The following is a 61,983-nucleotide window of genomic DNA, read 5'->3' as shown; positions in this document are numbered from 1 at the left end:
CACTCAACATTACGTGTTCTTGGACTTAATCGCTGAGGAACAATCATGAAAATGCATCTGTACAAATTTTGATTAGAGGGGAAAGTCGACCAATAAATGGACGGAACTGCTGCCCAAATCAAACATCTTTCAAGAGTTCATCCAGTCCTGAAGAACAAAGCTTAAAGTGAATAACTTCAGAGAAACATGGTGCAATTAGTCTGCCTGCAGCCACCACTAGGGGGAGCTCACTACATACAGATATTTACAGCTCCCATAGAATTATATGATAAGATTCTGCAGCCGGCACCCACCACTAGGGGGAGCTCACTACATACAGATATTTACAGCTCCCATAGAGTTACATGATAACATTCTGCAGCATGCAGCCACCACTAGGAGGAGCTCACTACATACAGATATATACAGCTCCCATAGAGTTACATGATAAGATTCTACTGCCTGCAGCCACCACTTCACTACATACAGATATATAAAGCTCCCATAGAGTTACATGATAAGATTCTGCAGCCTGCAGCCACCACTAGGGGGAGCTCACTACATACAGATATATAAAGCTCCCATAGAGTTACATGATAACATTCTGCAGCATGCAGCCACCACTAGGAGGAGCTCACTACATACAGATATATACAGCTCCCATAGAGTTACATGATAAGATTCTACTGCCTGCAGCCACCACTTCACTACATACAGATATATAAAGCTCCCATAGAGTTACATGATAAGATTCTGCAGCCTGCAGCCACCACTAGGGGGAGCTCACTACATACAGATATATAAAGCTCCCATAGAGTTACATGATAAGACTCTGCAGCCACCACTAAGGGGGGGGGGGGGGCTCACTACATACAGATATTTACAGATCCCACAGAGTTACATGATCACATTCTGCTGCCACCACTAGGGGGAGCTCACTACTTACAGATATATAAAGCTCCCATAGAGTTACATGATGAGATTCTGCTGCCTGCAGCCACCACTAGGGGGAGCTCACTACATACAGATATTTACAGATCCCATAGAGTTACATGATAACATTGTGCCACCTGTAGCCACCACTAGGGGAGCTCGCTACATACAGATATATACAGCTCCCATAGAGTTACATGATAACATTCTGCAGCATGCAGCCACCACTAGGGGAAGCTCACTACATACAGGTATATAAAGTGCCCATAGAGTTACATGATAACATTCTACTGCCTGCAGCCACCACTAGGGGGAGCTCACTACGTACAGATATATACAGTGTGGCATCTCCTTCACTGCTCCATTATCTTCTTAGATCTGGATGTTTCCATCACTTAGAATCTCTGAATATCTGATATTAATGATACTCCTATGGGCTTGAATTGGACCGTAATGCACTTGGAGGAAAGTTGTACAGTTCAGTAGGATCCTCCACCAATCAAACCTTCACATTATTCTGTGACGTGTGGACCTCCCCTCACCCATATTTGCTGCTCACAATAATAATAATCCCATTATAATATCCTCTCTGTAATATTGTAGGGGCTTGTTCTGTGTCAGGGACATGAAGACAAGACACGGGGAAGATGATGAGGGTTGTGATCTTCCCTGTAACAGATCTGGTGATGTCTCTGATTATTATCAGTTTATTACACTGTTTGTAAATTCTTTTCATTCCCAGCTGGTAAATAAAGTCATATTAGTTTACAGTCGGCTTGGCACGCTGTTATCACGTTGGCACCGGGTGTCGCTGCGCGGCTGCCAGGGAACGCACAATATACACAGAAATATCTGTAATGTGAACGTCGTCCTGTGATCTTATGTGGGGAGAACCCCTACCGGCTCCAGAGGAACATTGTAAGAAAAAAAGTATGGGGGGTAGGGGTGGCCTAAAGGTCACCCTAATTGTAGGCTCAGTTTGTTATGATGCCCCCCAGGGGCAGACACTGACAGCCCCACGCCCCTGTGCAAGATATGTGTGTTTGGCCACGTCTGGTGAATGTCAGCTGGACCCATGCCCCCATAACTAGGACAGTCGCCGCTCACACACCGCAGACGTGATGGACACTGACGGGTAGATCACACAGCGATCTCATCTACCGGGTCTCTTTATTTCCCTGAGACCTGGGGCATATTCACACCGTGCATCACATTGTGGTTTATTGCTGTAATTACTGCAAAATCTGTTATCGCAGCAAAGAAACCACGATTTGACTGTGCAATGTGAATTTACCCTAAGGCTCTGTTCACACAGCAAACAAAAAACGCCCGTAAAATACGGAGCTGCTCATTGAGAACGGCCTCTGATTTTCAACCGTTTTTAAAGCATCCAGCGTTTTTTGTTGCGTTTTTTATGGCCGTTTTTGGAGCTGTTTTTCTATTGAGACAATGCAAAATGCTCAAAAAACGGCTCAAGAAGTGACATGGTCTTTTTTTTTTTCGGGCGTTTTTTTACGCGCCATTTTTACAAATGGCTGCGTAAAAAACGCCCCGTGGGAACGAAACACCATTTTTCCTATTGAAATCAATGGGCGGATGTTTGGAGGTGTTCAGCCCCCGCATTCTAGATGTTTTTTGGGGCGTTTGAACGTAAGACGTCACTCAGCCTGTAATTAAGTCCCCATTCAGACATCGTTAAATTACCGTCAGCTTTCTAAATAATCCTGCGAAAAATCCGGGGCCTTAGTCAGCGTCTGCTGTGTAGCTGTACTGTGGCAGAGAGGGCCCTCCCAACCCTTGTGGCCCCTGTTCATCCCTTGTGGCCCCTGTCCACCCCTTGTGGCCCCTGTCCTCCCCTTGTGGCCCCTGTTCAAACCTTGTAGCCCCAGTCCACTCTTTGTTGCCCCTGTTCACCCCTTGTGGCCCCTGTCTAACCCTTGTAAGCACTGTCCACCCCTTGTGGCCCCTGTTCATCCCTTGTGGCCCCTGTCCATTCCTTGTGGCCCTGGTTTTTCCCATGTGGCCCCTGTCCACCCCTTGTGGACCCTGTTCATCCCTTGTGGCCCCTGTCCACCCCTTGTGGCCCCTGTCCTCCCCTTGTGGCCCCTGTTCATCCCTTGTGGCCCCTGTCCACCCCTTGTGGCTCCTGTTCATCCCTTGTGGCCCATTTATCCCCTGTGGCCCCTGTCCACCTCTGGGTTCCCTCTTTTGTGTTCACCACTGACCTAAATGAAACATTTTGAACTTTTTCTATATTATGGCATCTCCGATAATTCATAGATTGTCCAGTCTGTAAATCATTGATTAATATAAAACCTGCTGCAACTTTCTAATTCAATTTGTTACAAATTTCAAGATCTCTACTTTATGTCGCTAAATGGAGACTTGTTACAATGTATCAGTGCAGGTCAGAGCTCTCAGCCTGGAGTCCAGGATAGGAGATATGTTTGTGCTGCTGCTGTAACAAGTCCATCAGCTGTGAGAAGTATCAGGGCAGAATGGATTGTTGTCTACTGGTGTAAACACTTTCAGCAAGCAGAGTTCTTGAAAATAGTGATTTCTGCCGCAACGATACAGCCAGTCGATCGGCAGTCGTTTGCACTCATTCACATGGAGCGATCATTGGTCATTAAGGGCATGTTCACACAGCCTATTTTCAGACGTAATTCAGGTGTTTTACACCTCGAATTCCGCCTGAAAAGACGGCTCCAATACGTCGGCAAACATCTGCCCGCTGCTTGCAATGGGATTTACCATGTTCTGTGCAGACAAGCTGTCATTTTACACGTCACTGTCAAAAGACGGCGCGTAAAAATACGCCCGTGTCAAAGAAGTGCCTGTCACTTCTTGGGACGTTTTTGGAGGTGTTTTTCATTGACTCCATTGAAAAACAGCTCCAATAACGGCCGTAAAAGACGCCACGAAAAACGCGAGTACTTGCAAAAACGTCTGAAATTCAGGAGCTATTTTCGCCTGAAAAGACGTATTTTGCGTTTGCGTGTGAACATGCCCTCAGTGCGATGGTTCGGACACATATAGATTCATTATTATCGGCAGCACATTCTCCGCCGACGCCGACGATGATTTTACTGCCACAGAACAGATCTGATCACCTCGTCTGACCGCTGATCACGGGGCAGGTTACACGGGCTGATCAGGGAATGAGGGTGCGCTCGCCCGCGTCCGACCATCGGCCGTGTAAGAAAGTCTTCAGTCTATTAGAAAGCTGCACAACTTGTATCATAAACAGGGGAGATTTGTGTCTTGGGTGGAGTCACGTTTCTGGTGTCACAATCATTTATTACACATTATCATGACAATGCACCCCCCCCCCCCCCCGTACTGGAGATAAGAGCTGATGTTATCAATGACCTTTGTCTGCTGATCGTTATCAGGACGCGGCGGGTCCGTTCTCTTATTTGTTAGATATTTATTATCTTTTCCTGAATTGTCTGACTCCGCCCCCGTGTAAAGGTCCCGCCCCCTCCCTAGCCATATTTCTACATTGTAGCAGCAAGTGGTTGTAATCTCCATGACACCGATTTACCCACACCAGTAAATAGGTGTCAGACTCCGCCTTCTCATGTTATTCTCTTCTGTACATAGGCTGCAGTTTCTTGTGGCACACAGTCATGCGACAATTAAGCTCCGCCTGGGCAGTGGTTTACAAAGTAACAGAAATGATGCATTGTGGGATTTATAAGTTTCTATTCTAAAATTTTAATAAACAATCATTTTTAAAAGAAAATCATTTTGTGGTTTATCATTTTCCTGTCCTCCAGACCTGGTTACCTACAGTATCATTAATCTGAGTGGTTTCCTAGGCCCAGCACATAGATGACTATTCTCCTGTGCTGATGGTTTGTTACAATGTATCCGCGGAGGTAAAATGTATTAGTCTTGAGTCCTGCTCACAGAGGATTGTCTAGACTGGAGAGGTCAGAGCAGGTTTTACATTCTGGAGATGAAGGGGAACGATCCATTAACCTAAAGCAGACAAAGATCGTAAAGTCGTAAAATCCGCCAGATTTATTAACCCTTCCACTGCCTAGGCCAGGGGTCTCAAGCACGCGGCCCGCGGGCCGCATGCGGCCCCTGGGGCTGTCATCTGCGGCCCGCGGGACACAGAGCCGCTAGTATCGGCTCTGCTCCGAGACTCTGGAATTCCCTGACATCGCTGTCCACATATGAACAGCGATGTCTGGGGCTTCTCCAGAGCCGGAGTCCCGGGCAGAGCGCTAATACAGGCTCTGCTCCGGGACTCTGTGGAATTCCCTGACATCGCTGCCCATATATAGACAGTGTGTCAGGGTCTTCCCCAGAGCGGAGCAGAGTGCTGGTGTCGGCTCTGCTCCGGGACTCTGCGGAATTCCCTGACATCGCTGTCCACATATGAACAGCGATGTCTGGGGCTTCCCCAGAGCCGGAGTCCCGAGCAGAGCGCTGGTGTCGGCTCTGCTCCGGGACTCTGTGGAATTCCCTGACATCGCTGCCCATATGTGGACAGTGTGTCAGGGTCTTCCCCAGAGCGGAGTCCCGGGCAGAGCTCTATTATCGGCTCTGCTCCGGGACTCTGGGGAAGCCTCTGACATCGCTGTCCATACATCGACAATGATGTCAGGGGCTTCCCCAGAGCAGGAGTCCCAGTGATGTCATTAGCCCAGCTGGAGTCCCAGGAAGAGCCTACTAGCGCTCTGCCGGGACTCCAGCTCTGGGGTTGCCCCTGACATCTCTGTCTATATATGGACAGTGATGTCAGGAGCAGAGCTGGAATCCCAGGCAGAGTGCCAGAAGCGGCTCTGCTCCGGGACGCCAGCTCTAGGCAAGCCCCTGACGGCACTCAACGGAGGGCACACTGCGGCAGCATCAACGGAGGGCACACTGCGGCAGCATCTACGGAGGGCACACTGCGGCAGCATCTACGGAGGACACACTGCGGCAGCATCTACGGAGGGCACACTGCGGCAGCATCTACGGAGGGCACACTGCGGCAGCATCTACGGAGGGCACACTGCGGCAGCATCAACGGAGGGCACACTGCGGCAGCATCTACGGAGGGCACACTGCTGCAGCATCTACGGAGGGCACACTGCGGCAGCATCTACGGAGGGCACACTGCGGCAGCATCTACGGAGGGCACACTGCGGCAGCATCTACGGAGGGCACACTGCGGCAGCATCTACGGAGGGCACACTGCGGCAGCATCTACGGAGGGCACACTGAGGCAGCATCTACGGAGGGCACACTGCGGCAGCATCTACGGAGGGCACACTGCGGCAGCATCTACGGAGGGCACACTGCGGCAGCATCTACGGAGGGCACACTGCGGCAGCATCAACGGAGGGCACACTGCGGCAGCATCTACGGAGGGCACACTGCTGCAGCATCTACGGAGGGCACACTGCGGCAGCATCTACGGAGGGCACACTGCGGCAGCATCTACGGAGGGCACACTGCGGCAGCATCTGCGGAGGACTCTGCGGCAGCATCTGCGGAGGGCTCTGCGGCAGCATCTGCGGAGGGCTCTGTGGCAGCATCTGCGGAGGGCTCTGCGGCAGCATCTGCGGAGGACTCTGCGGCAGCATCTGCGAAGGACTCTGCGGCAGCATCTGCGGAGGACTCTGCGGCAGCATCTACGGAGGACTCTGCGGCAGCATCTGCATTTAGCGACACTTAAACTGGAAAGCTGGATTGTTGAAATAAGCACGTGGAGAAATATCTCAAATTTTAAACCTAGCGGTATTATTCTAGTAATGTAGTGTTATAGTCGTTCAAATAACTAATTGATTAACAATAATTTTGTATTGTATCAAATTTGAAAGTAATGCGGCCCGTCAACTTCCCATTTTTTCTATATGCGGCCCACTTACCTGGCCGAGTTTGAGACCCCTGGCCTAGGCCATATGAAATATTTCATGACTACAATATAAGGTCTACAACTTAGTATCATATAGAAGACAAGAAGCTTAGCTTTCAAATGACACCAGGTGGAGAACTTTAGATGCTATATTCGGGGTGCAGCATAGATTTGAAGTCTGGGAGCAGGATAAAAAGTTTTACTTCCTGGTGCTGTGTCTGTGTAAGGGAGGGAGGGGGGAGCAGCAAGTGAGAGCAGGAAGAAGGATCCCAGCCCGTTAGTGTCATCTCCCCCCCCTGCACAGACTCAGTGACCCCAGGGCGGGATACAGAGAACTTTCTTCATGTTAACACACTATTGCTTTGGGTATTTTCGGTTGGATCTGTGACAGACGCCCTAATGACCTCCAATGCAGATGTGAACAAGGCCTTAGATTGTGAGGTGCTGTGACCGCCATGGGTGAACTGAGGGACTAGTGATAATAATACTGCAGGTCTACGAGGTGATCAGCGGCACTTCTAGGACCTGATGTGGGTCCGGACAATCTCTGCACCTCCCGCCTGATTAATAGCGCCTCCTCCTGTCAGCGCCACTTGCTTACTGTTTGTGTCAGGTTTTCATATCTCTCATTATTTAACTTGTTTTCCTTGTTATATATAACGTTGTTATATAACGTTTATTTTTGTCGATACTTTGTGTCCTTGCAGGTATCAGCGGCTTCAAGTGACCTTGTCCTTGACTTTCATGTGTCTAAACCATATGTTACACACAATGTATGGATGTGGGCGTGTGTCACTGGGCCAATCCTGACAACCGTAATTGTTTTGCAGTAAAGTTCATTTAATCTGCGATCTGATGATTCAGACATGCTGCTAATCTGGCATAGTCCCATTCTGGTTCAGCAGGAATTATACATGATGCTTTGGCAGGAAATCCACGGCACCTGCGTCCAGACCTGCAGCGGCGTCCGTCCTGGCAACCGGAAAGATCATTTGTTACTAGCAAGAATATATGGTGGCCATTGCAGGGTCCAGGTTGCTGCAGTGGGGGCAGTAGTTCATTCTGGGTAATTTTTTTTACAATGGTCCATAGAATATGGAAGAAGCATCTGATGCAAATACCCAGCATACAGGGAAATATGATTGGCAAGCCATTGTTAGCTACAGCTATGGTCTCTAAAAGGAATGTTCAAACCACAAAATTTAAAAAAATTTAGGCTGCAGTGCTCCTATCACCTCTAAACAATACAGTAATCCAGAGCTGAACTCACTATTCTGCTGGTGGAGTCACTTTGTACATATACATTACATTACTTATCCTGTACTGATCCTGAGTTACATCCTGTATTATACTCCAGAGCTGCACTCACTATTCTGCTGGTGGAGTCACTGTCTACATACATTACATTACTCATCCTGTACTGATCCTGAGTTATATCCTGTATTATACTCCAGAGCTGCACTCACTATTCTGCTGGTGGAGTCACTGTCTACATACATTACATTACTCATCCTGTACTGATCCTGAGTTATATCCTGTATTATACTCCAGAGCTGCACTCACTATTCTGCTGGTGGAGTCACTGTGTACATACATTACTTCTCCTATACTGATCCTGAGTTACATCCTGTATTATACTCCAGAGCTGTACTCACTATTCTGCTGGTGGAGTCACTGTGTACATACATTACATTACTTATCCCGTACTGATCCTGAGTTACATCCTGTATTATACTCCAGAGCTGCACTCACTATTCTGCTGGTAGAGTCACTGTGTACATACATTACATTACTTATCCTGTACTGATCCTGAGTTACATCCTGTATTATATTCCAGAGCTGCACTCACTATTCTGCTGGTGGAGTCACTGTGTACATACATTACATTACTTATCCTGTACTGATCCTGAGTTACATCCTGTATTATACTCCAGAGCTGCACTCACTATTCTGCTGGTGGAGTCACTGTGTACCTACAGTACATTACTTATCCTGTAAAGATCCTGAGTTACTGTTAGCGCAGATTTTAGTATTATATGAAGCTTCATCTGGGCTGGCGCATCAGGAAAATTGCGCAGGTGCAGTGCATTACAAATAGAAGACGCTGTTGGACGGGTTTTTGTCACATCTCTTTCATGAGCAGACGTTTTTGGGATGAAAGCTGAGGCGCTACATGGGAAGGAGACCTGGATAATTAGGGGCAGCACTTCAGGATGAAACAATTTGGGGCAGTTCTTGTAAACACAGTATATTAGTTATTGCCATTCCCCCCTTATCCACTATTATATATGATGGGTTTGGATCCAGTCCTAGAAGACATCAGAGACTCAGACACATTTTTTTTCGGCAATCAGGGCACTTGCAATTCACAAAGAATTTCTTCAGAATAAATATTCTCAGACGGCCGGTTGGTTTAAGTCTGGCCCGAAACAAATTCGCTCGTGTACAAGGCAGCGGGACGCACGTCGTGTGCGTGATCGCCAGAAGATTTGCAGATGGTTTTATCTGAAGGACGGAGGAGACTCCAGATCAGGATATTATCATACAGAAAATCCACAGAACCTCAGTGTTTATGGGTCAATAAACGGTTTGTCATGTGAGAGTCAGTGCTCGGCCCCACCTATTTCTGGAGAACCGATGTGGATGGGACCAGGATCCTCCACCTGCTCACCTCTGATATGTCCCGATCTGATAGGGATCTCTCCTCCCACCTGCTCATGTATTTCAGAGAGCTGACACCTGTCTGCAGCACATTCACAGAGCAGCAGCTGTGGTGACAAGGTGAGTGATGGACGACCGAGGGGAATCCATGTAACAGGAGAGACCTGAAAAATATTCACCAGAACTGAGGAAATATTATTACTATTATTATTATGTTGATTATTATTATTATTATTATTATTATTATTATTATGTTATTATGTTATTATTATTATTATGTTATTATTATTATTATTATTATTATTATTATGTTATTATGTTATTATTATTATTATGTTATTATTATTATTATTATTATTATTATTATTATGTTATTATTATTATTATGTTATTATTATTATTATTATTATTATTATTATTATTATTATTATGTTATTATTATTATTATGTTATTATTATTATTATTATTATTATGTTATTATTATTATTATGTTATTATGTTATTATTATTATTATGTTATTATTATTATTATTATTATGTTATTATTATTATTATTATGTTATTATTATTATTATTATTATGTTATTATTATTATTATTATGTTATTATTATTATTATTATTATGTTATTATTATTATTATTATTATTATTATTATTATTATTATTATGTTATTATTATTATTATTATGTTATTATTATTATTATTATTATTATTATTATTATGTTATTATGTTATTATTATTATTATGTTATTATTATTATTATGTTATTATTATTATTATTATTATGTTATTATTATTATTATTATGTTATTATTATTATTATTATGTTATTATTATTATTATTATTATTATTATTATTATTATTATTATTATTATTATTATGTTATTATTATTATTATTATTATTATTATGTTTATTATTATTATTATTATTATGTTATTATTATTATTATTATTATTATTATTATGTTATTATGTTATTATTATTATTATGTTATTATTATTATTATGTTATTATTATTATTATTATTATTATTATTATGTTATTATTATTATTATTATTATTATTATTATTATGTTTATTATTATTAATATTATTATGTTATTATTATTATTATTATTATTATTATTATGTTTATTATTATTATTATTATTATGTTATTATTATTATTATTATTATTATTATGTTATTATGTTATTATTATTATTATGTTATTATGTTATTATTATTATTATGTTATTATGTTATTATTATTATTATTATGTTTATTATTATTATTATGTTATTATGTTATTATTATTATTATGTTATTATTATTATTATTATTATTATTATTATGTTATTATTATTATTATTATGTTATTATGTTATTATTATTATTATGTTATTATTATTATTATTATTATTATGTTTATTATTATGATTTTTGGGTTTTCCTTGGGTTTATACATTTAGATGCTTATATAAGACATTATCCAGTATTGGTTGCCTCTGTCACTCCTATAATCTGGAGAGTAGAATAATATAATAATTAGACTTTATGGGACACAGAGCTGCAGATATAGAGATGATACATGGATGTCACGTGGGTGCAAGAAAATTGGTGGAAGTCTTTGGTACCTGTTGGGTGTCATCCTTCCTGTGTATCTGTTTGGTGTCATCCTTCCTGTGGTATTTGGTGGGTGTTATCCTTCCTGTGTATCTGTTGGGTGTCATCCTCCTGTGGTATTTGGTGGGTGTTATCCTTCCTGTGTATCTGTTGGGTGTTAAACCTTCCCGTGTATCTGTTGGGTGTCATCCTTCCTGTGTATCTGGTGGGTGTTATCCTTCCCGTGTATCTGTTGGGTGTCATCCTTCCTGTGTATCTGGTGGGTGTTATCCTTCCTGTGTATCTGTTGGGTTTTATCCTTCCTGTGTATCTGTTGGGTGTTTTTCTTCCAGTGTATCTGTTGAGTGTTATGCTTCCTGTGTAACTGTTGGGTGTCATCCTTCCTGTGTATCTGTTGGGTGTCATCCTTCCTGTGTATCTGTTGGGTGTTATTCTTCCTTGGTACCTGTTAGGTATAATCCTTCCTAGTTACCTGTTGAGTTTAACCGTTCCTCAGCACCCGTTGGTTCTGGGCAGGGGGATGTACATAGTGCAGGTCTCTGGTTTATCTAACAATAGTGCTGAGAGCTGTGATTTGAATAGTTGACAGATGAGACTGGTGGGCGCTCCATGCTGTACACTGCAGCACCTCTCACTGAAGGTCGCCATGCCAACGCAACCAGCTTCTTTTCCAACAAAAGGCCACATGTGCCAGGAAAGCTTTGTCACTGCCCGAGATTTATAAAACAATGGGCACTGGCAGCGTCGGACTGGCCCACTGGATAATCCTCCAGTGGGCCCGGGCCGCGAGCTGCTTTTATCCGGCAGTGGAGCAGAGAGACATTGTCTCCCTGCCCCGCTGCTCACTCTTGTAGGCAGGTACGGCGGTAGGACTCCCTGCCGACCATAGCAGCTGTAGCGGCTGCTACAGGGCTCTCGGCATGAGAAGACCCACGCCGCTGGGCACATAAATGTTATGTACTGGTCGGCACAGGCCCCCTCTTGCCCGGTGGCGTCTCTAGCACCGGAGGTGGCCATGGTGCTAGTGACTACTACATTCACTTGTATCTGCGTCCGCAGATACCATTGAATAGTATAGACTACAGGCCACGTTATGCCTGCAGCCTATAAGCCGCTGGGACGGAGTTCCTGCGCAAGCCAGCGTGATGATGTCATTGCATCATGCTGGCTATGCCATCTGAAACGTTAGAGCGCTCCGTCCGTCATGGGAACGGGGCAAGGTAAGTACAATAATATTTTTTTGGAGGGTGTGATGCTATCTATTGAGGGGGCTGTGTGGCGCTATCTACTAGTGGTGGGCTGTGTGGTGCTATCTACTAGGGGGAGGCTGTGTGGCACTATACAGGGGGATGGCTGTGTGGCACTATACAGGGGGAGGGCTGTGTGACACTATCTACTAGGGGGGGCTGTGTGGCACTATCTACTAGGGGGGTTGTGTGGCACTATACAGGGGGAGGGCTGTGTGGCACTATCTACTAAGCACTATCTACTATCTACACAGCCCCCCCTAGTAGATAGCGCCACACAGAGCTCCCCCTGTATAGTGCCACACGCACTATACAGGGGGAGCTCTGTGTGGTGCTATCTTCTAGGTGGGGGGGGGGTGCTGTGTGGCGCCATCTACTACGGGGGATGTGTGGCACTTTACAGACGGAGGGCTGTGTGGCAATATACAGGGGGGAGTGTGGCACTATCTAATAGGGTGGCTGTGTGGCACTATACGAGGGGGCTGAGCTGCAGTATACAAGGGGGTTGTGTGGCACTATCTACAAGACGGGGCTGTATGTCTGGCACTATCTACAAGAGGGGGGCAGTGTGTGTGTGTGGCACTACCTACAAGAGAGGGGCTGTGTGTGTGGCACTATCTATAGGAGGGGGACTATTTTTGACACTATCTATAAGAGGGGGGCTGTGTCTGGCACTATCTACAAGAGGGGGAGCTGTGTGTGGCATTATCTACAAAATGGGTAGCTGTGTGTGGCACTATCTACAAGAGGGGGATGTGTGTGTGGCACTATCTACAAGAGGGGGAGCTTTGTGTGGCACTATCTACAAGAGGGGGCTATGTGTGGCACTATCTACAAGAATGGGCACTCTGTGTGGCACTATCTACAAGAGGGGGCTGTATGTGGCACCATCTACAAGAGTGGGAGCTCTGTGTAGCACTATCTAAAAGGGGGGGGCCTGTGTATGGCACTATCTACAAGAGGGGGGCTGTGTGTAGCACTATCTACAAGAGGGGGCTGTGTGTGTGTGTGGCACTATCTACAAGAAGGAGGACTGTGTGTGTGGCACTACCTACAAGAGAGGGTCTGTGTGTGGCACTATCTACAAGAGTGGTAGCTCTGTGTGGCACTATCTACAAGAGGGGGCTGTGTGTGGCACTATCTAAAAGAGGGGGGCTGTGTGTGGCACTATCTACAAGAGGGGTGCTGTGTGCGGCACTATCTACAAGAGGGGGGTCTGTGTGTGTGGCACTACCTACAAGAGAGGGGCTATGTGTGTGTGGCACTATCTATAAGAGGGGGGCTGTGTCTGGCACTATCTACAAGAGGGGGAGCTGTGTGTGGCACTATCTACAAAAGGGGGAGCTGTGTGTGGCACTATATACAAGAGTGGGAGCTTTGTGTGGCACTGTCTACAAGAGGGGGCTGTGTGTGGCACTATCTACTATAGTGGGAACTCTGTGTGCCACTATCTACAAGAGTGGGAACTCTGTGTGGCACTATCTAAAAGAAGGGGGCTTTGTGTGGCACTATCTTCAAGAGGGGGCTGTGTGTGGTACTATCTACAAGAGGGGGGGCTGTGTGTGGCACTATCTACAAGGGGCTGTGTGTGGCACTATTATTATTGTGGGGCCTAAAGGGGGTACTATTATAGTGTGTGGCACTGAGGGGGCATTATTTCCGTCTGGGGTACTATAAATAGTGAGGTTTTTGTAGAAGGTGGGGAGGTGCTACAAAAGAGAGAAGCCAAAGATGTTTTTGTTTCAAATTCTGCAGAGGCGATTTGTAGTCGGGAGAAGACGTCAGGGCAATCTGGGCCGGATGAAAAAGAAAAGGAAAAGTGAGTGACTGCAATCTGAGAAGACGACACCTGTGAGTCACTGGATTTCACTGTATTGTATTAAAGGAATTTTACCATCTTGGACATTTATGGCATATCCACAGGAAATACCAAAAATGTCTGATAGATGCAGGTCCCAGCTCTGGTACCCGCAGCTATAACTAGAACTGACCGCAGAATCATGGCGGAGACCAGTGAAGTGAGGGTCGTGCGTGCGCGCAGCTCTCTCCATTCTGTTGTATGGTTGTTATGGAAATAGCCGAGCAGCTCTTTCTCAGCTGTTTCAGTAACTCCCATTGAACAGAATGGAGAGAGCTGCGCGTAAGCACGATCCTCACTCCACTGGTCTCCCCCTGGATTCTGCGATCAGTTCTAGATATAGCTGCGGGTACCAGAGCTGGGACCTGCATCTTTCAGACATTTTTGGTATTTCCTGTGGATTTCCCGTAAATGTCTAAGATGGGAAAACTCCTTTACGTTCTATGGTCTGCAGAGCTTGTGTAGGACTGGTGTCTACCACTATATGGTCACTATGTGGTGTAATATTATATGGTCTGTAGAGCTTGTGTAGGACTGGTATCTACCACTATATGGTCACTATGTGGTGTAATATTATATGGTCTGTAGAGCTTGTGTAGGACTGGTGTCTACCACTATATGGTCACTGTATGGTGTAATATTATATGGTCTGTAGAGCTTGTGTAGGACTGGTGTTTACCACTATATGGTCACTGTATGGTGTAATATTATATGGTCTGTAGAGCTTGAGTAGGACTGGGGTCTATCACTATATGGTCACTGTATGGTGTAATATTATATGGTCTGTAGAGCTTGTGTAGGACTGGTATCTACCACTATATGGTCACTATGTGGTGTAATATTATATGGTCTGTAGAGCTTGTGTAGGACTGGGGTCTGTCATTATATGGTCACTTTGTGGTGTAATATTGGTCTTTGGTTTACTACACAATTAAGAGTGGTTGCATTATTTCTATATAGCTGACAGGTGGGCCACAAAAATGATTTCCTCTGGTGGGCCCAAGGTACTCCAGTCCGACATGGGACACCAGACACAGTCGCCAGCACTATGGAGAGCGCTATGAAGATGAAACATCACCATTTATTAATTTCCTGTTGATTATATAGCACCAACATCTTCCACAGAGCTGCACAGAGCTTGCTTTCACTCACATCAGTCCCTGTCCCTAATAGGAACTCACAAACTAATTTCCGTATCTCAGACACTGGGTTCATTTCACAGACAGCTAAACACTGAGCCCCCGTGCTGCTAACCACTGAGTCACCGTGCAGCTAACCACTGAGTCACCATGCAGCTAAACACTGAGTCACCGAGCAGCTAACCACTGAGTCACCGAGCAGCTAACCACTGAGTCACCGTGCAGCTAATCACTCAGTCACCGTGCAGCTAACCACTGAGTCACCGTGCTGCTAACCACTGAGCCTCCGTGCGGCTAACCACAGAGTCACCGTGCAGATAACCACTGAGTCACCGTGCAGCTAACCACTGAGTCACCGTGCAGCTAAACACTGAGTCACCGTGCAGCTAACCACTGAGTCACCATGCAGCTAACCACTGAGTCACCGTGCAGCTAAACACTGAGTCACCGTGCTGCTAAACACTGAGCCCCCGTGCGGCTAACCACTGAGTCACCGTGCAGCTAACCACTGAGTCACCGTGCAGCTAACCACTGAGTCACCGTGCAGCTAACCACTGAGTCACCGTGCAGCTAACCACTGAGTCACCGTGCAGCTAACCACTGAGTCACCGTGCAGCTAAACACTGAGTCACCGTGCTGCTAAACACTGAGCCCCCGTGCGGCTAACCACAGAGTCACCATGCAACTAACCACTTAGTCACCGTGCAGCTAACTACTGAGTCACCGTGCTGCTAACCACTGAGCCCCTGTGCTGCCAACCACTGAGCCATCGTGCTGCTAACCACTGAGCCACCGTGCTGCTAACCACTGAGCCACCGTGCTGCTAACTACTGAGCCCCCGTGCTGCCAACCACTGAGCCCCCGTGCTGCTAACCACTGAGCCCCCGTGCTGCTAACCACTGAGCCCCCGGGCTGCTAACCACTGAGCCCCCGTGCTGCCAACCACTGAGCCCCCGTGCTGCTAACCACTGAGCCCCCGTGCTGCTAACCACTGAGCCCCTGTGCTGCTAACCACTGAGCCCCCGTGCTGCTAACCACTGAGCACCTCTGATACTAACCACTGAACCCCTGTGCTGCCAACCACTGAGCCATCGTGCTGCTAACCACTGAGCCACCGTGCTGCTAACCACTGAGCCACCGTGCTGCTAACTACTGAGCCCCCGTGCTGCCAACCACTGAGCCCCCGTGCTGCTAACCACTGAGCCCCCGTGCTGCTAACCACTGAGCCCCCGGGCTGCTAACCACTGAGCCCCCGTGCTGCTAACCACTGAGCCCCCGTGCTGCTAACCACTGAGCCCCCGTGCTGCTAACCACTGAGCCCCTGTTCTACTAACCACTGAGCCACCGTGCTGCTAACCACTGAGCCCCTGTGCTGCTAACCACTGAGTCACCGTGCTGCTAAGCACTGAGCCCTTGTGCTGCTAACCACTGAGCCCCTGTGCTGCTAACCACTGAGCCCCCGTGCTGCTAACCACTGAGCCCCCGGGCTGCTAACCACTGAGCACCTCTGATACTAACCACTGAGCCCCAATGCTGCTAACCACTGAGCCCCTGTGCTGCTAACCACTGAGCCCCCGTGGTGCTAACCACTGAGCCTCCGTGCTGCTAACCACTGAGCACCTCTGATACTAACCACTGAGCCCCCGTGCTGCTAACCACTGAGCCCCCATTCTGCTAACCACTGAGCCCCCGTGCTGCTAACCATAGAGCCACCATGGTGCAAACTATTGAGCACCTGTGCCGCACGCCACTTAAAAAGGTGGGAGGGGCTTAGCGTTAGTGGGTGGTGCCGCACAGGCCTGATGAATTTACTACAATTTAACCCAGAAACTGGTGTCAATTATCGCGCAAATCTACTCCATCTCGTAGCTGAAGCAGATGTGACTTTCTGGCGCACAGGAGCCTCTTAATAAATGGGGCACATTTTACTCCAGCGCTGCTCGCATTAAGACTGGCGGATAAAACATCAGGCTTAATAAATTCATGCCCCCACCTTGTATCAATTCTTCAACATTTCCAAGATCTCTGCATGCTGTCAGTAATAGAAAGTGTTCTAGTTTTTATCTAGAGGCTGAAATCATGTTCTGACCTAGTTCTGCTCACAGCTGAGGTTTTGTTATAGTGTGTCCAGTCTGAACAATGCTTTGCAAGCTAAACACAGCAGCAGCAGCAGCACACATCTCTCTCCTGTCCTGATTTTTTTTTGTTACCATGTGTTAGCACAGGTAAAATGTTTCAGTCTGTAGTCCAGGCTGTTTATCTCACAGAGGATACGATTGTAACAAACCCTCAGCTGTGAGGAGTATTAGGTCTTTACGCATTTTCATTCTCTTTAAAACGGAAACCTGCCGGAATGGTGACGAACGGAAACCATTAGCAATGTTTCCGTCACCATTAATATCACTGGTGACGGAAACAGAAGCCGTGGTTTCATTCACTTTCCGCTGCGGGGTTCACCCGACGGAAACCTCCGACGGAACCCCGGAACGGAAAGCGAACGCTGATGTGAACAAGCCCCTAGGCCTCGTTTACATCCGTCCTTCTGTTCTGTTCATCCATTCCGTCAGAGGAACAGATGAACGAAAAGCCAAACGGAAACCACAGCTTCCGTGCATTGGCATTGATTTAATGGTAACGCTTCCGTTGCAAATGGTTTCCGTTTTGTAAGGTTGCCATTTTTTAGTGGAAACAATAGCGCAGTCAACGGCACTTTTGTTTCCGCTGAAAAATCAGAAACCTTATAAAACGGAAACAAACGGAAACCATTTGCAACGGAAGCGTTACCATTAAATCAATGCCAATGCACGGAAGCTGTGGTTTCAGTTTATCTGTTCCTCTGACGGAATGGATGAACGGAAACCCCAAACGGAACCCGACGCCGATGTGAACGAGGCCTAAACAATAATGGCCCCGTTCACTGACAGCAAGCATAATCTTGAAATTGTGAGGAAGTCAAAGTCTATAAGAAAGTTGGAGAAGTTTTTATTATACGTGATTACGATTTATTGACATAAAGACGAAACTCCTTTCATCTTCACCAATACTTTGCGCCCGGTCATGAAATGTCGCACATGAATGATTAGATATAATATATTGTACAATAAAACACCACTCACGAAAACCGGCTCAGCAGCGCCCCCCACTGACACCTCTGTAAAATGTATATATCTTAATTCACAGATGATTGCCGTTTTACTGCCGATCGTCTTTCTGGTGGGAGCTGTGAAAGGTAAGAAACCACTGATGTATCTATGTATTTTATATGATGTTCTGCAGATCCCAAGAGAGGTCAGTGGTGTGATAATCTGCAGAAAAAAAAATCACTGTGTATCAGGAGGTAGAGGAGCAATGTTCTGCACATCGCTAGACAGGTAAGGGGTGTAATAATCTGCAGGATATATCACTATGTATCAGGAGGTAGAGGAGCAATGTTCTGCAGATCACTAGAGAGGTCAGTGGTGTAATAATCTGAAGGATATATCACTATGTATCTGTCAGGAGTTGGAGGAGCGATGTTCTGCAGATCTGTAGAGAGGTGAGTGGTGTAATAATCTGCAGGATATATCACTATGTATCTGTCAGGAGGTAGAGGAGCAATGTTCTGCAGATCTGTAGAGAGGTCAGTGGTGTAATAGTCTGCAGGATATATCACTATGTATCTGTCAGGAGGTAGAAGAGCAATGTTCTGCAGATCTGTAGAGAGGACAGTGGTGTAATAATCTGCAGGATATATCACTATGTATCTGTCAGGAGGTGGAGGAGCAATGTTCTGCAGATCTGTAGAGAGGTCAGTGGTGTAATAATCTGCAGGATATATCACTATGTATCTGTCAGGAGGTGGAGGAGCAATGTTCTGCAGATCTGTAGAGAGGTCAGTGGTGTAATAATCTGCAGGATATATCACTATGTATCTGTCAGGAGGTGGAGGAGCAATGTTCTGCAGATCTGTAGAGAGGACAGTGGTGTAATAATCTGCAGGATATATCACTATGTATCTGTCAGGAGGTGGAGGAGCAATGTTCTGCAGATCTGTAGAGAGGTCAGTGGTGTAATAATCTGCAGGATATATCACTATGTATCTGTCAGGAGGTAGAGGAGCAATGTTCTGCAGATCTGTAGAGAGGTCAGTGGTGTAATAATCTGCAGGATATATCACTATGTATCTGTCAGGAGGTAGAGGAGCGATGTTCTGCAGATCTGTAGAGAGGTCAGTGGTGTAATAATCTGCAGGATATATCACTATGTATCTGTCAGGAGGTAGAGGAGCAATGTTCTGCAGATCTGTAGAGAGGTCAGTGGTGTAATAATCTGCAGGATATATCACTATGTATCAGGAGGTAGAGGAGCAATGTTCTGCAGATCTGTAGAGAGGACAGTGGTGTAATAATCTGCAGGATATATCACTATGTATCTGTCAGGAGGTAGAGGAGCAATGTTCTGCAGATCTGTAGAGAGGTCAGTGGTGTAATAGTCTGCAGGATATATCACTATGTATCTGTCAGGAGGTAGAGGAGCAATGTTCTGCAGATCTGTAGAGAGGTCAGTGGTGTAATAATCTGCAGGATATATCACTGTATCTGTCAGGAGGTAGAGGAGCAATGTTCTGCAGATCTGTAGAGAGGTCAGTGGTGTAATAATCTGCAGGATATATCACTGTATCTGTCAGGAGGTAGAGGAGCAATGTTCTGCAGATCTGTAGAGAGGTCAGTGGTGTAATAATCTGCAGGATATATCACTATGTATCTGTCAGGAGGTAGAGGAGCAATGTTCTGCAGATCTGTAGAGAGGTCAGTGGTGTAATAGTCTGCAGGATATATCACTATGTATCTGTCAGGAGGAAGAGGAGCAATGTTCTGCAGATCTGTAGAGAGGTCAGTGGTATAATAGTCTGCAGGATATATCACTATGTATCTGTCAGGAGGTAGAGGAGCGATGTTCTGCAGATCTGTAGAGAGGTCAGTGGTGTAATAATCTGCAGGATATAGCACTATGTATCTGTCAGGAGGTAGAGGAGCAATGTTCTGCAGATCTGTAGAGAGGTCAGTGGTGTAATAATCTGCAGGATATATCACTATGTATCTGTCAGGAGGTAGAGGAGCAATGCTCTGCAGATCTCTAGAGGGGTCAGTGGTGTAATAATCTGCAGGATATATCACTATGTATCTGTCAGGAGGTGGAGGAGCAATGTTCTGCAGATCTGTAGAGAGGTCAGTGGTGTAATAGTCTGCAGGATATATCACTGTATCTGTCAGGAGGTAGAGGAGCAATGTTCTGCAGATCTGTAGAGAGGTCAGTAGTGTAATAATCTGCAGGATATAGCACTATGTATCTGTCAGGAGGTGGAGGAGCAATGTTCTGCAGATCTGTAGAGAGGTCAGTGGTGTAATAATCTGCAGCATATATCACTATGTATCTGTCAGGAGGTAGAGGAGCAATGTTCTGCAGATCTGTAGAGAGGTCAGTGGTGTAATAATCTGCAGGATATATCACTATGTATCTGTCAGGAGGTAGAGGAGCAATGTTCTGCAGATCTGTAGAGAGGTCAGTGGTGTAATAATCTGCAGGATATATCACTGTGTATCTGTCAGGAGGTAGAGGAGCGATGTTCTGCAGATCTGTAGAGAGGTCAGTGGTGTAATAATCTGCAGAATATATCACTATGTATCTGTCAGGAGGTAGAGGAGCAATGTTCTGCAGATCTGTAGAGAGGTCAGTGGTGTAATAATCTGCAGGATATATCACTATGTATCTGTCAGGAGGTAGAGGAGCAATGTTCTGCAGATCTGTAGAGTGGTCAGTGGTGTAATAATCTGCAGGATAAATCACTATGTATCTGTCAGGAGGTAGAGGAGCGATGTTCTGCAGATCTGTAGAGAGGTCAGTGGTGTAATAGTCTGCAGGATATATCACTGTATCTGTCAGGAGGTAGAGGAGCAATGTTCTGCAGATCTGTAGAGAGGTCAGTGGTGTAATAATCTGCAGGATATATCACTATGTATCTGTCAGGAGGTAGAGGAGCAATGTTCTGCAGATCTGTAGAGTGGTCAGTGGTGTAATAATCTGCAGGATAAATCACTATGTATCTGTCAGGAGGTAGAGGAGCGATGTTCTGCAGATCTGTAGAGAGGTCAGTAGTGTAATAATCTGCAGGATATAGCACTATGTATCTGTCAGGAGGTGGAGGAGCAATGTTCTGCAGATCTGTAGAGAGGTCAGTGGTGTAATAATCTGCAGGATATATCACTATGTATATGTCAGGAGGTAGAGGAGCGATGTTCTGCAGATCTGTAGAGAGGTCAGTGGTGTAATAATCTGCAGGATATATCACTGTGTATCTGTCAGGAGGTAGAGGAGCGATGTTCTGCAGATCTGTAGAGAGGTCAGTGGTGTAATAATCTGCAGGATATATCACTATGTATATGTCAGGAGGTAGAGGAGCAATGTTCTGCAGATCTGTAGAGGGGTCAGTGGTGTAATAATCTGCAGGATATATCACTATGTATCTGTCAGGAGGTAGAGGAGCGATGTTCTGCAGATCTCTAGAGAGGTCAGTGGTGTAATAATCTGCAGGATATATCACTATGTATCTGTCAGGAGGTAGAGGAGCAATGTTCTGCAGATCTGTAGAGAGGTCAGTGGTGTAATAATCTGCAGGATATATCACTATGTATCTGTCAGGAGGTAGAGGAGCAATGTTCTGCAGATCTGTAGAGAGGTCAGTGGTGTAATAATCTGCAGGATATATCACTATGTATCTGTCAGGAGGTAGAGGAGCAATGTTCTGCAGATCTGTAGAGAGGTCAGTGGTGTAATAGTCTGCAGGATATATCACTATGTATCTGTCAGGAGGTAGAGGAGCAATGTTCTGCAGATCTCTAGAGAGGTCAGTGGTGTAATAATCTGCAGCATATATCACTATGTATCTGTCAGGAGGTAGAGGAGCAATGTTCTGCAGATCTGTAGAGAGGTCAGTGGTGTAATAATCTGAAGGATATATCACTATGTATCTGTCAGGAGTTGGAGGAGCGATGTTCTGCAGATCTGTAGAGAGGTCAGTGGTGTAATACTCTGCAGGATATATCACTATGTATCTGTCAGGAGGTAGAGGAGCAATGTTCTGCAGATCTGTAGAGGAGGTCAGTGGTGTAATAATCTGCAGGATATATCACTATGTATCTGTCAGGAGGTAGAGGAGCAATGTTCTGCAGATCTGTAGAGAGGTCAGTGGTGTAATAATCTGCAGGATATATCACTATGTATCTGTCATGAGGTGGAGGAGCAATGTTCTGCAGATCTGTAGAGGAGGTCAGTGGTGTAATAATCTGCAGGATATATCACTATGTATCTGTCAGGAGGTAGAGGAGCAATGTTCTGCAGATCTGTAGAGAGGTCAGTGGTGTAATAATCTGCAGGATATATCACTATGCATCTGTCAGGAGGTGGAGGAGCGATGTTCTGCAGATCTGTAGAGAGGTCAGTGGTGTAATAATCTGCAGGATATATCACTATGTATATGTCAGGAGGTAGAGGAGAGATGTTCTGCAGATCTGTAGAGATGACAGTGGTGTAATAATCTGCAGGATATATCACTATGTATCTGTCAGGAGGTGGAGGAGCAATGTTCTGCAGATCTGTAGAGAGGTCAGTGGTGTAATAATCTGCAGGATATATCACTATGCATCTGTCAGGAGGTGGAGGAGCGATGTTCTGCAGATCTGTAGAGAGGTCAGTGGTGTAATAATCTGCAGGATATATCACTATGTATCTGTCAGGAGGTAGAGGAGCAATGTTCTGCAGATCTGTAGAGAGGTCAGTGGTGTAATAATCTGCAGGATATATCACTATGTATCTGTCAGGAGGTGGAGGAGCAATGTTCTGCAGATCTGTAGAGTGGACAGTGGTGTAATAATCTGCAGGATATATCACTATGTATCTGTCAGGAGGTAGAGGAGCAATGTTCTGCAGATCTGTAGAGAGGACAGTGGTGTAATAATCTGCAGGATATATCACTATGTATCTGTCAGGAGGTAGAGGAGCGATGTTCTGCAGATCTGTAGAGAGGTCAGTGGTGTAATAATCTGCAGGATATATCACTATGTATCTGTCAGGAGGTGGAGGAGCAATGTTCTGCAGATCTGTAGAGTGGACAGTGGTGTAATAATCTGCAGGATATATCACTATGTATCTGTCAGGAGGTAGAGGAGCAATGTTCTGCAGATCTGTAGAGAGGTCAGTGGTGTAATCTGCAGAATATATCACTATGTATCTGTCAGGAGGTAGAGGAGCAATGTTCTGCAGATCTGTAGAGGGGTCAGTGGTGTAATAATCTGCAGGATATATCACTATTTATCTGTCAGGAGGTGGAGGAGCAATGTTCTGCAGATCTGTAGAGGGGTCAGTGGTGTAATAATCTGCAGGATATATCACTATGTATCTGTCAGGAGGTAGAGGAGCGATGTTCTGCAGATTTGTAGAGTGGACAGTGGTGTAATAATCTGAAGGATATATCACTATGTATCTGTCAGGAAGTAGAGGAGCAATGTTCTGCAGATCTCTAGAGGTCAGTGGTGTAATAATCTGCAGGATATATCACTATGTATCTGTTAGGAGGTAGAGGAGCAATGTTCTGCAGATCTGTAGAGTGGTGTAATAATCTGCAGGATATATCACTATGTATCTGTCAGGAGGTAGAGGAGCAATGTTCTGCAGATCTAGAGAGGACAGTGGTGTAATAATCTGCAGGATATATCACTATGTATCTGTCAGGAGGTAGAGGAGCAATGTTCTGCAGATCTGTAGAGAGGTCAGTTGTGTAATAATCTGCAGGATATATCACTATGTATCTGTCAGGAGGTAGAGGAGCAATGTTCTGCAGATCTGTAGAGAGGTCAGTGGTGTAATAATCTGCAGGATATATCACTATGTATCTGTCAGGAGGTAGAGGAGCGATGTTCTGCAGATCTGTAGAGAGGTCAGTGGTGTAATAATCTGCAGGATATATCACTATGTATCTGTCAGGAGGTGGAGGAGCAATGTTCTGCAGATCTGTAGAGTGGACAGTGGTGTAATAATCTGCAGGATATATCACTATGTATCTGTCAGGAGGTAGAGGAGCAATGTTCTGCAGATCTGTAGAGAGGTCAGTGGTGTAATAATCTGCAGGATATATCACTATGTATCTGTCAGGAGGTGGAGGAGCAATGTTCTGCAGATCTGTAGAGGTCAGTGGTGTAATAATCTGCAGGATATATCACTATGTATCTGTCAGGAGGTAGAGGAGCAATGTTCTGCAGATCTGTAGAGAGGTCAGTGGTGTAATCTGCAGAATATATCACTATGTATCTGTCAGGAGGTAGAGGAGCAATGTTCTGCAGATCTGTAGAGAGGTCAGTGGTGTAATAGTCTGCAGGATATATCACTATGTATCTGTCAGGAGGTAGAGGAGCAATGTTCTGCAGATCTGTAGAGAGGTCAGTGGTGTAATAATCTGCAGGATATATCACTATGTATCTGTCAGGAGGTAGAGGAGCAATGTTCTGCAGATCTGTAGAGAGGTCAGTGGTGTAATAGTCTGCAGGATATATCACTATGTATCTGTCAGGAGGTAGAGGAGCAATGTTCTGCAGATCTGTAGAGAGGTCAGTGGTGTAATAGTCTGCAGGATATATCACTATGTATCTGTCAGGAGGTAGAGGAGCAATGTTCTGCAGATCTGTAGAGAGGTCAGTGGTGTAATAATCTGCAGGATATATCACTATGTATCTGTCAGGCAGTGGAGGAGCGATGTTCTGCAGAACTGTAGAGAGGTCAGTGGTGTAATAATCTGCAGGATATATCACTATGTATCTGTCAGGAGGTAGAGGAGCAATGTTCTGCAGATCTGTAGAGGGGTCAGTGGTGTAATAATCTGCAGGATATATCACTATGTATCTGTCAGGAGGTGGAGGAGCAATGTTCTGCAGATCTGTAGAGGGGTCAGTGGTGTAATAATCTGCAGGATATATCACTATGTATCTGTCAGGAGGTAGAGGAGCGATGTTCTGCAGATCTCTAGAGAGGTCAGTGGTGTAATAATCTGCAGGATATATCACTATGTATCTGTCAGGAGGTAGAGGAGCAATGTTCTGCAGATCTGTAGAGAGGTCAGTGGTGTAATAGTCTGCAGGATATATCACTATGTATCTGTCAGGAGGTGGAGGAGCAATGTTCTGCAGATCTCTAGAGAGGTCAGTGGTGTAATAATCTGCAGGATATATCACTATGTATCTGTCAGGAGGTAGAGGAGCAATGTTCTGCAGATCTGTAGAGTGGACAGTGGTGTAATAATCTGCAGGATATATCACTATGTATCTGTCAGGAGGTAGAGGAGCAATGTTCTGCAGATCTAGAGAGGACAGTGGTGTAATAATCTGCAGGATATATCACTATGTATCTGTCAGGAAGTAGAGGAGCAATGTTCTGCAGATCTGTAGAGAGGTCAGTGGTGTAATAATCTGCAGGATATATCACTATGTATCTGTCAGGAGGTAGAGGAGCGATGTTCTGCAGATCTGTAGAGGTCAGTGGTGTAATAATCTGCAGGATATATCACTATGTATCTGTCAGGAGGTGGAGGAGCAATGTTCTGCAGATCTGTAGAGAGGTCAGTGGTGTAATAATCTGCAGGATATATCACTATGTATCTGTCAGGAGGTAGAGGAGCGATGTTCTGCAGATCTGTAGAGGAGGTCAGTGGTGTAATAATCTGCAGGATATATCACTATGTATCTGTCAGGAGGTGGAGGAGCAATGTTCTGCAGATCTGTAGAGAGGTCAGTGGTGTAATAATTTGCAGGATATATCACTATGTATCTGTCAGGAGGTGGAGGAGCAATGTTCTGCAGATCTGTAGAGAGGTCAGTGGTGTAATAATCTGCAGGATATATCACTATGTATCTGTCAGGAGGTAGAGGGCACAGTGATGTTCTGCAGAGGTGAGTGGTGTAATAGTCTGCCTCTTGTGTCCCCCTGCAGGCGGGGAGGTCTGTTACTCCAGGATCGGGTGTTTCACAGACAATGTTCCTTGGTCCGGGACCCTCGAGCGGCCGATCTATAAGCTGCCGTGGTCTCCAGAGAAGATCAATGTTCGGTTCTTGCTCTACACAAAATCAAACCCCAACAACTTCCAGGAAAGTAAAGTGGAGGAATCTACATGAAGTGTAAACTGTGACGGCAGCGGAACCTCCCGCTGCACATCCCGAGCTAGAAAGAAACGGGATATTAGTTGGTTACGAGGGTTTATTCACGGCGCCGCTCCTATCACATTATACAAGTGGCGACTACTGACACCCCCGTCATCATACCCGTCATCATACCCGTCCTCGCCCCCGTCATCATACCCGTCCTCACACCTGTCCTCACCCCCGTCTTCACACTTGTCCTCACACCCATCATCACATTATATAAGTGGCGACTACTGATATCCCCGTCCTCGCTCCCGTCCTCACACCCGTCCTCACACTTGTCCTCACACCCGTCATCACATTATAAAAGTGGCGACTACTGACATCCCCGTCCTCACACTTGTCTTCGCACCCGTCCTCACACCCGTTCTCGATCCTGTCCTCACACCCATCCTCACAACCATCCTCACACTTGTCCTCGCCCCCGCACTATCCTCACACTTGTCCTCGTCAGCACCCTTGTCCTCGCCCCCGTCCTCACCCTTGTCCTCGCCCCCGTCCCGTCCTCACCCCCGTCCTCACACTTGTCCCCACCCTTGTCCTCGCCCCCATCCTCACCCTTGTCCTCGCCCCCGTCCCGTCCTCACCCCCGTCCTCACACTTGTCCTCACCCCCGTCCTCATCGATGTTGCCTCTGGCTGCTCATTGGTCGCTGTCACCTGAATTATCCGTTATCATTTGCAGGAGGTGAACGCCATCAACCCCTCGACCATCTCAGCCTCGAACTTCAGGACGAGCAGAAAGACGCGGTTCATCATCCATGGCTTCATTGATAAAGGGGAGGAGGGCTGGCTGACGAACATGTGTAAGGTGCGTGTCCTGCTCTCGCTGCACGCATGTAGTCGGGTCGCTGCGGCGCTCTCACACGTCTCTTCTCTGCTGCTTCCAGGCCATGTTACAGGTGGAGGACGTGAACTGTTTCAGCATCGACTGGAGCGGCGGCTCGCGGACTCTGTTCACTCAGGCAGCCAATAACATCCGAGTGGTGGGGGCAGAAGTCGCCTATTTCATCGATGTTCTCTCGGTAGGTGGTTCATGGTGGAGAACAATGACTGGCAGAGGTAGAGACTGTGCCATTGTTATGGGGCCAAAAGATGGGGGATTGGAGGGCTGTGAATTAAATGCCACAACTACCGTAACTGAAGAGTAGTGCGATTCCGGCAGTTTAACCCCTTAGAAGCTGCGGTCAGGCTTACACCATACTCCGTATACCAAGGCATTATATCTGTGATCAGAAGACGGCGTTGTGAAGTTCCTAGCGGGCAAAAAAAAAAAAAAGAATCAAAAAATGAAAACAGTTAAATAAAGTTTATGAATAAAAAAAGATCACAGTAAAAATAAAACCACTTTTTTTTTCCATAAAACGTGGATTGATTTAGAAAAAGTGGAAAAAACAAAAACAAATCGACACATATAAAGTATCGCTGTGATCGCAACGACTCGAACAATGAAGTTAACACATTCATTAAACTGCTGGGGGCGTGAAAAAGAAAAACGCAAAAAACAACGTTTTACACCCCCCCAAAAAATGAATAAAAGTTAATCAATGAAGTCCCATTTACCCCAAAATATGCCGTGTGAACATACCCGTAGAAATGCGACAGTGAAAAAACTGAACATAGTGTGTGCTCATTAATGCCCAAAAAGGCCTGGCCATTAAGGGGTTAGTGTTAGGTGAAGGGACCCTAAAAGGGAGACACTTAACGGGGTCATCCAGGCTCAGAATAACATCACTGTTGTCTTCCAGAACAGAGCCACTCCTGTCCATGGGGGGGGGGGTGTCTGGTATTAAAGTGCATGTGGCTAAGCTGCAATACCGCACACAACCTTTGGACAGGTGTGGCGCTGTTTTTGAATGAAAGCAGCCATGTTTTCCTATTCCTGGACATAGATCGTGCATAGATTGTCCACGGTCGGTCCCTCCCCATAAATCACGTGGTATCTCCGGAACGTTCCCCTGCACTCCCCGGAGCAGTCGCTGGGGCTGTAATATCGGGATTATTGCTCATTAATAATTATTTTCATGTTTTTCAGAGTAACTTCGGCTACTCTCCAGCGAATGTCCACGTCATCGGCCACAGTCTGGGGGCTCACGCGGCCGGAGAGGTCGGGAAGAGGAGGCGCGGAATTGGCAGAATAACTGGTGGGTTTAAAATGAGGATAAAAAAATGTATCTTCAGTGACTTACAAAAAAGTCTAAAAAGTTCCCGTCATCCGGGGTGAAATAAAGGGCCGGGACACGCTGAAAGATAACCACTCCTATTCCATGTATAAGGAAAACTTTCTAATAGACCTTGTGTTTGACAATATTTACAAGATCTATGCTTGCAGACAGTGAATGGAAATAACCATTATTTACATACAGAGACTGAAACCTGTGCAAATCTATTCCTGTTAAAGGTTTGTTACAATGTATCAGTCCAGGTAAACACAGCAGCAGCACAAATCCCTGCCCTGTCCTGGACTCCAGGCTGATGGCTGTTACCTGCACTGATACATTGTAACAAGCTGATTGGATCATTGCTTTAGGCCTCATTTACACGAGCGTGTGCGTTTTGCGCGCGCAAAAAACGCTGCGTTTTCCGCGCGCAAAAGGCACTTGACAGCTGCGTGTGTCATCCGTGTATGATGCGCGGCTGCGTGATTTTCGCGCAGCCGCCATCATAGAGATGAGGCTAGTCGACGCCCGTCACTGTCCAAGGTGCTGAAAGAGCTAACTGATCGGCAGTAACTCTTTCAGCACCCTCGACAGTGAATGCCGAACACAATATACACCAACCTGTGAATAAAAAAAGACGTTCATACTTACCAAGAACTTCCTGCTTCCCCCAGTCCGGGCTCCCGGCCGTTGCCTTGGTGACGCGTCCCTCTCTTGTCATCCGGCCCCACCTCCCAGGATGACGCCGCAGTCCATGAGACCGCTGCAGCCTGTGATTGGCTGCAGCCTGTGCTTGGCCTGTGATTGGCTGCAGCTGTCACTTGGACTTAACTGTCATCCCGGGAGGTCGGACCGGAGTTATCGGTAAGTCAGAACGTCTTTTTTTTTTTACAGGTTCATGGATTTTCGGAGCGGAAGTCACTGTCCATGGTGCTGAACCAGTTTAACGCTTTCAGCACCGTGGGCAGTGACTGTCTCCTGACGTCGCGTACCCGAACATTTTTTACCGGTTTCGGTCAAAACGAGTTTGGCCGAACCCGGTGAAGTTCGGGGCGCTCATCTCGAATTTGACACTCCGTTTGGATGTTTGTAAACAGAAAAGCACGTGGTGCTTTTCTGTTTACATTCAGGAGTTTGACAGCTCTTGCGCGAATCACGCAGTTCGCACGGAAGTGCTTCCGTGCGGCATGCGTGGTTTTCACGCACCCATTGACTTCAATGGGTGCGTGAGTGCGCGAAAAACGCACGATTATAGAACATGTCGTGAGTTTTTTTCTGCGCACACGCGCTGAGCGCAATTCACGCATCGTCTAAACTGCCCCATTGACTAATATAGGTGCGTACGACATGCGTGCAAAGCACGCGCGTCGCACGCGCGTATATTACGTTCGTGTAAATGAGGCCTTATTCTGACATCTACACCTGCATCCCGGACTGTCCAGAATCCCTTCATCTCCTCTAATAGTGACCTGTAATCCCACATCTCTGACGCTCTCTTCTCTCATGTGACCTGTAATCCCACATCTCTGACGCTCTCTTCTCTCATGTGACCTGTAATCCCATATCTCTGACGCTCTCTTCTCTCATGTAACCTGTAATCCCACATCTCTGACGCTCTCTTCTCTCATGTGACCTGTAATCCCATATCTCTGACACTCTCTTCTCTCATGTGACCTGTAATCCCACATCTCTGACGCTCTCTTCTCTCATGTGACCTGTAATCCCACATCTCTGACGCTCTCTTCTCTCATGTGACCTGTAATCCCACATCTCTGACGCTCTCTTCTCTCATGTGACCTGTAATCCCACATCTCTGACGCTCTCTTCTCTCATGTGACCTGTAATCCCACATCTCTGACGCTCTCTTCTCTCATGTTACCTGTAATCCCACATCTCTGACGCTCTCTTCTCTCATGTGACCTGTAATCCCACATCTCTGACGCTCTCTTCTCTCATGTGACCTGTAATCCCACATCTCTGACGCTCTCTTCTCTCATGTGACCTGTAATCCCACATCTCTGACGCTCTCTTCTCTCATGTGACCTGTAATCCCACATCTCTGACACTCTTCTCTCATGTGACCTGAAATCCCACATCTCTGACGCTCTCCTCTCTCATGTGACCTGTAATCCCACATCTCTTACGCTCTCTTCTCTCATGTGACCTGTAATCCCATATCTCTGACACTCTCTTCTCTCATGTGACCTGTAATCCCACATCTCTGACGCTCTCTTCTCTCATGTGACCTGTAATCCCACATCTCTGACGCTCTCTTCTCTCATGTGACCTGTAATCCCACATCTCTGACGCTCTCTTCTCTCATGTGACCTGTAATCCCACATCTCTGACGCTCTCCTCTCTCATGTGACCTGTAATCCCATATCTCTGACGCTCTCCTCTCTCATGTGACCTGTAATCCCACATCTCTGACGCTCTCCTCTCTCATGTGACCTGTAATCTGACTGTCTCTATTTGCACACACAGGACTGGATCCCGCTGAACCATACTTCCAGGGAACCCCCATTGAGGTGAGGCTGGACCCCTCAGACGCCTCGTTTGTTGATGCCATTCACACAGATGGTGCCCCGATGATCCCTAATATAGGTGCGTATATTCCAGGAGGTGCTACACCTGAGGGTATAACTCCCATCCTCTGCATGAGACGCCTTCACCCGTCCTCCTGAGAGACTGATAGATAGAAGTCGTGTCTTCCAGGTTTAGGAATGAGTCAGCAGGTCGGTCACCTGGACTTCTTCCCAAATGGCGGAGAGGAAATGCCGGGATGTAGGAAGAACGCGCTCTCCCAGATCATAGACCTTGATGGAATCTGGCAAGGTAACAAATCAGAAATCTGCAGAGACAGGACATACAGGGGGCGACTCAAATGTCTGGAGCCACCCACATATATAAATATATACTGTACAGATAATGTAGTGGTGTCACCTGCAGTCCTACGTAACACCACAGACAACACATTGATAACTCTCTGAGTACAGATAATGTAGTAGTGTTACCTGCAGTCCTATGTAACACCACAGATAACACAGTGATAACTCTCTGAGTACAGATAATGTAGTAGTGTTACCTGCAGTCCTATGTAACACCACAGATAACACAGTGATAACTCTCTGAGTACAGATAATGTAGTAGTGTTACCTGCAGTCCTATGTAACACCACAGATAACACAGTGATAACTCTCTGAGTACAGATAATGTAGTAGATGTTACCTGCAGTCCTATGTAACACCACAGATAACACAGTGATAACTCTCTGAGTACAGATAATGTAGTAGATGTTACCTGCAGTCCTATGTAACACCACAGATAACACAGTGATAACTCTCTGATTACAGATAATGTAGTAGATGTTACCTGCAGTCCTATGTAACACCACAGATAACACAGTGATAACTCTCTGATTACAGATAATGTAGTAGATGTCACCTGCAGTCCTATGTAACACCACAGATAACACAGTGATAACTCTCTGATTACAGATAATGTAGTAGATGTTACCTGCAGTCCTATGTAACACCACAGATAACACAGTGATAACTCTCTGATTACAGATAATGTAGTAGATGTCACCTGCAGTCCTATGTAACACCACAGATAACACAGTGATAACTCTCTGATTACAGATAATGTAGTAGATGTTACCTGCAGTCCTATGTAACACCACAGACAACACAGTGATAACTCCCTGAGTACAGATAATGTAGTAGATGTTACCTGCAGTCCTATGTAACACCACAGATAACACAATGATAACTCTCTGATTACAGATAATGTAGTAGATGTTACCTGCAGTCCTATGTAACACCACAGATAACACAGTGATAACTCCCTGATTACAGATAATGTAGTATTGTTACCTGCAGTCCTATGTAACACCACAGACAACACAGTGATAACTCCCTGAGTACAGATAATGTAGTAGATGTTACCTGCAGTCCTATGTAACACCACAGATAACACAGTGATAACTCTCTGAGTACAGATAATGCAGTAGATGTTACCTGCAGTCCTATGTAACACCACAGATAACAAGGTGATAACTCTCTGAGTACAGATAATGTAGTAGATGTCACCTGCAGTCCTATGTAACACCACAGATAACACAGTGATAACTCTCTGAGTACAGATAATGTGGTAGATGTTACCTGCAGTCCTATGTAACACCACAGATAACACAGTGATAACTCTCTGAGTACAGATAATGTAGTAGTGTTACCTGTAGTCCTATGTAACACCACAGATAACACAGTGATAACTCTCTGGGTACAGATAATGTAGTAGTGTTACCTGCAGTCCTATGTAACACCACAGATAACACAGTCATAACTCTCTAATTACAGATAATGTAGTAGATGTTACCTGCAGTCCTATGTAACACCACATATAACACAGTGATATCTCTCTGATTACAGATAATGTAGTAGATGTTTCCTGCAGTCCTATGTAACACCACAGATAACACAGTGCTAACTCTCTGATTACAGATAATGTAGTAGTGTTACCTGCAGTCCTATGTAACACCACAGATCACACAGTGATAACTCTCTGATTACAGATAATGTAGATGTTACCTGCAGTCCTATGTAACACCACATATAACACAGTGATAACTCTCTGAGTACAGATAATGTAGGGGATGTTACCTGCAGTCCTATGTAATACCACAGATAACACAGTGATAAATCTCGAGTACAGATAATGTAGTAGATGTTACCTGCAGTCCTATGTAACACCACAGATGACACAGTGATAACTCTCTGAGTACAGATAATTTAGGGGATGTTACCTGCAGTCCTATGTAATACCACAGATAACACAGTGATAAATCTCGAGTACAGATAATGTAGTAGTGTTACCTGCAGTCCTATGTAACACCACAGATAACACAGTGATAACTCTCTGATTACAGATAATGTAGTAGATGTTACCTGCAGTCCTATGTAACACCACAGATAACAGTGATAACTCCCTGATTACAGATAATGTAGTAAATGTTACCTGCAGTCCTATGTAACACCACAGATAACACAGTGATAACTCTCTGAGTACAGATAATGTAGTAGATCTTACCTGCAGTCCTATGTAACACCACAGATAACACAGTGATAACTCTCTGAGTTCAGATAATGTAGTAGATGTGACCTGCAGTCCTATGTAACACCACAGATAACACAGTGATAAGTCTCTGAGTACAGATAATATAGTAGATGTTACCTGCAGTCCTATGTAACACCACAGATAACACAGTGATAACTCTCTGATTACAGATAATGTAGTAGATGTCACCTGCAGTCCTATGTAAGACCACAGATAACACAGTGATAACTCTCTGATTACAGATAATGTAGTAGATGTTACCTGCAGTCCTATGTAACACCACAGATAACACAGTGATAACTCTCTGATTACAGATAATGTAGTAGATGTCACCTGCAGTCCTATGTAACACCACAGATAACACAGTGATAACTCTCTGATTACAGATAATGTAGTAGATGTTACCTGCAGTCCTATGTAACACCACAGATAACACAGTGATAACTCCCTGATTACAGATAATGTAGTATTGTTACCTGCAGTCCTATGTAACACCACAGACAACACAGTGATAACTGCCTGAGTACAGATAATGTAGTAGATGTTACCTGCAGTCCTATGTAACACCACAGATAACACAGTGATAACTCTCTGAGTACAGATAATGTAGTGTTACCTGCAGTCCTATGTAACACCACAGATAACACAGTGATAGCTCTCTGATTACAGATAATGTAGTGTTACCTGCAGTCCTATGTAACACCACAGACAACACAGTGATAACTCTCTGAGTACAGATAATGTAGTGTTACCTGCAGTCCTATGTAACACCACAGATAACACAGTGATAACTCTCTGAGTACAGATAATGTAGTAGATGTCACCTGCAGTCCTATGTAACACCACAGATAACACAGTGATAACTCTCTGAGTACAGATAATGTAGTAGTGTTACCTGCAGTCCTATGTAACACCACAGATAACACAGTGATAACTCTCTGAGTACAGATAATGTAGTAGTGTTACCTGCAGTCCTATGTAACACCACAGATAACACAGTGATAACTCTCTGAGGACAGATAATGTAGTAGTGTTACCTGCAGTCCTATGTAACACTACAGATAACACACTGATAACTCTCTGAGTACAGATAATGTAGTAGATGTTACCTACAGTCCTATGTAACACCACAGATAACAGTGATAACTCTCTGAGCACAGATAATGTAGTGGATGTTACCTGCAGTCCTATGTAACACCACAGATTACAAGGTGATAACTCTCTGAGTACAGATAATGTGGTAGATGTTACCTGCAGTCCTATGTAACACCACAGATAACACAGTGATAACTCTCTGAGTACAGATAATGTAGTAGTGTTACCTGCAATCCTATGTAACACCACAGATAACACAGTGATAACTCTCTGGGTACAGATAATGTAGTAGTGTTACCTGCAGTCCTATGTAACACCACAGATAACACAGTCATAACTCTCTGAGTACAGATAATGTAGTAGATGTCACCTGCAGTCCTATGTAACACCACATATAACACAGTGATATCTCTCTGAATACAGATAATGTAGTAGATGTTTCCTGCAGTCCTATGTAACACCACAGATAACACAGTGCTAACTCTCTGATTACAGATAATGTAGTAGTGTTACCTGCAGTCCTATGTAACACCACAGATCACACAGTGATAACTCTCTGATTACAGATAATGTAGATGTTACCTGCAGTCCTATGTAACACCACATATAACACAGTGATAACTCTCTGAGTACAGATAATGTAGGGGATGTTACCTGCAGTCCTATGTAATACCACAGATAACACAGTGATAAATCTCGAGTACAGATAATGTAGTAGATGTTACCTGCAGTCCTATGTAACACCACAGATGACACAGTGATAACTCTCTGAGTACAGATAATTTAGGGGATGTTACCTGCAGTCCTATGTAATACCACAGATAACACAGTGATAAATCTCGAGTACAGATAATGTAGTAGTGTTACCTGCAGTCCTATGTAACACCACAGATAACACAGTGATAACTCTCTGATTACAGATAATGTAGTAGATGTTACCTGCAGTCCTATGTAACACCACAGATAACACAGTGATAACTCCCTGATTACAGATAATGTAGTAAATGTTACCTGCAGTCCTATGTAACACCACAGATAACACAGTGCTAACTCTCTGATTACAGATAATGTAGTAGTGTTACCTGCAGTCCTATGTAACACCACAGATAACACAGTGATAACTCCCTGATTACAGATAATGTAGTATTGTTACCTGCAGTCCTATGTAACACCACAGACAACACAGTGATAACTCCCTGAGTACAGATAATGTAGTAGATGTTACCTGCAGTCCTATGTAACACCACAGATAACACAGTGATAACTCTCTGAGTACAGATAATGCAGTAGATGTTACCTGCAGTCCTATGTAACACCACAGATAACACAGTGATAACTCTCTGATTACAGATAATGTAGTAGATGTTACCTGCAGTCCTATGTAACACCACAGATAACAGTGATAACTCCCTGATTACAGATAATGTAGTAAATGTTACCTGCAGTCCTATGTAACACCACAGATAACACAGTGATAACTCTCTGAGTACAGATAATGTAGTAGATCTTACCTGCAGTCCTATGTAACACCACAGATAACACAGTGATAACTCTCTGAGTTCAGATAATGTAGTAGATGTGACCTGCAGTCCTATGTAACACCACAGATAACACAGTGATAAGTCTCTGAGTACAGATAATATAGTAGATGTTACCTGCAGTCCTATGTAACACCACAGATAACACAGTGATAACTCTCTGATTACAGATAATGTAGTAGATGTCACCTGCAGTCCTATGTAAGACCACAGATAACACAGTGATAACTCTCTGATTACAGATAATGTAGTAGATGTTACCTGCAGTCCTATGTAACACCACAGATAACACAGTGATAACTCTCTGATTACAGATAATGTAGTAGATGTCACCTGCAGTCCTATGTAACACCACAGATAACACAGTGATAACTCTCTGATTACAGATAATGTAGTAGATGTTACCTGCAGTCCTATGTAACACCACAGACAACACAGTGATAACTCCCTGAGTACAGATAATGTAGTAGATGTTACCTGCAGTCCTATGTAACACCACAGATAACACAATGATAACTCTCTGATTACAGATAATGTAGTAGATGTTACCTGCAGTCCTATGTAACACCACAGATAACACAGTGATAACTCCCTGATTACAGATAATGTAGTATTGTTACCTGCAGTCCTATGTAACACCACAGACAACACAGTGATAACTGCCTGAGTACAGATAATGTAGTAGATGTTACCTGCAGTCCTATGTAACACCACAGATAACACAGTGATAACTCTCTGAGTACAGATAATGTAGTGTTACCTGCAGTCCTATGTAACACCACAGATAACACAGTGATAGCTCTCTGATTACAGATAATGTAGTGTTACCTGCAGTCCTATGTAACACCACAGACAACACAGTGATAACTCTCTGAGTACAGATAATGTAGTGTTACCTGCAGTCCTATGTAACACCACAGATAACACAGTGATAACTCTCTGAGTACAGATAATGTAGTAGATGTCACCTGCAGTCCTATGTAACACCACAGATAACACAGTGATAACTCTCTGAGTACAGATAATGTAGTAGTGTTACCTGCAGTCCTATGTAACACCACAGATAACACAGTGATAACTCTCTGAGTACAGATAATGTAGTAGTGTTACCTGCAGTCCTATGTAACACCACAGATAACACAGTGATAACTCTCTGAGGACAGATAATGTAGTAGTGTTACCTGCAGTCCTATGTAACACTACAGATAACACACTGATAACTCTCTGAGTACAGATAATGTAGTAGATGTTACCTACAGTCCTATGTAACACCACAGATAACAGTGATAACTCTCTGAGCACAGATAATGTAGTGGATGTTACCTGCAGTCCTATGTAACACCACAGATTACAAGGTGATAACTCTCTGAGTACAGATAATGTGGTAGATGTTACCTGCAGTCCTATGTAACACCACAGATAACACAGTGATAACTCTCTGAGTACAGATAATGTAGTAGTGTTACCTGCAATCCTATGTAACACCACAGATAACACAGTGATAACTCTCTGGGTACAGATAATGTAGTAGTGTTACCTGCAGTCCTATGTAACACCACAGATAACACAGTCATAACTCTCTGAGTACAGATAATGTAGTAGATGTCACCTGCAGTCCTATGTAACACCACATATAACACAGTGATATCTCTCTGAATACAGATAATGTAGTAGATGTTTCCTGCAGTCCTATGTAACACCACAGATAACACAGTGCTAACTCTCTGATTACAGATAATGTAGTAGTGTTACCTGCAGTCCTATGTAACACCACAGATCACACAGTGATAACTCTCTGATTACAGATAATGTAGATGTTACCTGCAGTCCTATGTAACACCACATATAACACAGTGATAACTCTCTGAGTACAGATAATGTAGGGGATGTTACCTGCAGTCCTATGTAATACCACAGATAACACAGTGATAAATCTCGAGTACAGATAATGTAGTAGATGTTACCTGCAGTCCTATGTAACACCACAGATGACACAGTGATAACTCTCTGAGTACAGATAATTTAGGGGATGTTACCTGCAGTCCTATGTAATACCACAGATAACACAGTGATAAATCTCGAGTACAGATAATGTAGTAGTGTTACCTGCAGTCCTATGTAACACCACAGATAACACAGTGATAACTCTCTGATTACAGATAATGTAGTAGATGTTACCTGCAGTCCTATGTAACACCACAGATAACACAGTGATAACTCCCTGATTACAGATAATGTAGTAAATGTTACCTGCAGTCCTATGTAACACCACAGATAACACAGTGCTAACTCTCTGATTACAGATAATGTAGTAGTGTTACCTGCAGTCCTATGTAACACCACAGATCACACAGTGATAACTCTCTGATTACAGATAATGTAGATGTTACCTGCAGTCCTATGTAACACCACATATAACACAGTGATAACTCTCTGAGTACAGATAATGTAGGGGATGTTACCTGCAGTCCTATGTAATACCACAGATAACACAGTGATAAATCTCGAGTACAGATAATGTAGTAGATGTTACCTGCAGTCCTATGTAACACCACAGATGACACAGTGATAACTCTCTGAGTACAGATAATTTAGGGGATGTTACCTGCAGTCCTATGTAATACCACAGATAACACAGTGATAAATCTCGAGTACAGATAATGTAGTAGTGTTACCTGCAGTCCTATGTAACACCACAGATAACACAGTGATAACTCTCTGATTACAGATAATGTAGTAGATGTTACCTGCAGTCCTATGTAACACCACAGATAACACAGTGATAACTCCCTGATTACAGATAATGTAGTAAATGTTACCTGCAGTCCTATGTAACACCACAGATAACACAGTGATAACTCTCTGAGTACAGATAATGTAGTAGTGTTACCTGCAGTCCTATGTAACACCACAGATAACACAGTGATGACTCTGAGTACAGATAATGTAATAGATGTTACCTGCAGTCCTATGTAACACCACAGATAACAGTGATAACTCTCTGAGTACAGATAATGTAGTAGATCTTACCTGCAGTCCTATGTAACACCACAGATAACACAGTGATAACTCTCTGAGTACAGATAATGTAGTAGATGTTACCTGCAGTCCTATGTAACACCACAGATAACACAGTGATAACTATCTGAGTACAGATAATGTAGTAGTGTTACCTGCAGTCCTATGTAACACCACAGATAACACAGTGATAACTCTCTGATTACAGATAATGTAGTAGATGTTACCTGCAGTCCTATGTAACACCACAGATAACACAGTGATAACTCTCTGATTACAGATAATGTAGTAGATGTTACCTGCAGTCCTATGTAACACCACAGATAACACAGTGATAACTCTCTGATTACAGATAATGTAGTAGATGTTACCTGCAGTCCTATGTAACACCACAGATAACACAGTGATGACTCTCTGAGTACAGATAATGTAGTAGTGTTACCTGCAGTCCTATGTAACACCACAGATAACACAGTGATAACTCTCTGATTACAGATAATATAGAAGATGTTTCCTGCAGTCCCATGTAACACCACAGATAACACAGTGATAACTCTCTGAGTACAGATAATGTAGTAGTGTTACCTGCAGTCCTATGTAACACCACAGATAACACAGTGATGACTCTCTGAGTACAGATAATGTAGTAGTGTTACCTGCAGTCCTATGTAACACCACAGATAACACACAGTGATAACTCTGAGTACAGATAATGTAGTAGTGTTACCTGTAGTCCTATGTAACACCACAGATAACACAGTGATAACTCTCTGATTACAGATAATGTAGTAGTGTTACCTGCAGTCCTATGTAACACCACAGATAACACTGATAACTCTCTCAGTACAGATAATGTAGTAGATGTTACCTGCAGTCCTATGTAACACCACATATAACACAGTGATAACTCTCTGAGTACAGATAATGTAGTAGATGTTACCTGCAGTCCTATGTAACACCACAGATAACACAGTGATAACTCTCTGATTACAGATAATGTAGTAGATGTTACCTGCAGTCCTATGTAACACCACAGATAACACAGTGATAAATCTCTGAGTACAGATAATGTAGATGTTACCTGCAGTCCTATGTAACACCACAGATAACACAGTGATAACTCTCTCAGTACAGATAATGTAGTAGATGTTACCTGCAGTCCTATGTAACACCACAGATAACACAGTGATAACTCTCTGATTACAGATAATGTAGTAGATGTTACCTGCAGTCCTATGTAACACCACAGTTAACACAGTGATAACTCCCTCAGTACAGATAATGTAGTAGTGTTACCTGCAGTCCTATGTAACACCACAGATAACACAGCGATAACTCTCCGAGTACAGATAATGTAGTAGATGTTACCTGCAGTCCTATGTAACACCACAGATAACACAGTGATAACTCTCTGAGTACAGATAATGTAGATGTTACCTGCAGTCCTATGTAACACCACAGATAACACAGTGATAACTCTCCGAGTACAGATAATGTAGTAGATGTTACCTGCAGTCCTATGTAACACCACAGATAACACAGTGATAACTCTCTGAGTACAGATAATGTAGTAGATGTTGCCTGCAGTCCTATGTAACACCACAGATAACACAGTGATGACTCTCTGAGTACAGATAATGTAGTAGTGTTACCTGCAGTCCTATGTAACACCACAGATAACACAGTGATAACTCTCTGATTACAGATAATATAGAAGATGTTTCCTGCAGTCCCATGTAACACCACAGATAACACAGTGATAACTCTCTGAGTACAGATAATGTAGTAGTGTTACCTGCAGTCCTATGTAACACCACAGATAACACAGTGATGACTCTCTGAGTACAGATAATGTAGTAGTGTTACCTGCAGTCCTATGTAACACCACAGATAACACACAGTGATAACTCTGAGTACAGATAATGTAGTAGTGTTACCTGTAGTCCTATGTAACACCACAGATAACACAGTGATAACTCTCTGATTACAGATAATGTAGTAGTGTTACCTGCAGTCCTATGTAACACCACATATAACACAGTGATAACTCTCTGAGTACAGATAATGTAGTAGATGTTACCTGCAGTCCTATGTAACACCACATATAACACAGTGATAACTCTCTGAGTACAGATAATGTAGTAGATGTTACCTGCAGTCCTATGTAACACCACAGATAACAGTGATAACTCTCTGATTACAGATAATGTAGTAGATGTTACCTGCAGTCCTATGTAACACCACAGATAACACAGTGATAACTCTCTGAGTACAGATAATGTAGATGTTACCTGCAGTCCTATGTAACACCACAGATAACACAGCGATAACTCTCTGAGTACAGATAATGTAGTAGATGTTACCTGCAGTCCTATGTAACACCACAGATAACACAGTGATAACTCTCTGAGTACAGATAATGTAGATGTTACCTGCAGTCCTATGTAACACCACAGATAACACAGTGATAACTCTCTGAGTACAGATAATGTAGATGTTACCTGCAGTCCTATGTAACACCACAGATAACACAGCGATAACTCTCTGAGTACAGATAATGTAGTAGATGTTACCTGCAGTCCTATGTAACACCACAGATAACACAGTGATAACTCTCTGATTACAGATAATGTAGTAGATGTTACCTGCAGTCCTATGTAACACCACAGATAACACAGTGATAACTCTCTGAGTACAGATAATGTAGATGTTACCTGCAGTCCTATGTAACACCACAGATAACACAGCGATAACTCTCCGAGTACAGATAATGTAGTAGATGTTACCTGCAGTCCTATGTAACACCACAGATAACACAGTGATAACTCTCTGAGTACAGATAATGTAGATGTTACCTGCAGTCCTATGTAACACCACAGATAACACAGTGATGACTCTCTGAGTACAGATAATGTAGATGTTACCTGCAGTCCTATGTAACACCACAGATAACACAGTGATAACTCTCTGAGTACAGATAATGTAGTAGATGTTACCTGCAGTCCTATGTAACACCACAGATAACACAGTGATAACTCTCTGAGTACAGATAATGTAGTAGATGTTACCTGCAGTCCTATGTAACACCACAGATAACACAGTGATAACTCTCTGAGTACAGATAATGTAGTGGATGTTACCTGCAGTCCTATGTAACACCACAGATAAAGTTACTGTAACAACCCTCGCTGTATTCTATCACCAGGTACCCGGGATTTTGCCGCTTGCAATCATTTGCGCAGTTACAAGTTTTACACGGAGAGTATCCTGAAGCCAGACGCCTTTATTGGGTTCCCGAGCTCCACCTACAGCTCATTCTCATCGGTAAGATTTGCTCCTGGGGGGTCACATATTTAATCATCTATTATCCATCATGTTGTTACCAGTTCTATTCTTCGTTATATCTGTACTCGGGAGAGCTGGGTGACGACCCTTCTGGGAGCCATGTTGGTTGTCACCCAGCTTTCCCACAATCAGATGTAACTGAGAATTTTCTGACAGAAGACGAGACTCCAGGATTTTAGGGGCAATGACCTTTGTAGGAATATTTCTCACTTCTGCTTCGTTTTAGGGTGCGGGGTTCCCGTGCCCCAGCGGTCAATGCCCATTAATGGGCCACTTTGCTGACACTTACAGAGGGGTCACCTCTTCCAGCCAGAAGTTCTATCTGACCACCGGGGATCAGTCCAGCTTCGCTCGTGAGTTTCACCTTTAATCCTCCATGTCCCGGATGTTACTTGTAATAGATCATAATCCGTGTGTAATGAAAAATTCTGCAACTTCCTAATAGATTTTCTGTTCCAATTCCTCACCATTCTCCAAATCTGTGCTTGCTGTCAGTGAATCGTTCAATTCTTGCTTACATCCAGAGAATGAAAATCTGTCCTGATCCTGATATCAGACCTGCCAACTTGTCAGAAGGGACATCAGGGAGACTCCAATAAATTGTGTGCAACATTTTTGGCTTTGTTCCCCTCCTATGACACCCCGAATATCTGACATTTGAATCCAAACCGGACAGGTTTTCAGTCTCTAGATGTAAACAATCATTTTCTTATTTACTGACAGCAAGTAGAGGTCTAGATAATTGTGAGGAAAGGTTGCAGAGATGTTGATTTTACGATGATTAAGCTTCTCTCTCGCCTTCCTCCAGGCTTTAGATACAAGGTCACAGTACAGATCGCAGGCTCGCTGAATGTCCAGGGATTTTTCCACGTTTCCTTGTTTGGGACCAATGGGAACACTCGTCAGTATCAAGTCTTTAAGTGAGTAACAAACTTGTCCTGGTGAGGAATGTATATTGATGCCATCTGTGCCCAAATAGTGCCCCACAGTGTCCATGTAATGCTATACTGTGCTCGCATGTTTCCAAAAGTTGCCTTATAGTACCCAGAGTGTGCCCAGCATCATCCATGTAATGCTATACTGTGCTCACATGTAGCCAAAAGTGCCCATATAGTGCCCAGAGAGTGCCAAGCAGTGTCCATGTAATGCTATACTGTGCTCGCATGTAGCCAAAGTGCCCATATAGTACCCAGAGTGTGCCAAGCATCGCCCATGTAATGCTATACTGTGCTCACATGTAGCCAAAAGTGCCCATATAGTACCCAGAGTGTGCCAAGCATTGTCCATGTAATGCTATACTGTGCTCAGATAGAGCCAAAAGTGCCCATATAGTGCCCCACAGTCTCCATGTAATGCTATACTGTGCTCACATGTAGCCAAAAGTGCCCATATAGTGCCCAGAGAGTGGCAAGCAGTGTCCATGTAATGCTATACTGTGCTCTCATGTAGCCAAAAGTGCCCATATAGTGCCCAGAGCGTGCCCCACAGTGTCCATGTAATGCTATACTGTGCTCGCATGTAGCCAAAAGCGCCCATATAGTGCCCAGAGAGTGCCCCACAGTGTCCATGTAATGCTATACTGTGCTCGCATGTAGCCAAAAGTGCCCATATAGTGCCCAGAGAGTGGCAAGCAGTGTCCATGTAATGCTATACTGTGCTCATAGAGCCAAAAGTGCCCATATAGTGCCCAGAGCGTGCCCCACAGTGTCCATGTAATGCTATACTGTGCTCAGATAGAGCCAAAAGTGCCCATATAGTGCCCAGAGCGTGCCCCACAGTGTCCATGTAATGCTATACTGTGCTCGCATGTAGCCAAAAGTGCCCATATAGTGCCCAGAGAGTTCCCCACAGTGTCCATGTAATGCTATACTGTGCTCATAGAGCCAAAAGTGCCCATATAGTGCCCAGAGCGTGCCCCACAGTGTCCATGTAATGTTATACCATGCTCACATAGAGCCAAAAGGGCCCATATAGTGCCCAGAAAATGCCACACGGTGTCAATGTAATGCTATACTGTGCTTGCATACAGCCAAAAGTGCCCATATAGTGCCCACAGACGGCTAGCAATCTAGGTCCACGCCAGGCATCAATCGATGCTCTTAATACATTGTGCGCTAAAAGATCAAATAGACTAAATCTGCGGACCCCTGAACATTTACGGCAGATATATATAAAGGGCTGATACTTGGTGGCTGAAGAGATAAATGTGCTCCTATACGGCTGCTACCTGGTAGTTACATTTACAACTGTGCTTCAATAGCGCTGGCACTGGCGCTGGCACTGGCGCTGGCACTGGCGCTGGCGTTGGCACTGTTTACTCTGAATCTGGTGCAGGTGATTAGGACTGCAGAGTTACACAAGCAGTTCAGTGTTCTGGACTTTAATGAGTGGGGCGATAGATCTCTACCTGTACTACCAATATCTACCAGTGTATATGAGTGGGGCGATAGATCTCAACCTGTACTACCAATATCTACCAGTGTATATGAGTGGGGCGATAGATCTCTACCTGTACTACCAATATCTACCAGTGTGTATGAGTGGGGCAATAGATCTCTACCTGTACTACCAATATCTACCAGTGTATATGAGTGGGGCGATAGATCTCAACCTGTACTACCAATATCTACCAGTGTATATGAGTGGGGCGATAGATCTCTACCTGTACTACCAATATCTACCAGTGTGTATGAGTGGGGCGATAGATCTCTACCTGTACTACCAATATCTACCAGTGTGTATGAGTGGGGCAATAGATCTATACCTGTACTACCAATATCTACCAGTGTGTATGAGTGGGGCAATAGATCTCTACCTGTACTACCAATATCTGCCAGTGTGTATGAGTGGGGCGATAGATCTCTACCTGTACTACCAATATCTACCAGTGTATATGAGTGGGGCGATAGATCTCTACCTGTACTACCAATATCTACCAGTGTGTATGAGTGGGGCAATAGATCTCTACCTGTACTACCAATATCTACCAGTGTATATGAGTGGGGCGATAGATCTCTACCTGTACTACCAATATCTACCAGTGTGTATGAGTGGGGCGATAGATCTCTACCTGTACTACCAATATCTACCAGTGTATATGAGTGGGGCGATAGATCTCTACCTGTACTACCAATATCTACCAGTGTATATGAGTGGGGCGATAGATCTCTACCTGTACTACCAATATCTACCAGTGTGTATGAGTGGGGCGATAGATCTCTACCTGTACTACCAATATCTACCAGTGTATATGAGTGGGGCGATAGATCTCAACCTGTACTACCAATATCTACCAGTGTATATGAGTGGGGCGATAGATCTCTACCTGTACTACCAATATCTACCAGTGTGTATGAGTGGGGCGATAGATCTCTACCTGTACTACCAATATCTACCAGTGTGTATGAGTGGGGCAATAGATCTATACCTGTACTACCAATATCTACCAGTGTGTATGAGTGGGGCAATAGATCTCTACCTGTACTACCAATATCTGCCAGTGTGTATGAGTGGGGCGATAGATCTCTACCTGTACTACCAATATCTACCAGTGTGTATGAGTGGGGCAATAGATCTCTACCTGTACTACCAATATCTACCAGTGTATATGAGTGGGGCGATAGATCTCTACCTGTACTACCAATATCTACCACTGTGTATGAGTGGGGCAATAGATCTCTACCTGTACTACCAATATCTACCAGTGTGTATGAGTGGGGCGATAGATCTCTACCTGTACTACCAATATCTACCAGTGTATATGAGTGGGGCAATAGATCTCTACCTGTACTACCAATATCTACCAGTGTGTATGAGTGGGGCAATAGATCTCTACCTGAACTACCAATATCTACCAGTGTATATGAGTGGGGCGATAGATCTCTACCTGTACTACCAATATCTACCAGTGTATATGAGTGGGGCAATAGATCTCTACCTGTACTACCAATATCTACCAGTGTGTATGAGTGGGGCGATAGATCTCTACCTGTACTACCAATATCTACCAGTGTGTATGAGTGGGGCAATAGATCTCTACCTGTACTACCAATATCTACCAGTGTGTATGAGTGGGGCAATAGATCTCTACCTGTACTACCAATATCTACCAGTGTATATGAGTGGGGCAATAGATCTCTACCTGTACTACCAATATCTACCAGTGTGTATGAGTGGGGCGATAGATCTCTACCTGTACTACCAATATCTACCAGTGTGTATGAGTGGGGCGATAGATCTCTACCTGTACTACCAATATCTACCAGTGTGTATGAGTGGGGCAATAGATCTCTACCTGTACTACCAATATCTACCAGTGTGTATGAGTGGGGCGATAGATCTCTACCTGTACTACCAATATCTACCAGTGTATATGAGTGGGGCGATAGATCTCTACCTGTACTACCAATATCTACCAGTGTATATGAGTGGGGCGATAGATCTCTACCTGTACTACCAATATCTACCAGTGTGTATGAGTGGGGCGATAGATCTCTACCTGTACTACCAATATCTACCAGTGTGTATGAGTGGGGCGATAGATCTCTACCTGTACTACCAATATCTACCAGTGTGTATGAGTGGGGCAATAGATCTCTACCTGTACTACCAATATCTACCAGTGTGTATGAGTGGGGCGATAGATCTCTACCTGTACTACCAATATCTACCAGTGTATATGAGTGGGGCAATAGATCTCTACCTGTACTACCAATATCTACCAGTGTGTATGAGTGGGGCAATAGATCTCTACCTGAACTACCAATATCTACCAGTGTATATGAGTGGGGCGATAGATCTCTACCTGTACTACCAATATCTACCAGTGTATATGAGTGGGGCAATAGATCTCTACCTGTACTACCAATATCTACCAGTGTGTATGAGTGGGGCAATAGATCTCTACCTGTACTACCAATATCTACCAGTGTATATGAGTGGGGCAATAGATCTCTACCTGTACTACCAATATCTACCAGTGTGTATGAGTGGGGCAATAGATCTCTACCTGTACTACCAATATCTACCAGTGTATATGAGTGGGGCGATAGATCTCTACCTGTACTACCAATATCTACCAGTGTGTATGAGTGGGGCGATAGATCTCTACCTGTACTACCAATATCTACCAGTGTGTATGAGTGGGGCGATAGATCTCTACCTGTACTACCAATATCTACCAGTGTATATGAGTGGGGCGATAGATCTCTACCTGTACTACCAATATCTACCAGTGTGTATGAGTGGGGCGATAGATCTCTACCTGTACTACCAATATCTACCAGTGTGTATGAGTGGGGCAATAGATCTCTACCTGTACTACCAATATCTACCAGTGTATATGAGTGGGGCGATAGATCTCTACCTGTACTACCAATATCTACCAGTGTATATGAGTGGGGCAATAGATCTCTACCTGTACTACCAATATCTACCAGTGTATATGAGTGGGGCAATAGATCTCTACCTGTACTACCAATATCTACCAGTGTGTATGAGTGGGGCAATAGATCTCTACCTGTACTACCAATATCTACCAGTGTATATGAGTGGGGCAATAAATCTCTACCTGTACTACCAATATCTACCAGTGTGTATGAGTGGGGCGATAGATCTCTACCTGTACTACCAATATCTACCAGTGTGTATGAGTGGGGCAATAGATCTCTACCTGTACTACCAATATCTACCAGTGTGTATGAGTGGGGCGATAGATCTCTACCTGTACTACCAATATCTACCAGTGTATATGAGTGGGGCGATAGATCTCTACCTGTACTACCAATATCTACCAGTGTATATGAGTGGGGCAATAGATCTCTACCTGTACTACCAATATCTACCAGTGTGTATGAGTGGGGCAATAGATCTCTACCTGTACTACCAATATCTACCAGTGTATATGAGTGGGGCGATAGATCTCTACCTGTACTACCAATATCTACCAGTGTGTATGAGTGGGGCGATAGATCTCTACCTGTACTACCAATATCTACCAGTGTGTATGAGTGGGGCAATAGATCTCTACCTGTACTACCAATATCTACCAGTGTATATGAGTGGGGCGATAGATCTATACCTGTACTACCAATATCTACCAGTGTGTATGAGTGGGGCGATAGATCTCTACCTGTACTACCAATATCTACCAGTGTGTATGAGTGGGGCGATAGATCTCTACCTGTACTACCAATATCTACCAGTGTATATGAGTGGGGCGATAGATCTCTACCTGTACTACCAATATCTACCAGTGTGTATGAGTGGGGCGATAGATCTCTACCTGTACTACCAATATCTACCAGTGTATATGAGTGGGGCGATAGATCTCTACCTGTACTACCAATATCTACCAGTGTATATGAGTGGGGCAATAGATCTCTACATGTACTACCAATATCTACCAGTGTGTATGAGTGGGGCAATAGATCTCTACCTGTACTACCAATATCTACCAGTGTGTATGAGTGGGGCGATAGATCTCTACCTGTACTACCAATATCTACCAGTGTGTATGAGTGGGGCAATAGATCTCTACCTGTACTACCAATATCTACCAGTGTGTATGAGTGGGGCAATAGATCTCTACCTGTACTACCAATATCTACCAGTGTGTATGAGTGGGGCGATAGATCTCTACCTGTACTACCAATATCTACCAGTGTGTATGAGTGGGGCGATAGATCTCTACCTGTACTACCAATATCTACCAGTGTATATGAGTGGGGCGATAGATCTCTACCTGTACTACCAATATCTACCAGTGTGTATGAGTGGGGCAATAGATCTCTACCTGTACTACCAATATCTACCAGTGTATATGAGTGGGGCAATAGATCTCTACCTGTACTACCAATATATAACAGTGTGTATGAGTGGGGCAATAGATCTCTACCTGAACTACCAATATCTACCAGTGTATATGAGTGGGGCAATAGATCTCTACCTGTACTACCAATATCTACCAGTGTGTATGAGTGGGGCAATAGATCTCTACCTGAACTACCAATATCTACCAGTGTGTATGAGTGGGGCAATAGATCTCTACTCGTATTATTGACACTAAGGGTATGTTCACACGGCAGCGTCCATTACGGCTGAAATCACCGAGCTGTTTTCAGGAGAAAACAGCACCGTAATTTCAAACGTAATGGCATGTTGAGGAGTTTTTCGCTGCGTCCATTACGGACGTAATTGGAGCTGTTTTTTCTATGGAGTCCATGGAAAACGTCTCCAATTACGTCCCAAGAAGTGACAGGCACTTCTTTGACGCGGGCGTCTTTTTTACGTGCCGCCTTTTGACAGCGGCGCGTAAAAAAATGACCGTCGGCACAGAACATCGTAAGACCCATTCAAATGAATGGGCAGATGTTTGCCGACGCTTTTGAGCCGCATTTTCGGACGTAATTCGGGGCTAAAACGCCCAAATTACGTCCGTAAATAGGGTGTGTGAACCCGGCCTTACTATTACTTGTACAATATAAAAATTTCTAGTTAAGAGAAATCTATAAAAATATCAAAACATATAAAATAATAAAAAATATCAAATAAAACAGAATAAAAACGGGAGAGGCAATGATTCTTGTGGAGCACATACAGTGAAGGAAATAAGTATTTGATCCCTTGCTGATTTTGTAAGTTTGCCCACTGTCATAGACATGAACAGTCTAGAATTTTTAGGCTAGGTTAATTTTACCAGTGAGAGATAGATTATATAAAAAAAAAAACCTGAAAATCACATTGTCAAAATTATATATATTTATTTGCATTGTACACAGAGAAATAAGTATTTGATCCCTTTGGCAAACAAGACTTAATACTTGGTGGCAAAACCCTTGTTGGCAAGCACAGCAGTCAGACGTTTTTTGTAGTTGATGATGAGGTTTGCACACACGTTAGATGGAATTTTGTCCCACTCCTCACTGCAGATCATCTGTAAATCATTAAGATTTCGAGGCTGTCGCTTGGCAACTCGGATCTTCAGCTCCCTCCTTAAGTTTTCGATGGGATTAAGGTCTGGAGACTGGCTAGGCCACTCCATGACCTTAATGTGCTTCTTTTTGAGCCACTCCTTTGTTGCCTTGGCTGTATGTTTCGGGTCATTGTCGTGCTGGAAGACCCAGCCACGAGCCATTTTTAATGTCCTGGTGGAGGGAAGGAGGTTGTCACTCAGGATTTGACGGTACATGGCTCCATCCATTCTCCCATTGATGCGGTGAAGTAGTCCTGTGCCCTTAGCAGAGAAACACGCCCAAAACATAATGTTTCCACCTCCATGCTTGACAGTGGGGACGGTGTTCTTTGGGTCATAGGCAGCATTTCTCTTCCTCCAAACACGGCGAGTAGAGTTAATGCCAAAGAGCTAAATTTTAGTCTCATCTGACCACAGCACCTTCTCCCAATCACTCTCAGAATCATCCAGATGTTCATTTGCAAACTTCAGACGGGCCAGTACATGTGCCTTCTTGAGCAGGGGGACCTTGCGGGCACTGCAGGATTGTAATGTGTTACCAATGGTTTTCTTGGTGACTGTGGTCCCAGCTGCCTTGAGATCATTAACAAGTTCCCCTTGTGTAGTTTTCGGCTGAGCTCTCACCTTCCTCAGGATCAAGGATACCTCACGAGGTGAGATTTTGCATGGAGCCCCAGATCGATGTGGATTGACAGTCATTTTGTATGTCTTCCATTTTCTTACTATTGCCCCAACAGTTGTCTCCTTCTCAGCCAGCGTCTTACTTATGGTATTGTAGCCCATTCCAGCCTTGTGCAGGTCTATGATCTTGTCCCTGACATCCTTAGAAAGCTCTTTGGTCTTGCCCATGTTGTAGAGGTTAGAGTCAGACTGATCATTGAGTCTGTGGACAGGAGTCTCTTATACAGGTGACCATGTAAGAGCTGTCTATAATGCAGACACCAAGTTGATTTGGAGCGTGTAACTGGTCTGGAGGAGGCTGAACTCTTAATGGTTGGTCGGGGGTCACATACTTATTTCTCTGTGCACAATGCAAATAAATATAGATCATTGTGACAATGTGATTTTCAGTTGTTTTTTTTAAATATAATCTATCTCTCACTGGTAAAATGAACCTAGCCTAAAAATTCTAGACTGTTCATGACTTTGACAGCGGGCAAACTTACAAAATCAGCAAGGGATCAAATACTTATTTCCTCCACTGTATCATATCCGTCTACCAAATTACTTTAATTAATAGTGTCAATGTAAAGTGCGTAAGCACCAGAAATAAATATTCATACATTTTATGAACACCAAATATAGACGGTTACACGGTAACCGGGAGCAACAATATCCCTAAAGGTTTAAAGAATCAGTGAGAAATTCATGATATATTCTGGGGAAAATGAACAGTAAACCCACGTTATTGACAGCGTCACCGCGTCCATGTAAAGCCGTTATGTCAGAAAATATCAAAACATGAAAAGTACTCAGAATTGATATCATAACCACAACGACCTGAGCTACAAAACTAACGCCACGCAACACAAGCAACGCAAAACAAGCAACGCAAAACAAGCAACGCAAAACAAGCAACGCAAAACAAGCAACGTAAAAAGAACAGAACTGCAGTTTTTTGTTCTTCTCACCACAACATTTTGTTAATAAAAAGTGAAAAATCGTAAGTACCCCAAAATAGTAACAAGGAAAACGGCAGCTCGTCCAGCAAAAAACAAGCGCTCAACGACAGAAAAATCATAAGGTGACAACTGTCAGGATGAGGCGACACAAATAGAAATTATTTTTTTTTTAAAGTATTTTTATTGTGCAAAAGCTGTAAAAAAATGTATTTGGAATCAACGCAATCAAACTGACCCACAAAAAAACACCATAACTAATTAGTTAAACCGCACGGTGAATGTCATGAAAACGAAAACCTATAAACCCTTCTTTCCCCGCCCCCCAAAAAAGCAATTAATGCCATAAGGAAATGCAGCTCCTCCTGCTAACACGGAGCCCAAAACCCACGAAAAACAAAACAGTTATGGCTCCCGGAACACAAAAATAAAATAATTGCCGTGTCCTCAAGGGGTTAATAATTATTAAAATGAAGGTGATGACAACCCACAAATCTTCCAGCACAAACACAGGCGAACCACACGTCCCAGCAATCCCTGTCCACCTCCCCCGGCCGAGCATAAACTGAGGGTTAGGGCTCGTTTACACGAGCGTGTTATAAGTCTGTGCGACGCGTGGGTCGTACGCACCTATATTAGTCTATGGGGCCGTGCAGACAGTCCGTGATTTTTGCGCAGTGTGAGTCCGCTGCGTAAAACTCACGACATGTCCTATCTTTGGCCGTTTTTCGCGTAGCACGCACCCATTGAAGTCATTGGGTGCGTGAAAACCATGCAGGTCGCACGGAAGCACTTCTGTGGGACGAGCTTGATTCGCGCAACAGCTGTCAAACTGTGAATGTAAACAGAAAAGCACCACGTGCAAACATACCGTGTCACAATGATGGCGGCTGCGCGAAAATCACCCAGCCGCGCATCATACGGGGCTGACACACGGAGCTGTTAAGTGCCTTTTGCACGAGCCCTTATACTGATCGTGTGTTTCCTCCGTGCAGTGGATACATCAAGACCGCGAGCTCGTACACGGCGTACATAGATGTGGAGACCGACATCGGACCCCTCAACAGACTCAAGTTTATCTGGAACGACAACATCATTAACCTTCTCTTCCCCACCCTGGGGGCATCAACCGCAACCGTCCAGTATGGAAAAGATGGAAAAACGTAAGTGACCCATGTTACCTACCCGTGGTCCCACTGCTGTCACCACAAACTTACACCCTCCCTGGGGTAGATCATCCACTAACTGCCCAATGTTGCTGCCCCTGTGCCCTGTGATGCCTCCTGTATATGTGGAATAGAAAAGGTGAGGGATCAGCGGCGCTCCTCCGAGGTGGTGCGTGGAGTGAGATGGTGTAGATTGCCGGCTGCCACCCACTGCAGTCCCTCAGTGATAATTCCTTGGTACCGGGGACGAAGCATATAGAAGAAAAAGAACAGGAAACGTCAGTGTCGTATGACGGCACCAGTTTATTAATTCCCCATGTCCTGAATAATCGAATAGGCGCTATGATCGTGATAACTACAGGGCGATTTATGTTCAAAAACGTTTATTATTTGCAAAGTTATGAGCATTTTTCTAAATATGGTAATTTGGCTGTACTTGCCAAACAGGAGGAGACTCTTTTCACTCTGGGTGAAGTAATATTTTCTGTATGATGCTGTCCAATCAGCATACAGCTTCTCCCCTGTCCAATCAGCTTACAGCTTCTCCCCCTTCCCAGCAACACAGTGTGATCATACAGTATACAGCTTCTCCCCCTTCCCAGCAACACAGTGTGATCATACAGTATACAGCTTCCATTCCCAACTGTGTTTTCAACTGGCGATAACTCCAGTTGTTTCACAGCGATCCTGGTGCCATGTGAAGGATTAGAATCTCCTCTTTCATATATCACAAGAACCGCTGTTCTAGGTGGTCCACAGCCGGAGATATATTTATTTGAAGTGAACCCCCTTCCCACCAGCCTCAGTCTCTCACACCGTGTGAAGCAGCTTCATGCTGATAGGTCAGAGGCTGTGAGGAGGCTCCACCTCCGGAGAATCGCTGCTGTTACCTCCCACTTGGCTAAGAAAAGCTCATTTACAAATTTAGAAAAAAGCTCAGAACTTTTAAAATAATAAACATTTTGGGACAGAATTTTCACCAGTTTTATCCGTCTGACAGCGCCGATCAGATTATCCAGGAGATCGGACATTACTAAACTAGTGACAGAGACTCTTTAAGTGTCATATCACGAGATCAATGCTTGTGAGGCATAAAAAGACAAAGCTGGATGTGATAGTTCTACTAGTTCTAGACTACAACAATATAAATGACAAACCAAACAGATGGAAAATGTGGGTTCAGGTGGTATCAATACTCTCACTGGTAATACATGATAGGAGATTTGATGACTCCATCCATTCACAAGGAAGAAGTCCAAGCCAGATCTATCCGGGAATCCCTCATTGCAGTTTGTGGTAATAGCGCAGGTAGAAGGCTCTTGTATAAAGGTCATAAAAATAAAGGGGCACATACTATACAGGCAGCACATGTGACCCCCCCACTCTACATGGTTCTCTATGATACATTGTAATCAGGGGGGGGGGGCAGATACTATACAGGCAGCACATGTGACCCCCCCACTCTACATGGTTCTCTATGATACATTGTAATCAGGGGGGGGGGCAGATACTATACAGGCAGCACATGTGACCCCCCCACTCTACATGGTTCTCTATGATACATTGTAATCAGGGGGGGGGGGGCACATACTATACAGGCAGCACATGTGACCCCCCCACTCTACATGGTTCTCTATGATACATTGTAATCAGGGGGGGGGCACATACTATACAGGCAGCACATGTGACCCCCCACTCTACATGGTTCTCTATGATACATTGTAATCAGGGGGGGGGGCACATACTATACAGGCAGCACATGTGACCCCCCCACTCTACATGGTTCTCTATGATACATTGTAATCAGGGGGGGCACATACTATACAGGCAGCACATGTGACCCCCCACTCTACATGGTTCTCTATGATACATTGTAATCAGGGGGGGCACATACTATACAGGCAGCACATGTGCATCTGTGGGGCCCATAATAAGCGGCTCACGCTTAGAACGCCTCTTTTCTCCTGCCCTGTGATGTGTGAGGTTATATTGGCCTCACCCTCCCCTCAATCACAACAGTGATGGGGCACCAAGGGGCCCCATTTTGATTTTTGCTATAGGCCCTCTGTGCTTTGTGGTGCAGGCCTTAGATAAATCATGCAAGTTTAACATTATTATTTTACTTTGGCAGGTATCAATTTTGTGGCAGCGGAACAGTCAGAGAAGAAGTCCTGCAGACCTTGAATCCCTGTTAAATCTGCTGTGATCGGCCGTGAAATAAAGATTAGTCTACAAAATGTCTCATTGCTGAGTGTTTCCTGACAGATATGAGGAAAAGTAGCCAAAGAGTGAAAGTTCAGATATCTGTAGAATAATGTCTTATACCCAAGCACAGCAAAAGCAACATCATAATTTTGCTGGCTCCCAGTTATAAATCTCATAATGTACCCAAAGTATTATACTCCAGAGCTGCACTCCCTATTCTGCTGGTGGAGTCACTGTGTACATACATTACTTATCCTATACTGATCCTGAGTTACATCCTGTTTTATACTCCAGAGCTGCACTCACTATTCTGCTGGTGGAGTCACTGTGTACATACATTACATGACTTATCCTGTTCTGATCCTGAGTTATATCCTGTATTATACTCCAGAGCTGCACTCACTATTCTGCTGGTGGAGTCACTGTGTACATACATTACTTATCCTGTACTGATCCTGAGTTACATCCTGTTTTATACTCCAGAGCTTCACTCACTATTCTGCTGGTGGAGTCACTGTGTACATACATTACATGACTTATCCTGTACTGATCCTGAGTTACATCCTGTATTATACTCCAGAGCTGCACTCACTATTCTGCTGGTGGAGTCACTGTGTACATACATTACATGACTTATCCTGTACTGATTCTGAGTTATATCCTGTATCTCTTTATTTTATATAAATTTACAAAACATAAACTGAAAAACAAATACATAACTAATTCCATATAACCAAAAAGTCACAACCCAATTCTTATAAACAAATTTTCTTATATACATCTCTGTATATGAGAAGAGAAAACTATACCAGACCCGGCCACATACACCCCACTCTTATATACTTACATCTACACTTCATCCGAAGCTAAACAATAACTAGAATATATACAAACATCATATAAACGTAATCCAAAGTACCAACAGAAAATCCCCCGACCCGCGTCAACCAAGGGCCTAAAGAAACAACATAATAATGATGATAATAATAATCAAACAACATAATAATAGCAAATAAAATAATAATAATAATAATAATAATAATAATAATAACAAAAACAATCCAAATTATAATAATACTAATCCCAATTGTTTTTTTTAATTTTCTTTTATCTTTTTTTTTTTTTAAATTTTTTTTTTTTTTTTAATCACACTATACACATCCTGACTTTCCTTAACCTTACCCTTCTTACCTAAACTCCACCACCCCAGCCGGCATCTCGCCTCATGTCCTCTCACGTCCGCATAGTCCAGATGCTGGCCCCCACCACCACACCCAACACCCCAGCCCAGCCCCCCGCCCCATGTCCTCCCATGTCCGCATAGTCCGGGGCTGGGTCAGGCAAACCCCCCCCCCCCCCCCGACCCCTCCCAACCTATCTATTAACCCCCTTAAGTCTATCCCTATTCTAACAACATTTTTACAATATAATACAATACACATCACCAACTTGTCCAAATACCAAACCATATACAAAATACACCGTACCCGAAAGCACCAAGTTCGGTCGCTTGTAAACCTTTTTCCTGCCATTTCAATCCTAAACAAAACAAAAATCTTCCTGTGCTTACCTAGCCCATCACCAGATAGAGAGAAGGGAAAGCCCCCCCCAGCACCCCCCCAGAGGCCAAGGTACCACGTCCACCGCTGCACCCTCCCTATCGCTTGCCCTATCTCCTTACCCTATTACTAGCCCTTTCTTGACCCTATTGAAAGCTGACCCTATGCTGACCCTCACCTTTCCCTTATTCCGAGCCCTATCGCTATATTTTTTTTTGGTGCCTCAGCGGAACGCAGACCCCCACCTCCAGTTGAGCACCGGTGACGACCCCCCCCCTCCCTCATGAAGGCAGACACATTAAGGCACCCAAAAGGAAAAGCCCCTCCAAAGACGAGAGGCTTTGGATGCTCCCAATCTGCCAACCTCCAAAGAATGCACCTTCACCAGGTCACCCATGATATTGCTAACAACCTCATCCACTAGGAGGATTTTCTTCTGGGTAGAAACTAGACATCGTGCATTCCACATAAAGTGCCTGACCACTATACTGACTAGAAACAAGGTGCAATGGTCCCTACCACCGAGGTCTCCGAACACTCCATAGGCCCACCCAGCATAGGAGAGGCTGGTTAGGCCTGGCCAACCAATGGAGGCTCCCACCCTTTTGTATACCTCTGTATTGAAAGGGCAATGAAGCAGGAAATGCTCCATGCTTTCCAGCACTCCGCCGCACTCCTCCCGGGGGCAATCCCGATCTTCAGAGCTTCTGCACTTTAGATTGCCCCTCACATACAGTCTCCCATGGAAGCAACGCCAAGCCAGATCCCAAAACTTCTGGGGAATCCTCGCTGAATTTAAAAGTTTTAATCCCACCCCGAGGTCACTACTTGGGCAGTCTTTGAGCGCCAGGGGCTTCTGGAAGTGGGTCATCAGTACCCTCCTGTCAAGAAATTTTCTCGACATGGTCCTGATCTCCCACACCTCCAGACCCCACCGGCGAACAATCTTCAGCGCCAGGGTGGCATAAGCCGGGAGATGTCCGTGAGGTGTACGCAGGTCTTTCACTTGCCCTCCTCTCTCCCATTCCTGGAAGAAAGGCCGAAACCACCCCCTGCAGGAGGATATCCACCAAGGAGCCCTCTCTTGCCAGAGGTTTGCCAGGTTGATCTTAACAAAGGTGTTCACTAGGAACACCACCGGGTTAACCATACCTAACCCGCCTAGTGTCCTTGGTAGGTAAGTAACCTCCCTCTTGATTAGGTTGAGCCTGTTCCCCCATAACAGCTGGAAGAACAGGCTATAGACCCGAGTCCAGAGAGGTTCTGGCAAGATGCACACACTGCCCAGGTAAAGCAACATGGGCACCAGGTAGGCCTTGGCCAAGTGAACCCTTTCCCTCAGGGTTAAGGACCAACCCTTCCATTGGTCGACCTTCTGGGCAACTAGATTCAGCCTATCCTCCCAGTTCTTCTTGGGGTAATCACCCTGGCCAAATTCGACTCCTAAGATCTTAGCAGAACCCTGAGGCTCTGGAAGGGTGTCCGGGAGATCAAAACCAGGATCTTCTCCTCCCAGCCAGAGACTTTTGCACTTATCCCGGTTGATCTTGGACCCAGATGCCAATGAGTAACGCTCCACTTCCGACATCACCCACTCTGCCTCCCCTCTCGAGGAGACAAAAATGGAGACGTCGTCTGCGTACGCAACCACCCTCTGAGTGGCCTCCGGCCCCTCCAGGCCGGCCCGACTCCCGCCAATGGCCCACGATCGATCCTTTTAAGAAAAGGATCAATTGCGAACGCATATAGCAAAGGGCTCAAGGGACAACCCTGGCGGACACCAGACCCAACCTCAAAGGGGGTTCCAACCCAACCGTTCACCAGCGCAAAAGTCTCAGCCCCAGTGTATAAGGTCTGTAGCCAATTGACAAACCCCCCCGGTAGGCCGTACCTCAGAAGGACCGACCAGAGGTACTCGTGGTCCACCCGGTCAAAAGCCTTGGCCTGGTCCAAGGACAGGATGTACCCCTCCCACCGACCAGAATTTCCCTGCTCCACTGCCTCTCTGACACTGAGGACAGCACTAAATGTGCTGCGGCCTGGAACAGAGCAATGCTGGACCGGCGAAAGGAGCCGGGATGCAAACTTCACCAGCCGATTAAACAGCACCTTTGCGAGAACCTTTCTGTCCGTATTGAGCAGCGCTATGGGACGCCAATTCTCAATACGGGTCGAGTCTTTACCCTTCGATAAAACGATCAAGGCCGACCTCCTCATTGACATTGGCAAAGTACCCGAGGAAAGGCACTCATTAAACACCTCAGTCAAGAGGGGAACTAGGGTTCCTTTAAAAGTCTTATAAAACTCGGATGTTAAGCCATCCGGCCCTGGCGATTTTTTGAGGGCAAGCCCATCAATCGCCAATCCCACTTCCTCTTCCTTGATCGAGTCTATCAAAACACCGAGAGAGGGGTCTACCCCTGGCTCAGGGATGGTTTCAGCCAGGAAAGCCGACATCTCGTCTCGGTTTGGATCTTGCTTCCCCAAGAGGTGCGAGTAGAAGGATCTGACGACCTCCAAGATCCCTGATTTGGATCTCTTCAGAGATCCTGTACTATCAATCAGTCCTGTCACAACCTTACGACTCACTGACATCTTACAGTTCCTGTAGGGGTCGGGCGAGCGGTACCTCCCGAAATCCCTCTCAAGAACTAAAGATGTGTGCCTATCATACTGACACCTCCTGAGCAAAGCTTTCACCACGGAGATCTCCTCCCCACTACCCCCGGTTGAGACCAGATGTTCGAGTTTCCTCCTCAGTTCCTGATATAGGCGGTACCTACTCATGGACCTGAGGCTCGAGAGCCTGCGGAAAAATCCTGCCACCCGGACTTTAAACAACTCCCACCACTCAGACTTAGTACCACTGAGATCCAACAAAGGTACCTGGCTCTGAAGAAAATCCTCAAAGGCCTGTCTTATCTCCGCTTCTTCCAAGAGAGTAGAATTCAGCCTCCATATACCTCTTCCCATCTGGAGGGACTCTGCAATGTTCAAAGAGAAAATAATCATACAGTGATCGGAGAACTCCACCTCAACAACGGACACTGGTGAAGAGATGGCTTCCTCCTTCAAAAAAAACCTGTCTATCCTAGACCTACAACTACCTCTACGATAGGTGAAACCCGAGTGGCCTGGGGTATGCCTGATGTGGATATCCACCAGGCGAGCATCGCTAACTATATTTTTTAATGCTACACTATCATAGGTCAATTTTTTATCTCCGGAACCTCCTCTATCTCGGGGCCTCACGACAGTATTGAAGTCCCCTCCAAAGATAACTTGTCGACCTGAAAAAAGGAAAGGCTTAATCCTCATGAAGAGACTTTTACGGTCCCATTTGCTCTGGGGTCCGTATATATTGATTAATCTTAATTCCTGTCCCCTCATGAGGACATCTAAGATCAAGCACCTCCCCATTTCTAACTCAATCATCCGTCGGCATGTTACCGGTGCGGTGAAAAGGACCGCCACTCCGCTATAGGGCTCAGCCGCAAGAGACCAGTAGGAGGGCCCGCGTCGCCACTCCCTCCTAGATTTAACGACGTCTGCCAAAAGTGACAGCCTGGTCTCCTGCAAAAACAAAATGTCGGCTTCAACTCGGCCAAGAAAATCAAAGGCTGCAAATCTCGCCCTATCTGACTTAATGCTGGCAACGTTAATTGATGCCAGCGTCAACGGAGTGGGTGCCGCCATCATGGATGTTTGAGTTAGACGGCTTTCTTCTTCCCACCCCCCCTCTATCTGATGAGGACCCCCCTTCTTTGTCTCGCTTCTTGCAAACTGAGGAGTCCATACTCACCACCCTATTCCCATCTTCATCCCCAAGTACCGGGTCAACTCTGGGGGCAACGGCCCCTGCAGCAGGGGAGGCTCAACGACTCTAGGGTGCCCTACCATGCCCTCCCTCTTAGTATGAGAGGCTGGAATGTCCACGAGAGCATGGTATCGATCAGTAGAGCGCACCAGGGGGGTACAGGATTTACCTTCCTGGGCCAGGGCGGGGCCAGATGTATTTGGCCCTTGGGTTTTGCCCGGTGTCCCTTTTGCTGTAGGCTGAGTCCTCTCTTCCTCTCCCACACTTTCATAGTGGGAGGACTGAGAGTCCTCAGCCCTCTGCTCCCTTTGGATCCTCCTCATCTCCTCGTTCAATTCGACCTCCCCAGGGGCATCAGCTTCAAGGGGGGCATCCAGATCCGAATCAGAGGTCGTCCCAGTTTCCTGGAGCGCCCTCCGAATCCTCTCCTTCCTTCGCTTCTCCGCCCTTCTCTGGCGAGAAGGGGGACCCTTCTTTGCATTCTTCCCTTGCCCCTGTGCCCCATCATCCCTGCCCGCACCCTCACCCACGGAGGCCTCCCTCCTCTCATCCTCTGCAGGTTTGGAACAAGCATTGACAACAGAGCGAGGACACCGACTGAACGGGTGACCTAAGTCACCACACAGGTTGCAGCGAATACGGTCACACGATGCGGCTAGATGACCAATCCCCCCACAATGAGCACACTTCTGCACCTTGCAGCCTGCACTCAAATGTGAGGGGTCGCCACACCGGTGACACAACTTCGGCTGCCCCTGGTAGAAGACAAGGATCCGATCTCTTCCCAGGAAAGCAGACGATGGTATGTGGGACACCGTCTGTCCCAGACGCTTTAGTTTAACCATGAACGTCCAGGCCCCTGACCAGA

At 44.8% G+C, this 61,983-nt stretch overlaps 1 protein-coding gene across 1 annotated transcript; it reads left to right on the top strand.

Annotated features, from left to right (window-relative positions):
* Nucleotides 1-9,440: 9,440 nt before the first annotated feature.
* LOC142663566 (pancreatic triacylglycerol lipase-like) lies at nucleotides 9,441-55,761 on the top strand. The gene is made up of 13 exons (XM_075842311.1): nucleotides 9,441-9,550; nucleotides 18,467-18,515; nucleotides 26,300-26,463; nucleotides 27,196-27,318; nucleotides 27,398-27,532; nucleotides 28,543-28,651; nucleotides 31,151-31,270; nucleotides 31,382-31,501; nucleotides 42,638-42,756; nucleotides 43,004-43,130; nucleotides 43,586-43,697; nucleotides 53,364-53,531; nucleotides 55,666-55,761. Exons 2-13 carry the CDS (start codon nucleotides 18,467-18,469, stop codon nucleotides 55,727-55,729), a joined length of 1,410 nt encoding a protein of 469 aa, XP_075698426.1. The 5' UTR covers nucleotides 9,441-9,550; the 3' UTR covers nucleotides 55,730-55,761.
* Nucleotides 55,762-61,983: the final 6,222 nt, after the last annotated feature.

Source organism: Rhinoderma darwinii, chromosome 11 (assembly GCF_050947455.1).
Source record: "Rhinoderma darwinii isolate aRhiDar2 chromosome 11, aRhiDar2.hap1, whole genome shotgun sequence".
Classification (NCBI taxonomy): Eukaryota; Metazoa; Chordata; class Amphibia; order Anura; family Rhinodermatidae; genus Rhinoderma; species Rhinoderma darwinii.
Note: the sequence above shows the minus strand (reverse complement) of the source record. Positions and strands in the feature narration are given on the sequence as shown.

Coding starts and splice junctions, on each gene's coding strand:
- LOC142663566 (XM_075842311.1), top strand. CDS start 18,467: ATGATTGCCGTTTTACTGCCGATCGTCTTTCTGGTGGGAGCTGTGAAA. Junction 27,319..27,397: donor GGCTGACGAACATGTGTAAG/GTGCGTGTCCTG, acceptor TGCTGCTTCCAG/GCCATGTTACAGGTGGAGGA. Junction 42,757..43,003: donor CCTACAGCTCATTCTCATCG/GTAAGATTTGCT, acceptor GCTTCGTTTTAG/GGTGCGGGGTTCCCGTGCCC.